The sequence below is a fragment of the Lissotriton vulgaris genome, chromosome 3_1, assembly GCF_964263255.1.
Source record: "Lissotriton vulgaris chromosome 3_1, aLisVul1.2, whole genome shotgun sequence".
NCBI classification, from domain to species: Eukaryota; Metazoa; Chordata; class Amphibia; order Caudata; family Salamandridae; genus Lissotriton; species Lissotriton vulgaris.
Window position 1 is genome coordinate 1,772,243,789 of NC_141689.1, and position 72,089 is coordinate 1,772,315,877.

The window sequence follows — 72,089 nt, forward strand, 5'->3', positions numbered from 1 at the left end:
CGACACCAGTCCTCTCTTAATTTTGTCCCCCAAGCCGTTGACGTTCCAGTTTAAGGGGTTAATCTCCATACCCATCACGGCCGATTATTGTGTAATGGTGGGCCACGTGTAGGTGGGTAATGAAATAATACCCAATCCGGGTGATGTGGACGAATGTGCATGTTTTCGAACCTCTGTGACTGTACCTCAGCAAAAACATTATGAACCGTTAGAACCAAAGAAACTACATGTAACCCCTGACACCCAACCCCCCACCCCACCTCCCTCCTCCCCAGTGTCACATCCCTTGCCAGACGCTCAAGGTAGTGCATAGGGCAGTAGAGGTCTGTCACCCACCCAAGCCCAACTTACGCTACAAGGTCAAACTCCTGAAGATACCCCAATGAAACCAAATTGAACAACCCTGAAATAACAATAGACAGGTAGGAGCCTAGGACCAGAAGGTTAGAAAGGGGGAAGGGAAGTATCAAGTGGTGAGAGGAAAAGTAAGAGCTTTCAAGAGCCCAAGTCAGTGGTCAGTCCCGGCCTCTCGTCTGCGATGGAGGGGAGTACGTTGAGTTCTCTGCAGGACTCACGGTCTATATAACTTGGGGGGGGGGGGGGGGGAAAGGGGTGGGGGGGAGCATCCAATCAGCTGACTCCGTCGTGTTATACAGAAACCACGGCCAGTCTCAAAGGCTCATATTCAGGAATGTAAGTCAGGGGGATACCCCTGCGATGCCAAAGTTTCTGTCCCTGCATCTTGCTCCAGCGCCACAATTGTGGCAGCCAAGGGATGCAAAGAGGGTTCATCCTCACTGTCTTCTCTAGACATACTGTCTCTAGTGTCTGACTCTGCCAGGTTCAGGGTGTTCGGGGAGGCGGAGGGTGTGCGAGCCTACCAACAGCTGAGAATCCAGTGAACTACCACTCCGCCACCGGAGCATGCCGCCATCCCGTGGTGCATAGGGCGCCACCTCCTTCAGTCGGCTTCTCCGGTTACCCCTTGGACGTAACGTTCCTTGGCAGTCCTAGGGTCGCGGGGTACTACCGGTGGGCGGTTGGCTGCGGCGAGGTGTGATTTTCGGGTGCTGCAAGATAGGCCTTTCCTCCAACCCACTCCCAGGCTTCCTCCAGTGTTTGGAAGAAGTGGGTTTTCCCCCAGGTAGATCACTTTGTTTTGCTGGAAATAGGAGTATATATTGAATTTAGTGTTCTCGAAGTTTTGCCTCCTCCGAATCAAAGGACCGCCGTTGCTTCTGAACCTCTCTGCTATAATCCGGGAAGATCATTATACGTGTGTTCTCGTGCCTGATATCTCCCAGCTTCCTAGCTTCTCAAAGGATCATGTCCCTGTCCAAGAAATTTAAAAAACGCGCTATAACTGGGCGCGGCTGCGCCCAGTGGGCTGCCACACCATCAGGGCCCTATGCGCCATTCCTATGACGAAACATACAGAGAACACATCTGTCGGGAAGGTTCGGCGGAGCCAAGCGTGAAGAAATTCCATCATATTTGTCCCTCCAATGCCTTCTCTAAAGCCCACAAAGCGGAGGTTGTTGCGTTGTGCCCTGTTTTCAGCATCGACAATACACCACTGTAGATCTGTGTTGGAGGACCGGAGGTCAGTCATGTCCTTGCGGAGGTCCTGATGGGCATCCTTGGCCTCCTCCAGCCTGGTCTACGATTCTGTGACTCTGGCCTGCCAGATTTCGTAGGTCCTGTCGCAAGAGCGTCACCTCTGTGCCCACCACTCCTATCTTCCCCTCCAGCGCCATCCGAGAGGACTGGATCACCTGGAGGAGGGTGTCTGTGTCAGTACGGGCAGCCTGCCGTTCGTCTGGGGGGGAGGTGATTACCTTCGTATAACGGTCCATTTTCCCCTGTCATGGTGGTTAGGGTCTTTCTCTTTGCCCATATTTGCAGCTCTCCAGGATGGGGATCGAGAAGGAGCACGTCAAATCCAGGGTTCAGCACCGTGACGGCAGCAAGCAGGGAGGGAGTGAGAGGGAGGCCCGGTTCCTCACCACTCTCCTGCAGGACAATCCACCGGGAGTTGCTCAGCCCCACCAGGATCCTTGTGCCCTTTCTCCAAATCGGCCCACTGACAAGCCTTCCAGCCGGTATTGGTGAACAGAGGCACCCACAGGACTCTCCCCGCATGCCCTCAGGGGATAAAGTCATTCAGGACCACCAAGGACCAGCAGGCGCTCCCCTCCTTAGTGGTAGGGCGGTTGAAAAAGTTGTCCGACCCCACTTCAGGTCCCCCGGACCCCTCTTCGACACAGCAGGGTGTGGGATGACTGTCCCTTTCCTCCCAGAGGCACCGTTGGCCTAGGTCTCAGCAGGCATATACGGCGTAGAATGGAGGGCCGACTACCCCCAGAGCCGGTCGGCTTCTATTCCCCCTAGGACCCGGTCCCAGATCACAGCAGATGGGGGGGAGGGGGCAAAGGCGATGGTACAGTTCCAGGGAATCGAAGGGGTTATCCCCGGTAGACCACAGTCCCGCAGGGGACCGTCACTAGCCAGTGCTCTGTGTCCTCCCAGGCAACGCCACGTCCCACAGGTCTCGCAACTGGGCGGCGCACAGTCTCCCAACCACCCGACTCACCTGGGGTCACTGGACGGTGTATCGCTGCTCTGGTCTCCGCCTCAGGCCCCCAGCAACAGGAAGTGCCTTCCTCGCGGCGCTGAGCAACAGGATGTCCTCTCTATGGGCGCAGCTCGGCTCCGGGACGCACAGCAGGCATCAGGGGATAGCCTCTACAGCACCACCCACCGGGGCTCGGGGGGGGGAATGTACATGCACCCGCGGAGGCCGATAATCCTCCTGAGTGGGTCTCCTGGACTTCATACAGCAGAGGAGAGGCGGCACCATTTTGTTAGCACAGGTTTGGTGTCTCTCCCGGACCTAAGTCAGTGGTTCCCGGGCAAGAAACTGCTAAGTGGACTTCCTCAAGGGCGGATAAGGTGGCAGCTGCATCTGTGGTAGCAAAAAAGGTTTTCTCCGAGCCTGTGGACTGCCAGAATTATCCAATGCAATTTCGGACCTTTGATTAGGGACAGTCCTCAGTAATAGTGAACTGACAGTGTGGAAATTGCAAAACGGCTCTAGATAGGTTGATAGTGTGCCCTTCCCAAGTCTGCTTGCCCTAGGTCTTTCACTTAACTGGGTTAAGCTGTACATACAGCAACAACTATAGTAAGGAAATAAAAGTTGCCCCAGATTAGTCAATATGTGGACTTTAAAAAATATTTAACAAACATTGGCATAGCCAATAGGTCTCGCTTTAAGAACCTTATAAGTATTTAGTTATGCAGCACAATATCCTTGGTGCAACAACATCAACTGTTGCATGGCTAAACACTTATAAGGTCCAAAAAGCGAGACCTATTGGCTATGCCAATGCTTGTTCTGTTAGGGGGGGGCACTAGAGAGCGCACTTGCAGAATGGCCGCACTGATGTGAGGCTCCTACAGCCTGGAGAGTTAATCCGGTTATTTATCCTGCTTTACCATCGCCTATTCCCTTTTTGACCCCGGATCCTTGGAGGTGCTGCCACAATACGCACTCGGTCCGAGTTTCATGCAAATCGGAGACGCCTGGCCGGAGTTCTGCGTGGCTGAAGTTTCCCCCGAGCGACGTCCTGGAGAGGTTGTGCACTGTTGGTCGGCTCTCTGCATTACTCGAGCCCCCGGCGCAACACGTGGAGCGAGGGCCCTGCTGCTCGGCCCTTGGAGGGGCTCCCTTGTGTGGCACCAAGCTGCGAGATTCGCTATCAGGCGGGGGATCCGGCGCTTTGCTCCTGCACAGGTGTGTACAGGGCTGTACTGAGGACTGTGCGATGCGTGCAAGCTGAGGAGGAAAATTTGCCTGCTGTGGGCCGGCGGCCGATGCGGGTGGCGGCCATCGCACTGACGGGTGTGGCAGGGTTCTCCGACCTGCTCGTGCCCCCGTCTGCCACCATTCCTCCCCTGCCTGGAAGAGGTATTGCGGACATTGGGCGAGCGGTGCTCAAGTGAGGTACTGTACTGTGGGCACTCGTCGACTTTCTTGTTGCTGCGAGACATCAGTGGACCTTGGCGCCATTTGAGGCATCGGGAGCGTGTGCTGGGGGTGACGGCCATCGGCGAGACGTTGATTTCGCCGCAGCCCCAATCGCTGGTGCTCTACTGGATTGGTGCAGAGGGGGTGCTGGTCCTTTATCCTGTGTCCTGACCACCTCGCCTCCCCTATTGACCCCCATTGCCTATTGCTTGCACTGGAGTGCATGATGCTGGCAACTGGGTGATACTGCTGCTGGCGCTGCTGTGGCCAGCATGTTGTCTATGATTGCCTTGCTATCTGCTTGCCTGCGGAGCTGTGTTGCTGTTGACATCGCACGGGGTTACTGACCTGCTGTCGTGAGTGCTCCCCCGCCAATATCAGGGCTATATGCGCGATTGGTACTATGGTGTTGCGTTGTGGCCTGTGGATCCCGTTTGAATGGTGCTAGAGCCTGGATACTGCAACAGAATTTGGGGCGTATATGTACTGTGTGTACAAGCCGGGGTGCGGAGGGCTCTTCACTTGGCCTGCATTGCTGACGGATCTGAGGTTGCTCTGACCATTTTTATTGCCCTTAGTGGGAGCGGCGACTGACTGCAGGCGTGGTACCATGGGGAAGCCGGACAGCAAACAGCCTAAACTGTCCTTTGATTCAGTGGCGGCCAGGAGGGGTGCACGGCTTGCGCAGGAATCCGGGAGCTCTAGATCCCCCCGCCTTTGCCAGATACTGCGCCGCAGCCTGCTGCCCCGGATTTTCAACAGATGATGCAAGAAATGCGGCAGGGGTTTGCCACTATAGTGGACAAAGTGGATAAGCTGTCGTCACGGATGGATGCGGTGGTGCAAAAACTGGATGTGCATGAGGAGCGCATCACTGCGGCGGAGCAACGTATCTCGGATCACGATGATACTGCAGCCACACATACGACACAGCTGGCGAGAATGGATAATGTCCTACGGGTGATAGCTGCAAAGAATGAGGAGTTGGAGGCCAGAAGTCGGCGTAACAATATACGCGTGGTGGGCGTTCCGGAGACGACAAATGTGGGAAAGATGGAGACGTATGTGGAGCGGCTCCTAATTGGCGCAATTGGTGCGGAGGCGTTCTCGGCGCAATTCATAGTGGAACGAGCGCACCGCTCCCTTGGACCGAGGCCTGCCACGGGTGCCCCACCGCGCCCTATCATTGCGCGCCTCCTAAACTATCGGGACCGGGACGCGGCTCTCAAGGCCGCCCGTACTGCCCGTACGCTCTCTTATGACGGGGTCAACTTCACTATATACCCGGACTTCACTCCGATGGTAAGGAGCAGCGGCGCAAATTTCTTGCTGTCAAGAAAAAACTTAGAGAGATGCAGGTGGACTATGCACTGCTATATCCCGCAAAACTGAGAGTGACGTATCAGGCAAAGCAGCATTTTTTTACGAATCCACAACAGGCAGAAGATTTTGCGAAGCGCCTCAGACTGGAGCGTGCTGCGGACCGGCGGCGAGATGAGGATGGACAGGAGGGGTCCCATTCAGCGGATGAAGATGCTTGATCCTGCCTGCTGAAAGGGTTGAGGCGGCATTGCACACTTTGGACTGGTGCTGTGGTGGCCGCTTCCGTTGCTATGTGTCTTGACAATGTGCTATTGGAACTTCCTGTGAGGAATGCAGTCTTGCACTAATTGGGTGTTGCTGAGGGTCGTTGGAGGAACGTTGGCTGATGATGGTAATATGCTCTAGGCACCCACCCCCCTAGGCCTGGGCCGTACACACGACTCACGAAGGGGATTATGGCGTGGTGTGAGGGGGTGGCCATGTGCACCTCTAGACTACAACCCGGAGGGAATACCCCACTGTTCTGGTTTCTTGTGCAAATGTTGTGTTGGGTGGGTGGTGGGATGGGTGGGGGGGAGGTTGTGGTCCTGACAGGTTGGGGTTGGTCAGGTGGGAGGGGGGAGGTGGCGCTGCCTCTGCTCTGTGTTGGAAACTTGGAACTGAGGGTTGGTGTACCGATGATTGCGCTTGTACATTTGATGTGACTACCTCTTTGGACCAGAGTCTTGGTTATCTTGGGACAGTACTGGGCCTTTCCTGTTTGGCCGTGCCTAGGGGTGGTTCCTTGCCTTCTGCTCAATTTTGGTGTTGTCATAAGGGAGGAGGGGGGCGCAATGGGGGTTGTACTGCCATGGATAATGCCAATGCTCTTTGGATGCTTTATAGTGCGGTTGCATTGTTACTGGTGCTGAACGCGTGTCTGTTACACGTGAGTTGTTGGTTGGGGCTGGGAGGGAGTTGGCAGGTTCTGGGGTTGGAAGAGGGCGGGGATGAATGTGGTGTGGATCTGGTGTGGGTGGGTGTATTCACAAGTATTGAGGTTGATTGCTTCATGCTGGGGAAGCAAAGTTGTCAAGAGGATGCGCATATCGCAGTGCTGGTCCATGGCGATGCCGGATAACACGCTAGATAGATTATCGATATTGTCCTGGAATGTACGTGGGCTTAATAATGCAAGGAAATGTAGATATGTGTTACAGTATTTAGATTCCATACAGATTGCTTTATTGCAGGAAACACATCTGCGTCAGGCGAATGATCCTACATTTGGGAGGCAGTGGGCTGCAGTTAGGAAATTTTCATCATATTCGTCCTATGCACGGGGAACTGTTGTACTGATTAAGAAAACACTTTCTTTCCAAGAGCTGGGAGCGCGGGTGGATTCGGATAGGAGATATGTGCTGTTGTGGGGGAGGCTTGGGTTGGATACTGTGCTATTTGTGAACTGTTACGCGCCGAATGTAGATTCCCCTTATTTTTTTATTACACTCTGGGGTCATGTTATGGCTGTGGAGGCATCGCATATTGTTTGGGGTGGTGACTTCAATTTAGCGATGCGGGCAATGGTGGACAGATCGGATGGGAGTCCTCAATACAATGTGCAGGCTAGGGATGTGTTGCTGGGCATTGTGGAAGAGGCAGGACTTGTGGATAGCTGGAGGTATGCTCATCCGGGTGATAAGGAGGGTACACACTTCACAGCCCATGCCCGTACCTGGGCACGTTTGGATTATGTGTTTCTGTCACGGGGGCTTGTCGTGGGGATACATGGGGCGGTACACCTCCCCAGGACATACTCGTATCATTGCCCGGTTAAGGTCGTACTATCGGTACCAGGACTTCATAGACCCCGCCCACCCTGGAGGCTATTCCCCTCCGCCCTGTTGGATCCCATATTCAAGGCAGAGCTTGGGGAGGAAATTGAGGCGTTTTTCCCCAGGAATAGAGGGTCGGTTGACAGTGTGGAAATGTTATGGGAGGCGTTTAAGGTAACGATCCGGGGTGTCACAATCTCACAGAGTTGTGGGGTGCTCAAGACTATTGTTCGTACCCTATCACGTTTGGAGGCTGATCTGAAGCTTCTAGAAAATGGAATGCGTACAAGCTCTGACCCAGAACTTAGACGTCAGTTTCGGGATAAACTGTCAGAGTATGAGGAAGAGGCAGCCAGGGAGGTGAAACACAGAGGGAAATACTGGACTGCGAGGAGGTACTGTGAGGGTGAGAGGCCAGGGAAGGTGCTTGCTACGCTTACGAGACACCAACGATTTAGCACAGATGTATTGGAATTGGTCCTGCCTGACGGTACGCGTTGTCGGAACTCAGAGGAGATTCGGGGGACATTTGTGCAGCACTACAAGCAGTTATACACTACACAACAGGTGGGGAGGTCAGATATGGGGGCTTCCTCGATGATCTTGCTCTGTGTTGGCTGTCGGACGATCATAGGGCGTTTCTTGGTAGGCCTCTTGAGGTGGAAGAGATCAGAGGAGCTATCATGTCCTTGAATAATGGAAAATCAACGGGGTTGGATGGACTCCCTGCCGAGTTTTACAAATGCTATGTGGATATTATGGCTCCAGTACTCAGGGAGGACTTTGAGGACTCCTTGGAGGTGGGGATACTGCCGGGGACCATGAGGGAGGTGGCAATCACCTCTTTGCTTAAACCTGGCAAGGATTCTCTGGACGTGGATTCCTACCGGCCCCTCTCACTACTTAATTGTGACGTCAAAATATTGGCGAAGGTGTTGGCTGCGCGGCTCTCAGAGCTTATGCCCACCATTGTGCTACCAGACCAGTCCGGGTTTGTGCCAGGTCGCGTGACCTCGCATAACCTTCGAACTTTATTCTCTCTCATCCCGACGATAGCTCCGGTGGCCGCTATTTTTCTAGACGCTACGAAAGCGTTTGATTCTGTTGAGTGGAATTACCTTATTGATGTCTTATGCAGAATGGGTTTTCCCAGAATCTTTATTTCATGGGTAAAACTGTTGTACACTCAGCCGGTGGCGAGGGTAATTGTGAATGGTGTGCTCTCCCCCCAATTCTCCATAACGAGGGGGACCAGACAGGGCTGTCCTCTTTCCCCCCTTTTATTTGCTATTGCCATAGAACCGCTGGCCTGTAGAATTCGGCAATTGCATAAACACTGTGCATTTAATTGTTTTCAGCGCCAAATAGGGATTTCACTATATGTGGATGATGTTACGCTGTATGTGAAAGATCCGCAGGCCAATCTCAACGCGCTCCTACGAGAGCTCGTTGCGTTCGGAGGTATATCTGGAGTACATATTAATTGGCAAAAATCTCAATTTTTTCCGCTCACTGCAGCGGTTCGACGATTTCCGCTGGACTACCCCCTGGAATGGTGCGACTCGGATCTTCGCTATTTGGGTATTGTGGTGTCCCTTGACAGGGAGGAAACAATTAGGCTCAATTATGGCATCGCTATTACTAAACTGGCGGACAATATTACCAGATGGATGTCTCTGCCCCTGTCTATGGCGGGCAGAGCGTCATTAGTGAAAATGGTTGTTCTACCCCGCTTCCTGTATTTGTTTCAAAATATCCCCTATCATCCAGGTGCGTTCTTTTTTAAACGTCTCCGCTCGGAGCTCCTTCGACTGCTCTGGGGGGGTAAACAACCGAGATTGGCATGGTCTACGTTAATACTGCCCTACGATAAGGGTGGGTTTGACATCCCGGATTTTGAAATTTATTATAGGAGCGCTCAGGCGCAGTATGCGTATCACTGGATGCGACCCACACCATTTATGCCTCAGACAGCTGCTGAGCAGTGGATTGCGCATCCTCTCCCGCTGGAGGGAATGGTGTTGGCGAACTTCGGTGATGTGGATACACGTCCTACCACGGTGATTTGCACGGTGGATGCATGGACACGTGTTACTAAGACGTTGGACCTTACTTTCCTTTATTCGCCGGCACTGCCTTTGGCTTATCACCCTTCCCTGTCTTTGCTACAGGAAGCAGGGTTCCAGCGCATGTGCAGACGAACTGGAACACTAACGTGGGGGGATCTGTTTCGTGAGGGCACCTTTCGTACCCGCGAACAATTCTTTGGTGGAGCGGCACCGTCTCCGCTGGATGTGTTTTATTTTGTCCGTCTGCGGCAGGGCCTGCGAGCACTGCTACCGGAGTTTCCCAAGGAACCGGGAGTAGCTCTACCGCTTCACGCGATGTTAATATCTGAGAGACGTCACTTAGTCTCTAAATTATATGGCGCCATCAGGAAACAGCGGGTGGCTCCGGCTAGTCGTGTGCGGGAGCATTGGAACTCCGATCTGGGAATTGGAATCTCTGATGAACAATGGGCATACTGTTGTGGAGTGACTGCCAATATCTCATCCAGCTGTCGTCTAAAGATCATCCATTACAAAATCTTACAGAGGTTCTATTACACTCCAGCTCGGAAGCTCAGGTTCAACTTAGCGGAGGACGATCAATGTGTTCGATGCCGGGCGGAAGGGGCCGATTTCCTCCACTTGGCATGGGAATGCGGAGCCGTATATGAGTACTGGGTGCAGGTTCACGACGCCCTGCAAGTCATGACTGAAAATGCGGTGCTGTTTGATCCTGTAGTGATGTTATTGGGTTACACGAAGGAGGTGCCGGCGCCCTACCGTAGGTTTGCAGATGTGGCTTTACTGTTGGCGAAACGGCGAGTGGCCTGTCGTTGGGGTCGAGGCAGGGCGCCGAAATTCAAGGATTGGCTGGACGATGTCATATATTGTCAGGATCAGTATAATGTATATGCCGAAATGATGCCTGTACGGTGTAGGCCTAAGTATTTTTGGAGTCCACTGCAGATGTATTTGCTTACTAGGGCTGCACAGGATACTGATTCAGAGAGTGAAGATCGAGTTGGGGTTGGCTAGGAACGAAACGCTTAACTGACTCCATACTGTCCCCTTTGAGCTACATGCACTGCTGTGGGTAGGGCTGGCCCTCTGCCCTGATGGAGAGGTGACTGGATGGGCGCTGTTGTCTAACAGCCGTGGGTTTGGCGAATGATTACTAGATGCTATCTCAAGGGGGTTATGGGTACTTCAGGACTGCGGGCTACAAACGCTGGGGGAGCACTGACTATGTCCATTTTTGCCATACTGCACTGTGATTAGCGGGATTAATGTCTGTACTGATGTGCTTCCTTACGAACCTATGTTTTTTCTTTTTTTTGGACTATATGGTACGCTGCCGGCTGGCGCAACTATGAACTCCTGACTTTGTTTGTAACGCATTGTGGCCGGGACAAGGGACAATGATTGTTAATATCTGATGTTGGAATGTGCCTGCACCGCTGATACCCCAGATCTGTATGTACACTGCTGATAACACCTGTCTTCTCTTCTAATAAAGGTTTTTAAAAAAAATGCTTGTTGTTAGGGGTAAGATAGGTAAATCCTGCCAGTAGGGTGGTGAATTCAAACCTCATTTTGTAGGGAGTGATACAAGGTAAGACAATGACTCGGAGAAAATAAGATTTCCAGTAAGTGATCGAGCCGGTGTGGTTGCCGACTAAGAAATGTGTGAACAGGGTTCGGGAAGAGGTCACATCGTGGGCCTTGCATTCAACATCTTGCGTAGGAGCTGCAAGGTTTGCTGCCGCAGACAAACTGGCATCATCTGTATACACTTCTCGTCCACGAGGTCAGCTTGCACATGGAGTCGTTAACCTTGAAACTTCAAAGCAGATAAGATATTTACTTGGAAGCCAGTAAAAAATTTACGCTGAGGCAAAATAATAAAGAAAATCTGTAAAACTCACCTTCAGTGTTTTGTAGCCCCTGCCTATGATTTAAACAAGTCTGCGAGTGGTGCGCTTGAGCAGCCCACCTCTCTTTACTTCTTTCCTTTCGTTGCTTCCCTGTGAAATGGATCCAACTAGCATTGGCTGCGCGAAGCGGGAAGCTTGTAATAAGAGAAGCTGATGAGGAGGGAGTGGTAGAAGGGAGGGGGTAGGAGAGGGGATACACGCGCTGTGAGGCCTAATGAGCCATTACAGAAAGCCAGGTGGGCCTGTGCTCGTCCACGTGCGCGTAACCACACGCTGGAGGCCAGCAAAAGCCTTTGGGTAGCACTTTGAAAACCCAGTTACTAAATGTCTCACTAGAGTAGCGCATGCGCTGGCTCAGGCGAGACCTGAAAAACGAAGACTGTGGTAGCGCTCGAACAAAGCACAGAACTTTTCACAGGTCTCTATCAGTAAGGCCCCCTGTTATAATGGTTTATGTAGTCCTTGCATCTTTCATATCATTTTTAATCTCCACTAACAGTAAAATTCTGATCAATGTTTAATGATGTAATCGCCTTTCATTTACATAGTTCCGTTTTCACTAATGTACTTTCCTGATATCATGCTATTTCTTGTCCATAAAACTCTTCAGAGAGGAAATTAATCGTGTTAGAGCCTGCCGACTTTGAGAGCTGCAGAACAATTCAAATGGTAAATTACTCAGATAGCCCTTGCAGCAAAGGAGCAAACCCTTGGCGCAGACCACTGGCCCCAGAAGCTGCAAGTCTGAAAAACAAGCACGGCAAAAGGCTCCCTTATTTCGACAGACTGGCTCAACCAGTGCCTTTTGCCGACGTTGTCCTGCACCAGGCGGAAAAAAAAGCAAGATGAGACAAAAGCGTGCATGCGTGTGTCATGCTGTTGCTGGCAACTGCGTCATTCCTTACGTGTATGCATGTATATTTTAACATATGTGCACGATGCATTACCGTGCATGGGCAGTTGGGCACGCCTATGTAACGAAGCATGCTTCATTTTATTTAATGGGGTTTTGGTTACCATTCCAAGATGGCAGATGCCACTTGGAAGGGTAAATTAAAAAACAACAGGGGGGAGGGGAGAATACAAATAAATAAAAAAAAGCTGGGGTGCTGGAAGGAATCCACAAAGTGGGGGAGAAATAGCACACGTGGGTGACAGCAAGTAAGGGAAGCATTTGAGGGGTGAGCAGTACACAAACAAGAGTTGTACGAAAACAAATGCACTCCCATGAAGAGCATAAAAATAAATAAATAAATAATAAATCTCTGAAATGTGAGCAGTGGAAAGTTACATGTCATCCAGTAAAAAGGATGGTACCGAAAAGGTGCTTCTAGGGATGAACAAACTCAAGAATAGGAAGGAAAGTCACGGAATATGAAGCAATCAAATGAGTGACAATAAGCCAAGAAATGATAAGCAATGGGCTGGCTTCCAGACGAGGTATTCTACGACAGACCACTAAAAGTGGTCTGTAGGCAGACCTAAAAACACAAATTGTGTTTGCGCTCGAATGTCCTCCTCACTCTTCTGCTCCGGAGGGATGAACCTGAAAGTCATAATTCCTCTAGAGGAAAAGGCTCTGGTGAAAATGACACTTATGGAAAACATTCCATAACCATACCACCCCTAATTCTTGCTTCATTTAGACAACACTAGGGACAGTATTTGCTATCAATTTATCATTGCTCCTCACATTGATACATCACGATTAAAATGTGTTTGTCCCAGGCTGTAACATCTCCTCCAATCTACAGCGGTTATTTGATATTATGACTGCACCCCCCAAGAACAGACCGATACTGGTAACAGTGTCCCTGGACTTTCAATAAAGTTTTTGATATCCTTCAATGGTGTTATCTATTTGAAGTTCTCAAGGAAATGGAGCTGGGCATAGGGAACCTGGCCTGGATCAGCTTTCTGTACTCACACTCAACAACCAAAACATTTGTCTTTGGGCATGGGCACCAAGCAGGGATGCCCACTATCGAACAAGTTACTTACCTTCGGTAACGATATATCTGTAAGAAACAGTAGTTAGTATTAGATTCCTTACCTTAGAATATCCCCAGGCATCAGTCTGGATCCGGAAACCTTTGCGTAGCAGTACCCCTGCGCGTCGGTAGGCGTCGTCTGCAGGCGTCCCCTGCGGCTCCGCGTCCGTCGTCGGCGTCGTGCGCCATGATGACGTCGCTGGAGTATATAGACGCCGCCTCCGCGCGCTGACGTCAGTTCCTTGTACACAGCTTTTCCGCGCCAGAACATGCAGAGCCATGTGAGAACCAACACTGGTGCCAATTGAAACTAGGGCCCTGAAAGGGATGTCCTTAACCCTAGGTATCAGTTCGCAGAACGGGGAGGATGGGTGGGGCGGTAAGGAATCTAATACTAACTACTGTTTCTTACAGATATATTGTTACCGAAGGTAAGTAACTTGTTCATCTGAAAGAAACAGGTTAGTATTAGATTCCTTACCTTAGAATAGATACCCCAGCAATACCAACCCCGGTGGTGGGTCTGCGAACCAATACAACCCTACACCAGAAAGTCCTGGAGGACAGAACGGCCAAAGAAGCCATCCCTCCGGACTTGACTGTCCAGGCAGTAGTGCCACGCAAATGTGTGCAGCGAGGCCCACGTAGCCGCCTGGCAAATGCCCTGCAAGGGGACTCCCCGGCCCAGGGCAGTAGTAGCCGCCGTGGCCCGAGTGAAATGGGCCCTCAGCCCAACAGGAGGCTCCTTCCGAGCCAAAGAGTAGCACGCTTTGATGCACAGAACGACCCACCGAGAGATGGTCCGTTTATGCACCGCCCGTCCCTTCTTCCCACCCACGTAGCCAACAAACAGTTGGTCATCCACCCGGAACTGGCGTGTGCGATCCATATAAAATGAGAGCGCACGTTTTGGGTCCAGACGATGGAGCCGCTCATCATCCTTTGAAGGATGCAGAGGCGGGAAGAAGGAGGGTAAGGTGATGGACTGCCCGATGTGAAAAGAAAAAACTACTTTGGGCAGGAAAGAAGGTCTAGTTCTCAGAACCACCTTGTCTGGATGAATGGACATGAAAGGAGGTTTGACAGAAAGAGCCTGGAGCTCACTCACTCTCCTGGCAGAGGTGATGGCAACCAGGAAGGCTGTCTTCAAAGTCAGGAGACGTAGAGGACAGGAATGAAGTGGCTCAAAGGGAGCACACATCAAGAAGGTTAGAACCAGGTTCAAGTCCCACTGAGGCATCACAAACGGAACAGGTGGATACATGTGTGTGATGCCCTTCAAGAATCTTGTTACAATAGGGGACTTGAACAAAGAAGGTTGATCAGGCAGCCTCAGAAAGGCCGAAAGGGCAGAAAGGTAGCCCTTGATAGTGCCCAGAGCAGAGCCCTGCTGGGCAAGAGAGAGAAGAAAGAGGAGAACCTCGGAAAGGGGGGCAGAAAGAGGGTTCACAGCCTTTGCTGTGCACCATGCCACAAATCTGTTCCACCGGCAGGCGTATACCTTCTTAGTGGAGGGACGCCTGGCTGCCAGAATCACATCACAGACTTCAGGAGGCAAGTCAAATGGCCTCAACTGTCGCCGCTCAATCTCCACGCATGGAGGTGGAGGCTGGACAGGTTCGGGTGGAGGACCGTCCCCTGCTGCTGCGACAGAAGGTCCTCCTGAAGGGGCAGGCGGATCGGGGGACCGACTGACATGCTGAGTAGCTCGGGATACCAGTACCTTCGAGCCCAGTCCGAAGCCACAAGGATGACTTGGGCCCGGTCGCGCCTGATCTTCTTCAGCACTCTGGGCAGAAGTGGTATAGGCGGAAAGGCGTATAACAGACCGCAACTCCACTCGCGCTGAAAGGCGTCGCCGTGCGAGTGCCGTCTTGGAAACTCCAACGCGCAGAACTGATGACATTACGCGTTCTCTTCTGTGGCGAAAAGATCTAACCAAGGCTCTCCCCATTGCAGAAAGAGGCCTTGCACCACATCCGAGTTGAGACGCCATTCGTGATCCATCGAGCACCGACGGCTGAGTTCGTCCGCCCTGGCGTTCAGAGAACCTGCCAGGTGTTGAACCATCAGAGTCACGCCCTGATGTTCCAGCCACTGCCAGAGGCGTAGAGCCTCCTGGCAAAGGGTCCACGACCCCACCCCGCCCTGTTTGTTGCAGTACCACATGGCGGTGGTGTTGTCCGTGAACACCTGCACTACACTCCCGCTGACAAAGGGGAGGAATGCCTTCAGTGCCAGACGAATCGCCCGTAGCTCCAACAGGTTTATATGGAGCCGGGACTCCGCCGGAGACCAGATGCCTCTGATCTCCGCCTCTCCCAAGTGGCCTCCCCAGCCCTGGAGGGACGCGTCCGTCACAACAACGTGCTCCGGTTGGGGAAGGGAGAGGGATCTGCCTCTGACCCAATCTCGGTCCGTAAGCCACCACTGCCGTTGTCTCACAATGCCCTCCGAGATCAGGACATGGTCGGACAAGTTGCCCTGATGCTGGGCCCACTGAAACTTCAGGTCCCACTGCAGAGCCCGCATCCGCCACCGGGCGTGATGCACCAGAAGGATGCAGGAAGCCATCAGCCCCAGCAGCCGCAGCGTCAACCTGACCGAAACCCGGGATAACGGCTGAAAGATGGGGATCAAAGCCTGTATATCCCGGACTCGCCGTTCCGGAGGATAGACCTGAAACTGCGCCGAGTCGAGAACTGCGCCGATGAAAAGGAGCTTTTGAGAGGGACACAGGTGTGATTTCGGCACATTGATGGAGAACCCCAGGTCGTGCAGGAGGTCTGCCGTCATCTGAAGGTGGTGGACGACTGTCTGGGGCGAGCCCGCCTTCAACAACCAGTTGTCTAGATAGGGGAAGACTGAATCCCCTAACCTGCGCAGATGGGCTGCGACCACCGCCATCACCTTTGTGAACACCTGTGGGGCGCTGGTAAGGCCCAAGGGGAGCACAATAAACTGAAAGTGCTCGTGGCCTACCGTGAACCGCAGGTAACGCCGGTGGGCCGGCAGGACGGGGATGTGAAAATACGCATCCTGCAAGTCCAACGCTACCATCCAGTCTTGCAGGTCTAGAGCAGCCAAGACCTGAGCCAATGTCAACATCTTGAACTTCTCCTTCCGGAGGAAGCCGTTGAGGTTCCTTAGGTCCAAGATAGGATGTAGGCCCCCTTTGTCCTTCTTGGGTACCAGAAAGTAGTGGGAATAGCAACCACAACCTACTTCTGGCCCAGGAACGCGCTCGATTGCCCCCTTGGCCAAGAGGGCCGTAACTTCCTCCCTCAGAAGTGCCAGGTGGTCCCCCGACACACGGTGGTTCTGCGGTGGCATGGCTGGAGGAGTGGTCTCGAAGGGGAGGGAGTAGCCCCTTCGGACGAGCTGCAGCACCCACCTGTCCGATGTTATTGTGCGCAAGTGGGAGAGGTGATGGCGAACCCTGCCCCCCACCGGCGTTACATGGGCCTGAAAGCACGGACTTAGAGGATTTAGTGGCAGATGCTGCGGGGGGAGGTGTGGCCTGACCTCGCCGCTGTCCCCGACCGCCACCACAGCGGTTTCCACGGCCGCCACCGCATTGATAAGTCTGTTGCGGCGCGTGGCTGGCAGCATGTGTGGGACCGCCCCTTCCTTGGCCACGAAAGGAGCGAAACGAACCCGTTTGCTGGCGCTGAGTCGAGAGACCCAAGGACTTGGCCGTGACCCTGGAGTCCTTGAAGCGCTCCAGCGCGTGGTCCGCTTTGTCGCCAAACAGGCGACTGCCATCAAACGGCATGTCCATTAATGCATTCTGGACATCCGCCGAGAAGTTGGCGGATCTCAGCCAGGCGTGGCGAAGAATCGCCACCGTCGTGGACATCGCTCTGCCCAGCGAGTCGGTCGTATCAAGACCACACCTGATGGAGTATCTTGCTGCGTCTCGGCCTTCAATCATAGCCTTGCCGAGCTTAGCCCGTACCTCCGGCGGGCATTCAGGCAGCAGGTCCGCGACCGTATCCCACAGAGAGTGGGTGTAGCGGCCCAAGAGGCACGCGGTGTTGCAAGACCGCAGTCCCAGACTCAGGGACGAGAAGACCTTTTTGCCATACTGGTCGTACCTCTTTGATTCCCTGTCGGGCGGGGCCGACGGGAATGCGGTTTGGGAAGTGGAGGCCTGGATCACCAGACTCTCAGGGGTGGGATGGGTGGACAGAAACTTGGGGTCGTCCGAACACCTATCAACAGGCGAACCTGAAGTGGGCCTGAACCACGTGCCCAAAAGAACGTCAGTTAAGGCCTCATTGAACGGCAGCAGTGGCTCCTGTGGGCATGACTGCGGTTTGAGGACCTCAGTGAGGATGTTAGTCCTCACGGCCGCGACGGGGAGCACAAGGTTTAGGGCCTTGGCAGCCCTCATCAACACCACTGAATAAGCTGTCCCCTCCTCCGAAGCCACGGTAGGAGGCGAGACAAAGCCAGGGTTGGGGGAGTCATCCAGACCACTGGCGTCACCCAAGTCACCCGTCCAGTCCACGTCGTACTGACACTCGCGGGTCAGAGGGTCCTCAGACCCCTCCCACTCCTCTCCGTAATCTACATCTTCACCATATTCGGAATCAACAATGTAGACCGGCTCCTCGGGGTTCACAGGCCTCATCGGCGTCGGACTCGGCGTCGGACGACGCCGGTTCGACTCCGCATCCGGAGTCGGAGAGGGAATGGGGGCGGCGCCGCCCGGAGCTGGTGTCGGAGAACCGGCGCCGCGCAGGGGCGGCGCCAGGGGAAGCCCCGAAGGAATCGGCGCCGGAGAGGCCGGTTGACCAGCCGGCGTCGACCCTGAAGGCCCCTGCGGCGCTGGGGCTGCAGCCGTCGGCGGCGCCGGGGCCGGAGCACCCGACGGCGTCGAGGCAGGAGCACCCGAACCGCTAGGGCCCTCGGACGGGACCACTGGGCCCGAAGGCGCCGGAGGCCCCGTCGGAGGAGATAGAGGCGTTCCTCATGGCCATGAGGGCACTATCTCCTCGGGCGACGCGCCTTGCCCAGGGACCGCAGGGTATGGAGCAGGCCGCGTCGGCGACTCACGCGGAGCCGCGGGGGTGGGGCCACCCGAACCCCCGGCTGCGTCGGGGGGAGTCGGGGGTACGATGACGACGCCCGACTTCTTGTGCTTCCTACCTGAGGAACCAGAGGAATGGTGATGACTCCCGGAGCGGTGACGGCTCCGCGACCGCTCCCTCGATCTCTCCCTTGACCTCCGGCCGGACCGGGACCGCTCTCGACGCAGGGCCGACACCCGGAGCTCGAGCAGCTTGCGGGACCGCTCCCGCCTAGCTTTATTCGTCAAGGCCCGGCAATCGACGCAGGCGTCCACGTCGTGGTCGGGGCCTAGGCACCGGAGGCAGAATCGGTGATGGTCCGTGACCGACATCGTGCGGTCACAGTCGTCACAGTTCTTAAAACCGGGCATCCTACCGGCACCGTAGAGATTATCAAAAAGATTCAAAACTTTGGTCAAAGACCAGAGTACTGCTCTTCGGATCTGCGCTAACTGGCGCGGAAAAAAGAACTGACGTCAGCGCGCGGAGGCGGCGTCTATATACTCCAGCGACGTCATCACGGCGCACGACGCCGACGACGGACGCGGAGCCGCAGGGGACACCTACCGACGCGCAGGGGTACTGCTACGCAAAAGTTTCCGGATCCAGACTGACGCCTGGGGATATTCTAAGGTAAGAATCTAATACTAACCTTTTTCTTTCAGATGCCTATATTACTCTCCATGGCTGGTGTATTTTTTCTTTTTTAGGATGAAGGATCTGGACCAGGGAATACCGCTGCAAAATGTGTGTAATGTGGGGAGGAAGCTACAATGAGTTATGGAATCTTTATTGGAACTTGGGGGCATATTAGCAACAACTTGCGAAAATTATTGCAAACCGCGCTTAGCGTGATTTTTTTTATTGCCTTCTATCGCTGGATTTTTTTGCGGAGATAACGCAGTATTACCAACGTTTATCTCCACGGCGATAAAAAATCCAGCGATAGCAGCGAATCCCATGTTTAACGTAAGATTTCCAGCGATAAAAATCCTATCGCTAAGGAAAATCTCGCTAATAGGCAGGTGGGGCCATAGAATCCACCTCCCATTGACTATTATGGCTAAGTCAGGTTTTTACCAGGTGTAAAATCCTGGCGCTAATCGGGGTTAGCACGCGTTTTTTTGTCGCGTCCCAGGTATTGCTAATAGGCGATAGCTGTGTTATCGACTGCTTTCAGTCGCTACCAGTTTGGGTATGCCCACTTATCATGCCATTAGCGATAAATATCGCTGACATGCAAAGCGGGCTCCAAACCGGTCGCTATCGCCTGGAAGCTGATGCTAACTGCTGTTAGCGACAGCTTGGTAATTGGGCGATAAAAAAAAAATCGCTGCTTTATCGACAAAAAGTGCCGCTAATGCGGCGATAACGCCCTTGCTAATATGCCCCTTGGTGACATTATCAGGCCTTAAAGTGAACTGGCAGAAATCCTACCTCTACCTGTCCCTGCTCCATTGAGAACTGGTTAAGCAATCCCAGACTTGCACAACGAAATTAAGGGAACTATGGAGTGCGAAATCTGGGAGGGGACTATTTTAATGGGTAAAAATGCTGGAATACACAAAAACAGTATCCAGTATCACCAACTTCAAGTTCACAGAATTCATCTACCTGTACCAAACTTACCTATCCCTTAAGCGAATAGGTAAATGTAAATTCCAGCTGGAGACATCAGAGTCCTTAGTGCAAACTTGTATCCCATGGTGTGGGAATGATCAATGAATACTGGAACAAGATCATGCCCCTGGTGTCAGAAATAACAAATAGGCATCGGGTGTGCAGTTCGGAGGTGTACCTATTGGAAATCATGCACAGATCCAAGAAATCTAGCTCCACAAACAAGGTCATTGACCTTGCCAATGTCCTGTTGTAGAGGAGAATAGCCATGACATGGAAGGCATCCAATGCACTTGCTATATATACCCTTGTGGCTGAAGAAACTACAAAAATGGGCAACAGCAGAATATACCACACTCATTAGGCTGCAATGACAGAACTGGCAGGGTAGAATGAGCATTCATGAGCGTTGTATATCACCACCTCCTTCTAAATTAGACTTTCTATGTAGTTAATGATCTACTTGCTCAGGTAGAGGTTATGTGGCTGCACTTCCCTCCACTTCCGAGGCACATTTACTACAGCTGCTTTCACAGAAAGCGACAGGTAACCAAACAGGAAGCCAGCATTCTTCCGGCAGTTTGATCAGCAACTTTTAAAGGTAGTGTTTTTTGCCAGTTCTACTTTTCTTTCATGCTAAACACCAAAAGGTGTTAGCTAAAAAAAGATTACGATTTATGATCTGCAAGCCCTGACCCAGCTTACAACGTGAGGGGCGCAAATAAACAACAGTTGTGCACTCAAAAAACAGAGCCCATCATGAAGTGGCGTGAACTAGCGAAGTGGGATCTTCCGTCACCAGGAGGGACTTCACCGAAATCCATTCAGAAAATACAACTCTTTAAAAAAAATCCAAATAGTCATCAGAAAGGGAAAAAAAGAAACTAACCTTATTTGCCCTAGCACTCTGAGATACAGCATTTAGTGACAACAGTAATATCTAAACTTTCCAAATTTCCGCCCCTAACACTTTCCACACCATTACAGGGTATAAATGGGCTCTTGGCTTCAATACCAGTACGTCAGCCACTTGGTCATTGTCCAACTGGGAACTTAAAGCTGACTTTTCACATCAAGTAAAATAAGAACCTTAGTTATGCAGAGAGCACTCTTTTTATGTTCTGCTGTGCTGATACTGGCCACTTATGCAGAAGGTGCGCCAACTAAGGCCAATGGGCGATCGGCGCAGCTGCTGTTGAACGCAGCAATGGTGGATGTTAAGCAGCTGAAAAAGGGCCTTCAAGGGGTGAGTAGAACATTTCTTTCGCCAGGAGTTCTCGTGACTTTACAATTTGAAATAAAAACAATTGCATAGAACTGATTTTTGTTGGTTCCCTTTCAGGATATTGATGAACAGCTGTATACACCTGAAAGCGTGAAGGTAATAGAATATTTCTTTCTTTTCTAGCACTTTTAATGATTGCGAGCGATCATGTTCCATTTATTTTTTTCAGGAGCAAAAATCACTTTTAAGATTAATTTCATTAGAATAATTTAGGGATGAAAATGTTCCGGGTCTATATCCCTGTGTTTTTTTTTTTCAGAACATTTGGACTGTCAACTTCAAGAAATTAAGCTCCATTTTGGATTTTATTTTTTTTAATTCTCTTTTTCTGTTTGAAAACGGGGAAGATATAGTGTATATATATATATATATATATATATATATATATATATATATATATATATATATATATATATATATATATATATATATATATATATATATATATATATAGTCCCTTAGCCATCCCCATTCCTCCTACTCTATCCCGAACTCTACCATACTTATGACCCAAACCTAATCCAAATCCATACCATGAAAGGCTACCCTTTTCCTAAACATTAAATACAATTTCACTAAGACGTAAGATAACCCAAAGACTGTTTATTTTATTACCAGTGCACTCCTGTGAGGTTATTTTATGCAATGGTTTTTGCGGTTCCATTTCTATTTGTCGGATATGTTTGCCCATTCAAGGGGTTTCCTCTGTTATAATGATCATGAAAGTCCTTTCTGATACATCATGCCTTTGTCTCAAGGACTCCTGATAGGTCTTAAGTAATGATTGGATTTGAACAGACTGCACCAGAACACTAACTCTAGGGGCACAGGAAATGACCCACTGCTGACTGAGTTCATAAAGTATAGCACACACACAGCCACAGCAAATGGCTTCTAGCTCGAGATGTACATCCTAGGGTTGAGTGGCAGCTCCCGTGGTCCCCGTGTAAACTGGAGTTTGCAGGTACGAATCTCGTACTGACTATTTTTAGCCGTTTGATGTTCTTAAAATGAACACTACTGAGTTGGAGATAAGAAAAATTATTATTTAAGCTGAAGGAAGCACCCCAGGTTCTATAAAGTGCCATATAATATGATCTCAATAGCATTGGTGTGCTATCACTTGATGTTTTTTGATAATGCAAGGGTATGCAATACAAAAGTTTCTATAAAAGACATATATAAAAAGTTGTAGCACAAACTAATAAAAAAGCAGATAATGCACATAAATGAGCAATTTTAAAATTGGTAGGACAAAGTAACATTTATCAAATGAGAACAAGAAGTATATGCTTTTGGACAGAATTGATCTGTTATAGAGTAGAAACCAGGCATTTGTTCTCCAGATATGAATATGCACATGTATTGCCCAATTCACCAAGATACTGCCATGAATAGGTGCAACTTACTCTTGGGGTACTTCTGACTTACTCCTGAATTTTAAGAGTAAACCCGGAGTATTCATGCCTTACTACTGGAATTCAGGGCTAAACCAGCAGTATAACAGAAAGCCAAAACAAAATCTATTATCTTAGTGATGTTGTCCCTTACTGTTGCGGCATGTGGGATTTACTAATGGCACAACTCTTTATGTACTTTCTTTTGGTGACTGTTACTTGATAAGGACTATAGACCCAATCAAAAAATGTAGACCATTTGCTCCTGTGTTGGTACTTCTACATTTGGAGCAAATTTCTTCTGCGTTTCTTGGTATTCATACAGAATCCCAAGAGTACAGCTGAAAACCTGCGACTCTTGTAGCTTCTCATGAGCACGCCGTAGGTGTAAATATTTACGCAACTGTGGACATTTCCAAATGGAAAATCTAATGAGTCCGTGCATTTGCTATTTTTTTCTGCGATAAATACACAGACAGCAACATAAAAAACGATTTCTTTCTTGAATTAACAAGTGTATGTATCCAACCGTTTCCAGGGTGTGAAACTACCTGTAAAAGGTTTGTGATTATACACAACTCTTAACTTTGGCTGCTAGACTCACCACGGAATACACACAACCGTCCCTGTGAGAATATTTACTCACATGTAAAATTACACCATGCTACTGTAGATTTACATGTCAGTAAATAGTACAAATTTGTATGTATTTTGGGGATAACATTAATATGCGCTCATGGATGCTATTAGCACAGCCAAGTGTCAGTTGTGCAAATGCTTTGTGAATCAAGCGTCAGACTGCGGCACTTCCTTAAAGTTGCAACAGCCCGAAATCATTGCACCGCACCGCACCTGCCTGCAGTTGTGTGCCTGTGTAAAATGGTGTTAACGAAATTACTAACTCAGGGAATCTGTGGACTGCTTTTCATGAATCAGTCAACGCATGTGACGTCACGCACCCTGTGCGTAGACCATTCGGGCTTTTGCCTCAAAGGGACTCCTTTCCATGAATCAGCGGTCAACGCATGTGGCGTCACCCACAGCACCCTGTGCGTAGACCATGCGGGGTTTTGCCTCAGAGGGACTCCTTTCCATGAATCAGCGGTCAACGCATGTGGCGTCACCCACAGCACCCCGTGCGTAGACCATGCGGGGTTTTGCCTCAGAGGGACTCCTTTCCATGAATCAGCAGTCAAGGCATGAGACGTCACGCACCCTGTGCGTACACCATGCAGGGTTTTGCCTCAGAGGGACTCCTTTCCTTTGATTCGGCAGTCAACGCATGATGGGTCACTGACGCTGTGCGTAGACCATGCAGGGAAGTGTCCTCTCAGAGTCTCCTACTGTGGGCTCCACAGCCGCCAGCAAAGAGTTGCACCTTTTTGTAGTGGGGTTGGAGAGGTGCACAGAAATGATTTCACTTCAGACAGTCCCAGGTGTACAGCTGCTCTACATGTAGAGAAGACGACGGAGGCTGCTGGGGGTGTGTCACGGTGTGTGGTGAAAAGGCTTTGTTTAAAAACCACGGCATGTGTTGCTGCAGCTGACTGCAGTCTAAGAAAGCAGGCTATCTGACCGCAGGCAAGCTGACTTAAAACCTCAGCCGGTTTTTCACACGTGCCCTATTTTATTTTTGATCAACTTAACTTTCAGACGCAGAGCTGTTGATGAAGAATTAGGATTACCAACGAGGGCTGCTCAAACACTTAAATTACGACATGCGTAATGCACTGCTTACGTATGGCTATGATTTACTAGTGTTTTGATTAATCAGAACAATCCCATCCTACCCGTGTGCAAATTACATCATAACATATGGATAGCTGGGACCTGACCTTTAACCCAACCTGGGCTCAGCCAACTGGTGCTCGCCCACCTTTGAGAGTCTTTGAGGGCCTCAGAGTAGCTTGAGGCATGAACCACTGCTCAAAATGTTGGCCTCCTTCGGTGTACAAGGAGTAGGTGGAACATGATAGTTACTATATGGCAGGGTTCAATGTGATTCATCTTCAATATTTGATGATGGTGGAGTGTGTGAGACATATCTGCAATGTTGTAGGGGCGGAGGATGAGTCCAACTGACCAAGAGTCAGTCAGGTTAGCTCGAGACACTGCCGCCTGCTTTAAAATTCTTGGGTGTAGTCTGATTTTCCTGGCTGGCAGGACATGCCTTCAGCTTCCCATGCTGGTAAAGGCAGATTGCAGGTCATATCTTTACAATGGGAAGAGTTAGCAACAATGGACCACTCGCCTAAGATTCAGCAAGACTAGTCAACAGTGCTTAATTTGTAAACAAAAAAATGCAGGTTCCTGCAGCTTGCACCACCTACTCGCCCTGTTAGCGCTGCCAATGATAGTACCAGCCCAACTTCTAACCACGAAGCTCTACATGTGAAACAGTTCAGAATAGTACAGGTATCCCCTAAACTACGAGAATGGCCTAGATGGCAGGCGTTAGTCATTTTTAATGTACATTAAAATATTAAACATCAGAAAATTAGACACACAGTGCCACCATGTGGTGGCCTGTCCAAAGTGCAGTTGCAGATATTTAAGTGCTGAGCATCAGAAACAACCAGCTCAATTTAAGCACTGCCCTGAGACACTGTGAACAGCCTTAATATGGCAAAGGGTAGTTTCAGTTTCCTAGCAGGCAGCACTCAGCATACTTTTATCTTCTAATACTGATCAAGGCAGAATACTGGTTACCTCTTCAGAATGAGAAGTGATAGGAGGACAGGCCCAGTTCTCTAGGATTCAGCTAGACTAGCCTGAGTCATCGTGATCAGCCTCAGTGTAGTAACAGTGTGCTCCAAGGTCTCAGCATACTTGCATTTTCTAATGCGGATAAAGGCAGATTGTAGATCATATCTTTGTAAAGTGAATGGATAGAACAATGGCACTAAGCATCCAAGAATCAGCAAGGCTAGCCCGAGGCATTACAACAAGCCTTAATAAGGTAGGGTGTAGTTTAATTTTTCTTGCTGTCAGGGCTCAGCTTACTTTCATCTTTCAATGTCGATAAAGGCATATTGTGGGTCTTTTATATTTCCACAATGGGAAGTGCCAGTAGGACGGGCAGAATCAACAAGGCTTGATCAAGATATTGAATTTGTCACCTTCCTCTATGTGGTAGGGAGGTGCTCCCAGGGCTCAACGGACTTGCATCTTCTAATGCGGATTGCAGGTCATATCTATGCCACCTGACGGGTTAGCTAGATGTTACCAAGTGCTCAAGAATCACTGAGGCTAGCCCAATACATAGTGACCCCCCTGAAGTAGTAAGGGGCAGTCTGATTTTCCCTGCAATGTACCTGCATAGCCCAAGACTAGAGTTCTTGAATGAACAGGGCAGTCAAAGGCACTGCTCTCCTACTGTAGACTAAAGCTGCATTATCCAATAGAATCAATCAGCACATTCTACTGGCTGGAGCCAGCATTAAGAGAGAATTAAGAGATGTACAGGACACGAACAGATATCTATTTTCCAGAGACATTTTAATTTTAAAGCAACAATGGTCCAGGGAGTAATTAAAAAAGAAAAAAGTTTTAACACAAAACATACAACTGATAAAGGACAATTAATCAAAAGAAAAAATTGCAAAAGAAAGTACCCACAACAGTTATCTGAAATACGTTTGTTATTGAAAAATATTCATACAACACAAAAGAAAATTACAGTTATAAACTGGTGCTCACAGGGTTGCACAGGACATACAGAAATGGGAAATACAGACTGTAGTGTAACCAAAGGACAATGGCAGAGGAACATTTAACATAAAAATAAGTTTGTCAAGTGTTTGAAACAAAACACAATATATGCTTTCTTTTAATTTGCCTAAGGAAGGAGTCGACAGCGTTTCTACTATATTATTCATTAGGCCATCATCAGGACAAAAACCAAACGTGAGAGCAACCATCAATTTCAGTATGTAGACTCTCGAATGATATTGGAGAGCCTCCTGGAAAAACCAATATTCACGCTATCAATATAGACAAATGTCAGGATTCGCTTGGCAAACGAGAGTCTTAATAGCATTAGAGTCGAAACCACCTCCAGGCTAAAATTCCCTTTTAATTTAATACTCATATTTCTGCCACCCCCTCTCACATGAGTTTCCAAGAATTCACGAATCTACAAACTGAAATTGATGGTTGCTCCCAACATTTATTTTTTCTCCTGATGATGACATCGACGCCTTCCATTGTCAAATTAAGAAGAAGCATATATTGTGTTCTGTTTCTGTCACTTGTTAGACTTTTTTTAATGTAAATTTTTCCTCTGCCATTGTCCTTTGTTTACGCTACAGTCTGTATTCTCAATCTGTGTATGTCTTATGTAACCTTGTGAGCACCAGTTGATAATTGTAATTTTCTTTTGTGTCTTATAAGTATTTTTCAATAATAAATGTCTTTCAGATAACTGTTGTAGGTACTTTATTTCATCTTTTGGATTTTTTTCTTTGATTAATTGTCCTTTATCAGTTGTATGTTTATTGCTAAAACGTTTTTCTTTTGAAATTATTCCTATTGCTTTAACATTGTTCATTGGCATTGACCGTGTGGCAGGACAACATGCTTCGATGGGGTGGTGCTGAAAGTGCGGCCATTCGACGGGAGGAGGTGAGAGGGCTACGGAAACATTCCATCTCTATGGACTGGGATATTATGTTGGAGGACTTTAGGCAGAAAGACCTCCTACCTACACACCTCAATTCCATTCCATAATTCACCCAGCAGCCCCTGCAGGTACAAGACAGCAGACACCATACCTACCCTATTAGCTCTCCACCGGCACGTCAGCTGGGTTAATAGAAATTACTGACACGTAACTATACTTGGTTGTGACTTATTCAGGGAAGGACAAACCAGGAAGGAGGGCGGGAGAGGGAAGTTGAGTTTATGTTACTGGAATTGTTTTCAAAATCGTGAATTGTACTTATATCTAGAGTTATTGCTGCTTTTCGATCGACATACATTACCTGTACTCTACTTGTATTGTCTACATTGAGTTATATTGGCATTGGAACCTTGTTGGTTGGACTGTACTAAAAAGTGATTTGTGCACCATTGTAAAAGAAAAATATATAACTCTCACAAAGTCCTTGCTAGGACGCATGACTGTCATGATGTAGTACTTAATAAAGTATGTTTTAAAAAAACCATTGTTCATTGGCCCCAGGTTCTGGGTAATAGGGCTGCTTCTGTTTGTTGTAATCATCAGAGACATTTTAACCCCTTGAACGTGGCTGGAATTCCCCAGCGGTACGGGCGAATTCCACACGTGCGCGGTCGGACGGCCCCCGGCTGTCCGACACACACGCCCACTGTGACGTTGTACGGCCGGGGGCCGTCCGATGCATGGAAAAGGTTAAAGGCATGGGCAGAGTGGGTGCTGGCCATCGGTTCCAGCATGCCAGGGCCCCCCCTGATAGACTTGTCAACTGTCTGGCATAGCAGGCTCTATTCTGCAAACAGTCTTGACCTGATGACATTTAACGATTCTTAAAGACAGTTTTAAATACCATTTTCCATTACATACATTTTGCAGAGGAATGTTGTTTATGTTTTTCAACACCACGCAACGTCTATAAAAAAGTTTCTTAGAAATCAAAACAGAATCTCACATATTAGAAATGTTAGAAGGTCACAGAGGATATTTCCAATTATTTTACTCAACTGCTATTGTATTGAAAACACATGGTCACTATCCTTGAACATTAGAAACAAAACTATTTGTAATCTAGACTAGTGTACCTGTGCACTATCAAAGACCTGCCAAATAGGGCACAAAAGAACTAAAACTGGATCATAGAATCAAAAGCGTTCTGAATGGGGTCCCCCAAAATAAGTTTGGCCCAAGGCCCACAAAATCCTTCAGATGTCCCTGCTATTTGCTACTATTTTTTTTAAGGTTGAACAAGGGAAGGAAGAGTAGAGTGGAATTAGGTCAGAGAGAAGCTTGGAAGAGAAGTTCATTTAAGGCATGTATGAAAAGTTTTTTCCACAAGGCACACAAGTTATGTTATGTTAATGAATTTTTGTACAGCGCCAAATCACCGGCAGGTCTCTAAGTGCTTTAGAGAAAGAGGCCCGTGGACAGTTGCTAGTAACATACCAACTTTACAGGGGAGGGGTAGTTTAAACAGTACCTAAGGCCTCCCTGAATAGGACAGTTTTGAGATGCTTCCTGATGGAGTGGTCAGGTGACAGGCTTGTAATGACCACAAAGTACGGCCCGGAACATAATGCTCAAGGCGTCTGTGATGTAGGCTGGGGCATTTCCATAAATTGCCTTATGGACAATGCAGAGACCCTTGAACTTCACTCTCTGCCTAATGGGGAGCCAGTGCAACTTACTCAGTAGAGGGGTGGCATGAGAGCTCCTGGGAAGCCTAAATATCAGCCTGGCTGCATCGTTCAGTATCACTTGCAGCTTGTGGATTAATTTCCGGGGGAGGCAGATATATAGGGCCTTCCCATAGTCTAGTCTGGAGATAATTGTAGCTGACACAATCGTCTGTAATGATGTCATTGAGAGGATAGGGACCCATTTCTGCAGCTTTCTCATGAGCCCTATACAGGTACCAACCACTGAATTAACGTGGTTGGCCATGGAGAGCCCAGAGTCTATTTTTAGGCACAGGCTTTTTACAACGTATACCGGGGTGGGTGTATCGTCCAGCTCTTGGGGCCAGAAAAGGTTATTCCAGGGGTTATTTTTTTGTAGGGTTGACAAGGACTTCTGTTTTGTCTGGGTTAATTTTTAATGAATTCGTTGTCATCCAGTTCACTATAAATCTAAGAATGTTTTGCGCCAGCTCTTGAGTATGTGTGGAATTGTCGACCCGGAGGATGAGTTGAGTATCATCCGCGCAGTTGAAGATTTGGCAGTCCATGTGAGCTAGGGCCGCCACCAAAGGCTGCAGATATATACTGAAAAGGAGTGGGGACAATGCAGAGCCCTGGGGGACGCTGCAAGTGAGAAAGCCTTTGTCCGATACCTGCTTCCCCAACTGAACCCTTTGGGACCAGCCCACAGGAAAGATTCCAGCCACTGTTGTGCCAACCAGTGTATGCCCAAGTTCGTAATACAGGCCAACAGTTGTTTATGGCTAACCGTATAGAACGCCGCTGATAGATCTAATAGGATCAGGGCGCTCTGTATTTTTTTGTCAGCCATAATTCTGAGTTCATCGAGAACAGACAGCATCACCAGCTCAGTGCTGTGATGGGCTCTAAACCCTGCCTGTCAGGCTTGGAGTAGCTGGTGTTCCTCCAGAAATGTCGAGAGTGTCTTGAAAACATGTTGTTCCACGACTTTCGCTAAGAATGGCAGCTAGGAAATATGCCTATAGTTCTTAGGATTTATGGCGTCTGCACCTGGTTTCTTTAACAGAGGAGTAACTCTGGCCTCTTTCAAGTTGGACGGTTGGTAGCCAGTCTCCAAGGAGTGATTCAGTAGCGAGAGTATCTGACTTTCTAGCCCGGGTAGGGCCATTTGGAAAATACTTGGGGGACAGGGGTCTGCAAGTGAACCTCATTTAGTACGGTTCATTAATGAGATTGTAGAGGTTGAATCCAAATTGGGTAACTTTGTGAGCCCCTTGCAAGGTTTAGGGGGTGGGAGGGGGGGGGCGGAGGCTGCACCAGGGATCCTTGAATGGTCGGACTGTTATTGATCTCAACTAGAAGATCCCTGATTTTTTGGAGAAAGAAGGTTTGAAATGTATTGTAGTCTACGGGCGCGATTGCAGATTGTGATTCTGATTTTTGGCTGAGTTCTTTCAGTATTCTGAAAGTCTCTTTTATTCATTTACTGCATCTCTAATTCTTACCTCGTAATATTTAGCTTTCCTGGTTATGATGGATTTTTTGTAGGAGGTGAATGAGATTTTATAAGCTACCAGCTCAGCTGGGTCGTAAGCTTTGCGCCATCGCCTCTCAAATTGGCGACGGCTTTGCTTCATTTCTCTCAAGGTCTCATTAAACCAGGGGGCCCCCTTGCCCTTGTCTCTAATTCTATCCCTCCCTTCCGGGGCTACTTGATCCATAGCAATATGCAGAGAATCCGCAAGGGCTTCCCTCTCCTGGTCAAGGTTCCCTTGTTTATATTTGGGAGAAGGGAGCCTGGATAGAATGTCCACTAGTTTGTCTGGCTCAATTTTATTTCAACATCGCCACTTTTTCCACTCTGGGGGAGGTTGCAGCAGTGGGTTGTCCAACGGAACCCATCAGCTGACTAGCGAGTGGTCAGACTAGGCGCAGGGGCTAAAGTCCAGTAGTTTTGCCCATGGTTGTGAGATCCAAATAAGATCCAGGGTGTGACCTTTAGTATGGGTAGGGCCATCAACCAATTGATGAAGCCCCATCAAGCTCATTACTGATTCAAATTGGCTAGCTAGTGATTCTCTTGGTGTTTCATCCCAGTGGTAGTTGGAATCACCCACCTCTAGGAGTCGTTTGTACCTTGAGCAGAGGTCAGTAATGGTCTCTAAAAAGAGATAATTGAATCTAGGGGTTCACCGTGGGGGACAATATGCTACCAGAAGTAGAAGGCAGAAGGATTTAAATGATATTTTGACCACCAATAGGTCTGCATTTTGTAATGTAATGTATGTATACTTGTAAAGCGCACTATCACCTTTCAGGCATCCTGGCGCTGTATACCGCTGTGGAACCCTTCCTGGCTTTCCCTGTGAGATGCCCCCTACTGGGTACCCCCAAGGTGAAGCCAGGCATCCCAGCGCTTTCAGGGCCGTTGTGGAGATTAAGCAAGCTATTGTCCAGAGTTGCAGAGTGGGACCCATGATTAGAGTAGGCACCGAGGCGAGAATTATCGAGTCCGTGGACATTGAGCCCAAGACCCTGCCGCGTTGGGAATTGAACCCTGGTCCCGGGTCAGACCTCTGCATCAGGGTCTGCCGCTTCTAACCAGTGAGCCACACTTCTCCACTATTTTCAATACTCTCTGCCACTATCTTTGAGACCATTATCCATTTATTAAAGAAGATAGCCTCATCCCCTGCTCTCGTACCTTCTTGTCTATTATGCCAGAAGGCCTCGAAGTTGCCTGAGAGGGCAGCAATGATATCAGGGACTGAAGTGTCACTTAGCCATAATTCAGTGAGCGCCAGAATGTCTAGGTCTCCGTCCTGGAGAAGTGAAAAGACTTCGAGGCAGTGCTTCTGTAGGGAGCTTGTATTAAGGACAGCCACCTTCACTCCAGGCGGGTTGTCAAATACAGGATGTTTTTGAATTCCTGGGCGCAGAGGCATAAATCTGATTGCTCCATTTTACCTCAAAATCTTTTCAGCTTTCAGTTTATCTATAACATTGATGCTTACAACGTGACTGTCAGTGGCTAACTTCAAAAGTTCGGCCGCTATGTAGATCTGAATTTGACATGGGGTTTTGGCCCCTGGCCCCGGTCGGGCGCAGATGGGCTTGCCTTTGGCACGCCCGCGGCGCATCTGCCCCAGCATTGCATTAAGTAGCCTTCCTGGCTGGAAAGCAGGCAGGTCAGGCAAGGAGGTGCATCTGCTTCCCTCTGAGCAAACGGCAACGCCGCATCAGACCGGGGAAGTAGAGACAAAAAGAAAACCAAGATAAAATTGTGGTAAGTTCGTGCAGCAAAAGCCTGTAGTAGAGCAAGTGTGCAGCAGAATATTAAAAGCAAAACGATTTTAAATCAGCAAGATACATTTTAAAAGGTGTCAGTAATAGCGGGTATCAAAGAAAAACAAGAGAACATTTATGGTCTGCGAGGCTCTTCTCACCTCACTCTCAGAGTGAAGAGAAGAACTGGGCTATGACTGAACAAATTGAGAACTACAAAACCAGTGCCATGCTGCTCACCCAGGTGAAATAATGGCAGCAGGGTAAGTCTCCTTTCACAAAATTGTCTCTTTTACCCTGAAATGTCTTTCAAAACTAATAAGGAAAGCGGAAGTTGTTCTGGGAGGAAATTCTAGAAGGTCAGGACAATGCCTCATTATGTAAACTAGAAAGAACAAGGTATTGGGCGTACATGGAGGGGTGTAGACAGCAGAGTAACGCTAGGCAACCTGTCCAGCCTTTGTCTCACCCTTGCATGCACAGCATGCCCAGCTAGCTGGCGTCTGAACTGCAACCCGATCAGGGCTTGTTTTGCCTTACAGACCCTGAAAGGGGTTCAGGGCGGGAACCTATGCTCAAAACAGGGGCGGCTCTAGGTTCATGGTGGCCCTGGGCAGGGAGCGTAGGTAGGGGGCACCGGAAGAGGGGGTCCGGGTGGGGCGGAGCGCAAAGGCCAGTGAAGAGGGGGGGTCATGATGTTTGGAAGTTGTATAGAGACAGAGGCCACCAAATCCCTGCCAGGGGCCCCCACACAAATATGTATCCATCCTCAGAGGATTATTATATTAAGGATATATATTGATGTGGTGGCCCCTGGGATTTGGTGGCCCTGTGCAGGTGCACAGCTTGCACATGCCTAAGGCCGGCCATGCACAAAATTTTGGCTTTCTTTGGCCTAGCAGGAGAAGATGGAACATGGGCCCCTGATGATAAGCTGGTTAGTCCTTAAAATATTTATAAGTTGTGCATCTTTGTCTCACATATTCCATATCACGATAACCACATCTCGGTGGTCATCAAGCACAAGATAACCCTTCACATATAGGCTCATAACAAAAACATGCTCCCAACCACCTGCCCCACATGGTGTAGATTATCTATCGGTGTGAGTAAGCACTTTAGCAATCAAGATAGTAAATGCTATACAAATGCTCTAATACAATACATGTGAACAGGCAAGGTATTTACTTGTATTGAACATTTATGGCTATTTTCTTAAGCCTACAGATATGCTTTTCAGACACAATAAATGTATGATTAGCAAAATTATGAATTGTTACTTTCTTCAAAATTTACTTTTTTTGCCTTTACCTTAATTACTTTAATGGGCTTTATCCCCCTTCCTAGAGACCTCTTTAAAATGTGCCCATCTTTTCTGGGCCACCTATGCCAGATTATTCAGGAGTAAGTTAGACACTCGGATACGTGTGATACATGCATTGTGCAATGCTTGTCCGTTTTAACATTTTAATTTTGTTTAAATATATATATTAATCTATGCAATGCAAGATAAAGGTGTGTTTTAAAATTTCCAAAGTACCCCAAACAGCCCAGGTTCTGTTTCTTGCAGCCCGAATGCCGAAAAGTTGCCCTCGAGTGCTACATGAAGGAGATGAACGTGATACGAGCGGAGTTACAGCACCTGGGTATTGTCGAAGGTGAAACCCTCTTGACACACATCAACCATTTTGAGAGCAATGCCAATGGTGTTAAGGTAAGGATTCCCATTCACAAACAGTGGTGGCAAGCACAGTGGGCTATACATGCAGATTCATCATGGGTGTTATGGTTCAATAACGCATTCAGGAGGCTGCACGGTTTGTAAATGTCATAAGAATCAGAGATGGCTTTATTGGACCATGGTACACACTATCCATTATTTAAAATATGTTTTTCATAGGAGAAAAATGTATTTTCAAAACTAATCCTGACTAAGCTGTTTAGTTGTCTACAAAAAAAATAAAGGAAAATATTGATGCCGTTAGAAGATGGAGTTTGGTGAAGACATGTTTTGCTGTGCTCCGCACATTCTTTGTGGATGTAAAGGGCTTTAAAGAAAAGCTACGGTCTGCAAGGTCCAGTTAACACGGGGTTTTGCATGGAATTAGGATGTTCAGCTTTTGTTGACCGATCATGAAACAGAGGGCAATAGTGAAACGCAGCACTGGGGCTAGAGGCTGTCCTTATCCATTCTAAGCGGATTGTCATTCTACTTACCTGGAAAGACAGACATCTTCCCCACAATTGGCAACATTCATGACTCATGGGAATGATGTCACACCACGTCCTGGCGCTCAACGCTATAGCAGTTGAGAGTGGGAAATTATGTAAAATATTTCATAGCTAAAGTATATTTCCGTAATATAGCTGCATATAATCATTGCTTTTTGTACGAGAAAAATCTATAAAACGTAATATAATCTGATATTGCACACATCAATAACCAGGCAAACAATGTTTATTTAGTAAATAGACATTACGTTTAATTTAATTCTGTTTTTTAATATGTAGAACATCCATACATCCTTTGTACTTTCAATTGAGTCAGTGTAGGATAATGCGCACTGAATGCTGTACGTGGCAGGTAAGATGGCATTACGTTTTTGGTCAATTTGAATCCATCAGACCCATTTATCAAAAGAACAGCGAACCATAATACTCAGTAAAGCATCATACAGGATATACTGTGTATTCAGTTTTAAAACGGCGCTCGAGTTGGTCAGTGGAGAGTCCTTTCCTTCAATCAATTTAATTGGGATTTTATCATTGTTGTAGGTTAACCCATGAACAAGACATATTAGGCAACGTCCACCCCAGTAGTACTCCTAGGCCCATTCCATCAGAAGTGGGTGTCTGAGAGACAATCGTGACCCAGGCGCGCACTTTTGCGGGGTCCCGGGCTTCTGCTTCCAATTTAATTATGAATGTATTTTTAGTTTACAATGTAAGTCAGTCATTACGGTCTGGTCCGACAACGCAGCTGTTGCCCAATTACATGATCATCACTAGAGCAGGGCTGTGATCTGCCCACACATTGGGAGCCAAGCATATATATTTAGATTGGGCAGAAGCTGTGTGCTTCCACAAAAAAGTGCTTGCTTGTCACAGCTGTAAATCATTTTGCCTATTTATCCAGCTGCTAAAACTTGAACTTCAAGGAACACACGACACTGGAATGCTATTAAAGTGCCTCAAATAACTAGATCCTTTATGTTGTGTCTCTCTGTAAGAAGCACAGATAGGAGGAGGGCAATCCTTTACCTACATGGGTTTTTAGGTCTGGCTTGATAGTACAATTGTCACCTGACCTTCTATCCAACATCAATATTACTCAACAGTTCTTTGCTTCCACACAAATATAGATCTATTCCCATGCTATTTATTAGTAGTGCTTCCTCTTGCCTTACAACATTCATGTAAAGTCAGACCTATTAGCATTTCCAATTAATAATTATGAGGTAGCTCAAGTGGAAATGCCACTAAAACACTAGGAATATGTTTTTTATACTTTGAATAAGGTGCTTGTGCAAGATCCTCTGCCGCCTGGTTTAAACAGAAGTGTGTCTCACATGTAGATTTTTATTCAAGTGTCACCAAAACTTCTGACAAACTTTCCCAGGCCTGTTTAAAACATCAAGCATGTTAACAAAAACAGTGCAAGGAAAGCAGCCACGTTATAAGAGAAAGATAGAGAAATTCCTTGTAAAACTGTTGAATAATATCTGAGTTATATTAAATATTCATGATATATAATCCTCTTAAAATAGTCTATCCCACTCAGACAATATGCTTGAAATTCATTGCACTCAGTAAGGGAGAAATCTATATCCTATTTACTACTTGTGGCTAAGTAGGTGATTCTCTAGAGGCCTCAAAATATCTACTCCCCCACACAGTATGGCGTTTTAGCACCTGCTTGTCAGTACTGGCAGTAAACTTAAGCTGAAAGGAACAGGTGTTCTGTTAATTGGGAAAGTGAATGAGCAATACAGACGCCTTTAAATCTTGTCATTTTTTTGACACATTTGCTGTTTAAGGAGGTCAGATGTCAATTTGTCTTTTTACTAATTTTTTCCCAATCTTACCTGCAAATTCATGTTTACTTGTTTTTCTCTTACTAAAGTTAGAGGTTTTTGTCAGTTGAGCCCTCTGACATGCGTTGTGAAACAAAAGGCTGTTTTTTGTCTAATACACAACATTTAAACAGCTTGTAAATGAATAGTATAAGTATTTCAAAGTACATCATGAATTACGAAATAACTTTTTTTGTAATTCAGAAGTGTGATGCAAACAAAGGATAGAAAATAGGAACAGAACAAATCAGAACACTTTACCCTGGTAATGTGTAGATGACAAATATTTGCAGAAACTCGATTTCCAAACTTTATACACTATATCGTTTTATCAGCAAAGCCACGTCAGTGGGAAATGTGGCCATTTCAATAGAAATCTGCTGATTGCAAATAAGTATGCTACCACTTCAAGCTTCATGGATTTTTAAAAAATGATTTGAGAAACATTGCTAACCCGCCTTGATGTCAATGTGGTTAATGAACTAAGAGGCAAGTCAGTGGTAATGTTTATCCTATATGTGGCAAGATTTGGATTATATATGGAGCAAAATGTTAGCAAAACACATAAGATGATGGACGCAGTGTGCACGTGACACACGTCTAGGCATACCCTTCCCACATAGGGTGAACAGCAAAACACACAAGATGATGGTCCCTTGCTCACTATGCCACTGGAGTCAAGCTATCCTGGCGGAAGACGGCTGATAGCCAGAAACCGGTCCTGGTATGCTTGACTCCGGTCCAGGGAAGACATGCATTGGCATTTCGGTCTGGTCTGTTCCCATAAGGCACAGGGTTAAGACTGCTGTGCATAATGGCCATGTCTGAACTGGGGTGGCTTGGTGAGAAAAAGAACGATGGATTAAACCCAGATCTGTGACTGGGGGTGAATGTTTTGCCATTGTGCAACATTCCGTCCATCATCTTGTGTATTTTGCTGTTCACCCTATGTGGGAAGGGTATGCCCAGACGTGGGTCCATTGCTCACTATGCCACTGGAGTCAAGCTATCCTGACTGAAGAAGGCTGATAGCCAGAAACCGGTCCTAAGATGCTTTATTCCGGTCCAAGGAAGACATGGCTTGGCAGTTCGGTCTGGACTGTTCCCATGAGGCACAGGGTCAAGACTGATTTGCATATGGTCATGTCTGAACTGGGGTGGCTTGGTGAGCAAAATAACGATGGATTAAACCCAGATCTGTGACTGAGGGTGAATGTTTTCCCATTGTGCAACATTCCGTCCATCGTCTTGTCTGTTTTGCAAAAGGTTAGTCTATCAAATCAAACAAAAGTGTTTTTTTGTACAGCATATATGGTGAACTTGTTTATTTGAAGGGGCTCCCATATCTGATAAAGAAGAAAATGGCGGCTCAGTGAATTAAAATATATGTCCAGGATCACATATTTTGAAACCGGTTTATGGTTCAAGAGTACTATAATTAGGGCTCCTGGCTTTATGATATTTATATTTTTGACATTTCCGTCTGTATTTATCCTGATTTATTTTTTGCTAATTTTATCTGTATTTATCCATAGTTATTTTGGGTTTTGTGGAAAAATTAAGCTGAAATTTTGTATATTTCCACATTTATTTAACCAATAAATATGCACTCCTACTTGAATGTCTGCCAGGTTTCAGCGTTGTGAAAACCCACAGAAGATAAATCAATGCACTTAAATGAAAATATGCAAATGTCAGTATCTTCCCCTTTGTATATCTCACTTTACTCTGAGCTCGACTAAAATTATTAACCTCGGTTTGATCGAGGCCATGTATTTTGTAATTAAGGACGCCGCCCGCACTATCTTTGCTGGTATCCTCGTATATAACCCCCCCCCCGTTACTGCCTGTTCTCTCAGTGCCCTTGTGCACTCAATTGCGGACTTTTCCCTTAAACACTCGCACTTCACAGTGCTGGGAGATTTTAATCTTCATATAGATAATCCTTCCTGTGTTCAAGCCTCTTCAATTCTGGAAACCCTACAAGGACTGACCTTGTCCCAACTAGTTAAAGGCCCTACACACAAAGCCGGGCACACATTAGACCTGATTTTTTCAAATCATCCTTGCATAACGGTTTTTCCATCTCTCCCTCTTACCTGGTCTGACCACTTTCTTATCCCCTTTCATATTGACAGACCTCCCCTTCCCCCTACCTCTTCCCTTAGCAGAGATAGTGGTCGTAAATGGGTCAAGGTGACCTGTGAGGCCATTGAGTCTCAATTTCAGTTCCATTTTAATCAGATGGTGGATCTGGATATGGAAACGGCAAGATACAACTCTGTCCTTACCTCAGCACTTGATTCTATTGCTCCGCTTGCTCCCCTGGCATCCGCCAGATCTCGTCCCTCGGCTCCCTGGTTCACCCCCCTCCTTCGCGAGGAAAAAAGCAAATGTAAAAGGCTAGAACGCATGTGGCGTCAGAAATATGATCCAGAGGCTAAACTGGCCTATAAATCTGCTTTAAATAAATTTCAAATGCTCAAACGTTCCTCCATGAGATCATATTTCTCCAACCGTATTCAACAGGCACAGAATTCATCAAAAACCCTCTTCTCAATTGTGAAAGATTTTGTTACTCCTCTGGCCATAAAAACTCAATGCAGCCCTACCCAAGATCTTTGCAATGGTCTCTCTGATTTTTTTCAGGACAAAATTGCTAAACTTGCTTCTTCTTTTGTCTCAGCCATGCCCAACCCAATTCCAGACTCCTCTCCCCTTACACAAAGTTCCTTTAACTCCTTTAATGAATTATCATTTGAGTCTGCTTTATCTCTTCTTCAGCAAGTCAAGTCTGGCTCACCTATAGACCCGGTTCCTGCTAAAATAATGGGCAATCTTGCCCCAGTTTTAATTAATCCCCTTCTTTCCATTTGGAACGCCTCCCTGACCCAGGGTCATTTTCCTTCGGCTTGGAAACAAGCTAGGCTGCTTCCCATTCTTAAAAAACCCAACGCTGATCCTTCCCTGTTCTGCAGTTACCGACCCATTTCGCTTCTGCCCAAGCCAGCTAAGATATTGGAGAAAGTTGTTCAGAAGCAAATGGCCCAGTTCTTGGAAACAAATAAACTGCTTCACGATTCTCAATCTGGGTTTCGAACTGGTTACAGCACCGAGACAGCGTTGCTGGAAGTCTCAGAGACAATTAGGGAATCGGTGGATAGGGGTGAGGAGGCCATGCTGGTTCTCCTCGACCTATCCGCCGCATTCGACACGGTTTCCCATGTCATTCTTACATCCAGACTTCAACAGCTGGGGATTGAGGGCACTGTCCTAGCATGGATCAAATCCTTTTTATCCGGACGGACCCAAAGGATACTGTTGCATCCATACCAATCCGAAGATAAACCCCTCCTGTGTGGCGTACCCCAGGGCTCAGCCTTGAGCCCTTTATTGTTTAATGTTTACCTGGCCCCCCTTGCCAAGGTAGTTGAGTCTTTTGGAGTCAGGGTGGTCTCTTATGCTGATGATACTCAGCTTGTTTTTTCATTTAGAGACCATTCTGACTCCCTCTTTTCCAACTTTCGAAACTGCCTTGGCAATATTTGCACTTGGATGGCTGCTAACCATCTTGCCCTTAACACTGAAAAAACAGAGGTCCTTTTTTTCAGCCAGAAAACTGCTCCCCCTTCAAACCTCTGGTGGCCTACCGTTCTGGACCCTCCTCCTGCACCAGTGCATTCAGCCCGCAACCTGGGCTTTATATTTGATAATACCTTATCCGGAAAAATCCAGGTCAATAAAGTGGCGGCTGCTTGCTTTAATAAACTGCGCATGATCAGGAAGATTTTTCCCTATCTCCCCCAGTCTTCCCGTAAAACAGTGGTTCAGGGACTCATCACGTCTCACCTTGATTATGCCAACAGCCTCTATGCCGGTGCCCCCCAATACCTCATTGATCGTCTTCAGATTATACAAAATGCGGCTGCAAGGCTGATTGGCAACATCCCTCCTCGCAACTCGGTCAGAGCCTACCGAGAGGAGCTTCATTGGCTCCCAATTGCCCGCCGCATTGACTTTAATGTTCTGACCCTTGCCTTTAGGGCAATTAATGGCATTGGCCCCTGCTATCTGAGCAAAAGGCTTAATATAGCTTCTTCAGTAAGGCATCTGAGATCTAATAGTCTACGCCTGATGACGGTTCCTCGCTTCAGACTCACGCGTACTGGTGGCAGAACCTTTACCGTTGTGTCCGCTAAGCTTTGGAACAGTCTTCCCTTGGATCTCAGGTTTTCCGAATCAGAACAAGTCTTCCGCCGTAAACTGAAAACATGGCTGTTTTCCAAGCACTAGCCTACAAAGCTTTTGCACACCTCTAGATTTTTCATGAACTCAGTATGAACTCAGTAACCCCTCTGTGATAATCAAGTAGTCTCAGCGCCGGGACACCCCCTCTGGAGGTAGCCGTGCGCTCTATAAAATTCTAAATAATTAAATAAATAAATATATCTACTGCTGTTAAAGCCTCTTTACTAAAATTCCTTTCTTTTTTAACCCCTTATCTATCAATCCACACATCTATTGGCCTGTCAGTCATGGTAGAGCGTATTTAGAATTACTCAAAGAGCAACCCAATTTCCGTTTTTATCACATTTAAAAATAAATACAGACAAGAAAATGAATGCTTTCTGTCTGTATTTATCTGTAAAAATGGAAAACAGAGAGCCTTAATTATAATTAGGCCGCATAGATTATCTATATCATAAGACATGCAGGTCTAGTAACATTTTTATGATTTTCATAAGCCTGCTCTAATTCAGGAGGAAGAAGAAAGTACCTGCTCCCGAATTATAGATCGAAAGACCTTGTAAGCAAATAGGTCATGAGAAGTTGGCAAATAGATACTTTTCAATAAACTATGGGACCAGATTCTAGAAAACTTTAATCAAGACTTTTGGGGGCTAACTCACCTGGTAGGATAGAGTACTGGGACTTTTAAGCAAATACCTAAACATATCGGGAGAATCGCAAGGTAAACCAAGAAAAGAGGATTTAATTCTTCAAAGGAGATAAGATCTATCGAAGCTCATGGTCTTTCTGGGAATTTGTAGGAGAGACGGGTTGAAGAAGAAATCTGAATGGTGTTAAGGGGGATTTGAGGGTCACAGTTATATTCTTTCAGTATCAGAAAAGCACTACGCAGTCTTTGGACGGTTTTGGGTAATGCCCTATGAGTCGGGTGGACACCTAGCACTATCAAGTAGACAGAACGGTCGATGCCTCATGCGAGTGCCCAGGCAGACGTTAGTACATGCACCCCAGCTCCCACCAACAAACCTAAGGGAATTAGCTGCACAGTGGCCCAGTGTAGACAGAACGTAAATTAATGGACCTACATCCGGGGATGTCAATTAGTGGTAACGGGCTAATAGCCGCTGCCCTGGTCTTGCCATTTGATAGCCCTAGCCTGAAGGGATATAGAAGGCAGCTATAGGAAACAAAATAAACACGGTTTTAAGATTCAAATACCTTGCTGTCGCCACTACAAAGTATACTGGGTTTGATTAGAGGAACAAGAGGTCATTTGTGCAGTGTCTTCAGGGGTCAAAGGGTGCGTAATGTCACTTCTGCTTCCCAGTGTATGCCACATATGTTTATATCACTAATTGCTGCAAGAGAATTAGTGCTTTTTAACTCTTCAAAGTGATGAATTGTTAATGTTTTAACTGCAGGAAACCATGCCACCTTCTGCCCCCCACTGCGTGCAGTGCATCAAACACAAGACAAAGAACCCAGAGGGATTCCTGTCTGGACTGGTGGCATTTCTTCAATCAATCTATGCCTCCTGAGGAATAGGAGCGGTCTGCACAAATGGAATGACTACTTCTACAGTGGCAGCGACGTTATTTATTAAAATAATTGACATTATTTATTTATTTATCTGTGGTTAAATAACTTGCCATCTCTCGTAAGATACATTGGTCAAGATTTAGACTTGACGTTTACTAATCACCCGTGAGAACTACAGGTTTCAAAGATGTTTGAAGTCCCAAGTCCAAGATACTATGTATTATTTATTTTGCTGCTATGGTCAACACATTTATTGAATTGTACAAGTGGCGGGCACCTGACTGGATGATGAATCTGTGTGGCGCATCCAAGACCCACTATCACAAATTAGGTAAATAATCTACATATTGAGCCAATATGATTATCAATCATAGGTATTTTGTGGAATGCGCCCTGCAATGTATACGTACTAATGTAATAAAAATATATGCAATTCACTTTTGTGCCAACTATGTGTCACTCTAGCATGGAAAATGAAAAACATCGGTATTATACTTTGGCTGCACTAATGAACATTTATGCGACACAGGGCTGCGTGAAAATGCACAGACCCGTGTCCCGTAAATGCGATGAAATGGTGCAGTGCCAGATTTTGAAAGAGTTTTGAGTCGATGATGTAATCATTAGGGTTCTCGCTAAATAAGCTGCATTAACGTTGTTATACAATACAAAGGTGCCTTGTGTAACATTTGTATTTGTGGTAGATCCTTCAACAGGGTTTTTAATGTGAGGCAAGCACTCACGGATAAGCGTGTAAAACGTTTAATCTCTTTGTACACAAGTTAACTGTATGAACTTCACACAATATTCTGATTGCCCTTGTTGCGCATCTCTCTAAGTGAAAACCTCTCAGTGTTTGAGCTGTTACCGACCCCAGTTAAAGACCTTTTGCATACATTAAATTTGAGCTGGTTCTCAGCGCTACAAAGTGATTTTGTGCTGTGCTTGCATCAACCTTCATGAGAAAACCGTACAAGTCCAGTGACTGTGCTTTGCATCATGCATTGCGCAAGCATACACAAAAACATTTAGTAAATCTGAGTGACCTCAAAATAAAACATTTTAAATAGCACTTATATATCAATTCAGCCTTTCCTAAGGCAAGGCCTGGGGTTGTACTGCAAGAGAAAGCCAGGCAGCCCTACTCTCTTCCTCTTGTCGGGCATTCTCTCTTTCCATCCATCCATTCGCGCTCCTCCCTCTCTGATCACCTTCTCCCTATTTTCCCTTTCTCTTTTTAGGTCTTGCCCTGATGTGAGCAGCGCATGCGCTGCTCTAGTCATACGAGGGCTTCTTGGAATCAATAGGATCCCAGAAGTCATCTCGCGGTTCCACCTCCAATTTTCATTGGCGCGCGTCATTTTGTGTCATGGCTGATGCAAAACACAGTGTAATGTTTGCACTGGAGGCAATCATTACACTGAGGGTTGCCACCCTGTCCCCTTTAGGCCCCATCCACCGGGATTGGATTGTTTACTTTCGAAGGGACACAGCCTCCTTCAAATACTCTGTAAGCACGATTTGCTTGAGTCCTCCTTCTGTCTGTGTTAATGTGTGTTGCACTTGCGAGGCCTGCCGTGCTAAAACAGTTGCAGCCATGATACAGTGGGCCTCAGTTTAAAGCACGGCAGCACTATAGCTACAGACAACAGCACCACTGTCACGCCAGCAGCACCAGGGCTACAGTCTTGCATGCACAATTACAGGCAGCAGCTGCACTTACAGCAGCAGCACTACTCATAACATGGACAGCACCAGTCAGACACCGTGTCACTCCAATGTTACACTGATGCCTTCACTGTGACACTCATGAGCACCAGTGTTACACGAACAACCCGATTCCAGCGTTTACCACACACACTACGGCATCAGGGAGGTACCAAGAACACAACAGTTACTCCCTGGGGAAGTGGGGAGTGGATGAGAAAGGAAGGAAAGAAGGAAGGAGGGGGATGTGGAGGGAAAGGGAGGAAAGAAAAGAGGAAATAATCTCTCCCAGGGGTTCCTTTCAGGGGCTTGTACGGATAGTTGCCAGCCTGGCACCCTGCCCTCTGACAGGGCCAGGCTTTAGGCGCTCTCGCTCTGTCGCCTCGTGCGGTTTCTCACCTGTCTGCTGCGGGGGTCTGCGCCTTCTCCTGCCAAGCACCTCCGGGGAGGAGGTCCCCTCTTCTGCGGACCACCGCAAACCAAAGGACACTTCTGCCCAAGATCAAACTCAGCATACGGGTACTGCCCCCTCTTGCCCCTTGAGTTCATTTAGGTACTGCGGCCTGACCCTGCGCCTCCCCAATCCTATCACCGTCCTGCCTATAGAGGTGCCAGCCAATCAGAAAAAGGCGCGCATTCGAAAGGAATAAAGTTTTGCAGTATTGGGGGTGATGGGAGATGTTTCGAAGCTTTAAAGGATAAGCCCTCTTCTCATTTCGATTCAATCAGTGATTATGTCTCGGCTACAGCTAAAGAGTGCCTAATTCTTAACCGCCGCCCCTCCTCCCCCTTTTATAGGTTGGTCGACAAGAAGGATGGCAGGGGGTTGTGTGCAGTCTGCCTGTGAAGAGGGGCTGTGTTATCTCCCTTCAAAGCGACCCCACAGAACGGGATCGCCCACAGATTTGTAAATAATATCCACATCTCCCAGAATTATCCATTCTGTCTCTTATCAGACACCTTCAACCATCTATTCCCTCTCTAGTCAGACACCTTCGACGGCCTTCTGTCTCACACCAGGCACCTTTGACCGTCTATTCTGTCTCCAGTCAGACACCTTCTGTCTCTAATCAGACACCTTCGACCGTCTTACTCTGTCTCAAGTCAGACACCTTCTGTCTCTATCAGACACCTTTGATCGTCTATTCTGTCTCTACATCAGACATCTTTGGCCGTCTCTTCTGTCTCCTATCAGACATCTTTGGCCGTCTCTTCTGTCTCCTATCAGACACCAAACAGTCTCTTCTTTCTTTATTCAATCTACACCTCTATCCATTTGGCCCCAAGCAGACACCTTTGTTCATCTTTTTTTCTCTAATCATTCATCCATGTATTCCGTCCCTAATCAGACACCTTTGTCGATTCCTTCAAAGTGCAATCAAAAACGGCGAACCGTCGACTCTGTCTCTAATCAGACAGTCTGTCCTCCAACAGACACCTTCACCTGTCTATTCTTTTTCTAAGACTCCTTCATCTGTCTACTCTGTCCCTAACCAGATGCGCCCACTCATTTACTTTATCCTAACCAGACAATTTGTCCATATCTTTCTGCTCTGTACAATCAGAGTCACCTTCTATTTTATCTCTAAACAGACACCCCCACCGTCTAACCTGTCTCTAATCAAACACCGTCACTCATTTATTCCGCCTCTAATAAGACATCTTCATATGCAATCAGACACAGTCAAATAAAAATCAAACTTTTTTTCGCATAAAAAATGCATAAAAGTGCATGCAATTTAATTTCTTGTGTTTACAATAGTTGAGTAGCCACGCAATTTCTAAAACTATAAAAAAAATATACAACCAAATTTACAATTCCGATTCAAATATACAAAGGTTCTTTAAATCCTTCTTAAAAATCCTATCTATACAGCATGACGCACCCAGATATCATTGACATTTGAAATAAATTCCGATATGCACCCTTTTACATAAAGGAGTGTGCTATATAGATGGGTTAGCTGGTGAGCCAAACACAGCCATCAATTCAAGTCAAAATACGCTTTATTCGGTGTGCAATGCACAACCATATAAGCTCTTACAAATCAACAAGTTAAAAAACTTCACAGTACATAAATGTTAATAAAAACTATCAAAATTTAAAAAACAAATTACCTTTGCAACTTTGACTAGTCTTTTCATGCTGTAAAGTCCAAAACAGTTCCAGAATCAGACGGAATTAGAAAAATAGCGGCCGTTCATCTCAAGTGCAAAATAGTTCACGTAGAATGATTCATTCATTCTAATCGGTCCCAGACAGTACCAAGGGTCAAACAGATTAAAAAGATTACAGACTTACATCCCAGAAGGGCTCAAATGAGAGATAGGAGTAGATAAAGTGCATTGTGCATTCTGGGCTCACCAAAGTACGCTTATGTTACTATAAAAGAGTATAAAACAGATCTAAACTGAACCAATTAAGAAACATTGAAGACAGTCAAATTAAGGTTACTCTAAGGCAAGTTAGACAGGTAGAGTACGTGATTACGTCTGGGATCTTCCAAATGCTTTTAGATGATTATAGTAGATGTCAATTGGTCAGAGTTCCAGCTTTGAAAACCCTACACGATCTGAATTCAGTACTATACAAGTGTCAGCTTAGTAATTCATTAAAAGAAACAAAAAATGTTAAAAATACATTAAAGGGTTCACAATACGTCATATTTCCACAAAGATTAAATACAAGTTAAAGTAGCTGCCTAGAGTACAATCTCACAAGTAATCTAAGGTTTTGTGGAATAATGTAGCAGCATAATTTATCGGTTCTTTTGAAGAATGGTTAGTCCACAGCTAAAGATTGGTTCGATGTCTAACACAGAATTTTATGAACCATGCCACATTTATAGCTATATAATCTAATTCCAGCCTTTGGAGAGCCAGGAGAGCAGGGCGGCATAGTCGGTAACCCATAATTTTCAACATTGGGGTCAGCCAGCGTTTCCTAGATGCAGCATAAAATTTGCAAAATAACGTTACATGGAGGAGGGATTGACTTGAGATGCCATCGTAGGGACATTTAACTAACTGCTTTGACCAGTCATTTGGAGACTGAAAAGTTAAAAGGCAGTAAAAGACATTTAGTCTGAATCTGGTTAGTAGGAATATGTAAAAAGGGGAAACATCATTTACAACGATGTCTTTTCCACGCTTGACGTTTTTAACGATCCACTTACCCCGCAAACGTCTCTTCAACGAGGGAGCCTTCAACGACCGTCTTCACCACGCAAGTGGTATTCCTTTTGGTCGTCCAGCATGTAAGTTCTGCGTGGCCTTGGGGGGTTGGGGGGGGTCTCCCCCCCCCATTTAAAAAAAAAAACGAGCAGGCTACATACAGTAAAAAAACGCACTAAAGTGTCAATAAAAAAAAAAAAAAAGAGCCGCACCGAAGACGTGGCGAGTACGTCATAAATGAAGTCCTTTTTTAGTTTTTGTGGACGTGTAAGAGCTGGTGAACGTAACGTTTATGAAATGCGAGGTAAGAACTTGCGTTCTAAAAAGCTGCGTGGTACAGCCACTTGCGAAGAAAAATTCGCGTGGTAATGCCATGCGGGGTATTTGTGTTCGTGGAAAAGTCATATATTCTGTAAAAAGTAGTCAGCTTCATAGTTAAATAGGGTTGGATCGAAACTGTCGTTTGGATTGTCAATGAGTGCTGCTCTGAAAGTTTGTTAATTTTAGTAGACAATCGGCGATCTGCTAGATGGTTTGAGCATACATTTCTTAGCACTTTTCTTGGAATCCTGGCCATTTCAAGGGGATTATTGTAGAAATTCTCAAGACCCAGGTCACACAGAAACCTCATAACATACTGTAGCCATAGGATCTTGTGGGCATATGCTAACTTAAGGCAGTGGGAGATAATTGCCTGGGTGAACGTTAGTTTGCTAGATGTCCAAATATGATGCCACAACAGGATGGGCTGCATCCGAATGGTATCTGAAATATAGGGAATACCCAGCTCGATGTGGCAACTATATGTTGAAGTACTTTGGGGTACAGCAAGTAAATAACGTAAAAAGCTGTTTTCAACTTTCTGTATAGTTTCACACTGTAAGTGCCCCCAAACCCCGGCCTCATGAATGGCAGTACTAACACATTTCGCGTGATAGATTAGTAGAATCTCTTTAGGGGGTCTTTTGCTGAGCCTCTGAGTAAACCCTACTAGGGCCATAGTGGCTTTTAGGAACTGGAGTTTTCTAACCTCTATTGCCCTTTTCCAGGTGCCCTTTTAGTCTATAGCCACTCCCAGGTAAGGGTAGGTTGGAGTGTGGTCAATCCTGCAATTAGTTAAATATATGTCATTTCTCGTTCGTAGCTTTTTGCCAGACAGCATGATAAAGGTCTTTTTTATGTTGATTTTTAAGTCTAGTTGTAACATGAATTGGTTATATCGATTTAGGGAGCGTTGCAGTTCACGGGGAGTGCGGGCGTTAATAACCGCGTCATCCGCATATAAAAGTGCTGGGATGCGTCGGTTCTGGACTAATGGAAGGTCCTGGCTCCCTTCCAACATGGCATTTTCCAAACCATTTGTGTATAGTGTAAAGAGGAAGGGAGCCAGGACGCAGCCTTGCCTTACTCCGCGCTGTACTTTGAACGATGAGGTTAGCTGACCTCCTTCACCATATATAACCCTGGCAGTTGCATCGGAATACATTGCACGCAAATAATTAACCAAAAACGTGTCGTCTCCCAATTCAATAAGGATGTTCCAAAGTTTCATATGGTTTACGCAGTCAAATGCTGCGGACAGATCTACGTATGCCATGTAGAATCTGCCACCATTTGCGACTACTTATTTGGCTCTTATCAGGGTAAGATAGAGAACCTGTTCTATGGTGCCTAGGCCTTAGCTGAAGTCGTACTGGAGGTCAGATATGATGTTGTTTTCTTCCGTCCAGCACTGCAACCGTTCTAAAAGGATTCGGCCCACCACCTTCCCCAGCGAATCAAGTAGAGAAATGGGGCGGTAACACGTTTGACTGTTACGATTTCCCTTCTTGAAAACTGGGACCAGAATGGACTCCGACCAAGAGTCCAACAGCCCAACCTTTTCTGTAGCTTCAAGAACTTTGAGTAATAGGGGTGCCCATAGATCCATTTTGAATTTGTATAGGTCCAGAGGGACCCCGTCCGGGCCAGGGGCCTTCCCTCCTCTACTTGACTTCAGGGCTTGGACAACCTCGGCCAGGGTAAAATCCAATGCTTGGGCTCTAAGGGGTTTAACTAAGAAGGGGGGTTATACCCAATGAAATCCACAAGGGACCTGGGTGCTATACGGTGTATAAAAGAAGGGTCCCTGTAGAAGTATATAAATGTGCTTATTTATTACAAAAATTCAAAGTGGTAAAAATACAAAATCACTGTCAATTGATCACAATGAATAAACCATATAATTTGGTACATAGAGTGCCCCAGAAAAAGAAAAGGGAGTGGGATAGCGTGATGCTGTGAAGGAGAAGGACAGTGAGGAAGTCAAGTTGGTGACAATTAATAAATTAATTCAAAATACAATACATTTTCAAGGCTTCAGATCCCTGAGCCGAAATAGGGGATCATAACATCTCCCCAATGCTTTAAATAATTTCTGTTGACACAGAGGTATTCAAATTAATGCGGGCGTGTCAACTGAAGGAAGATAATGAGGTAGCCGTCGACGTTTCGACCCCACGCTACAATGGTAGGCGTATTAAAAGCCTTACATCGGGGTCTTCATCAGGACAGGGTAAACAACAAGGGTGCACTACAGTATCTAAAAGTAAAGACAATATGAAGTATGAATTGGGGGCAAACATTCAATGTAAATTTACCGTAGTGAGCGGTAAACATAATACTAATACTATTACCATGGCTATTTAGAAGCAAAAATGCAAACAATATGCCTTATTGTGAATATTACTTCTTTAGGCCGAGAAATTTATCACAACTCAAGTGCAAATTATAACAATTACTAACAACTTATACACAACCTATAATTGGTGTCTCACTTCAATGTATTTAAGTCGACAAACATAAACACAGGATTCCTGACTCAGCCAGGGGGAAACCAAACTGTCCAATAAAATACTTTTGAATTCCATAGAGTAAAAGCGGTTAGACTTTAGGTGGGAGGAGAGGGTTGGTTTGACTCAGGATGACATAGTGGTATCAGTTAAGTACATATTCTGGCATGGCTAGAATTGAGAATAACACAAGGGAAAGCTATATTGTATTTAAAATGATCCACGTAGCAGAATGGCCATACATTTCTACATGGTAAAGTAATTGACTACATTGTAACAAAGAACACGTACCTGCTCAGAGCGAGCAAGGGACAGGACTGTATCCAGATCAGCCCCGTGTGTCCATGAGGTGATATCTGTGGACAGGGGGAGGACTTATCAGTATGTGAAACATGACTTCAAAGTATAAATTACCACATCGTGTGTGTGTTAGGGCTTACCTATATGCCCGTGAGGGCTAACTCCAAACGTAGTCTTGTCTAATCAAATGGGCCGTCGCTCAAGATCGCTTTAATCTTGCCGATTTTGTGTTTGGCGGGAAATTATGTAGCCATTGGAATGTCTCTGTGGGCAGGGGGAGTGTTGTTAGATTCATCGCTATTTTAAAATTGGAGAAAACAACCTCGTGTGTGTGCTCAGGCTTACCTATACAGGCCGTGCGGGCGAACAATATCCAAATCCCCGTCTTGTAACGTTTCTAAACAAGGTGGGCCGAGCGGCGGTGCGTCGCTGTGGATCGCATCAGTCTTGCCGCATCTGTGAGTGAGAGGTACTGATTGAAAACCAACCAACTCGGGGACAAAGGAGCATGTGGTAGCGTCTATGGGAAGGGAGTCTTACCTTCTCTGTGATTAACACGGAGCTCGGAGTGGACATCATCCCAGCTTACCGACTGCGAGCAAGTGGGCGTGTAATGTTTGAAGAGTTAATGAAAACAGAGGAGGGACGATAAATCCGGATCGTTGCTAGTGGCAACCAAATGCTCTCGGGGCTTTTCCGGGTTGTTTAGTAAAATAAACGACCGCAATACACGGTGAAAGGCGAGCCACTTATCCAAGTATGCCCATAATGTCATAGGTGCACTGACAGCCACGATATTAGCAGAGAAGAGTCACTGTGTTATATAATAATAACGTGCAAATCCAATATGTTTTACAAAACCACATATAAATAGATGCACCTCTCAAACATGAGGGTGAAGATCTATACATACATATGACACAGAATGATTTATAAAAATTGTCTAAATTCTGAAATGGAGATGTCTTTCCTTAGTGGGAGGTCAACAGATGTTGTCATTTTTACAAATAAAAAGTGCCACAATTCTGTACTTTCAAAATTGGAGACATTCAGACAGTGTAATTATCCTATGCTCAGGACCTCTCTCACAGGAGGGTCAAAAGCAATTCATTATCAGTACAATATAATGTTACAAATCAAATGCATCAGCAACCAAAACTGGCTAACTGGGCATGGCTGCTCTCTGATTCATTTAGACCATTTTGAATCGTGTCCAAAATTGTCATCCATTTGGATTCTCTAAGGGTTAGAATTCGTGCAATGTCCCCGCCCCTAGGGCCCAGATTGATTTTCTCAAGTACTAACCATCTTAAGGTATCCGGGGTGTGGCCTTTCAAAGTGCAATGATCTACTAGGGGGGCACCTTGTACTCTGCATCTGATTCTACTGCCATGTTGTAGAATACGGGCTTTGACCTTTTGCTGGGTCTGGCCTACATAAGCTAAGTCACATGGACACTTGATCCAATAAATCACATTCGAGGAGTTACAATTGGTAAGTGATTTTAATGTGTAGGTTTTTCCTCTGTAGGTCAAGTCTTTTGTCTGAATTGTGGTTGCACATGCCGTGCATGATCCACACCTAGTGTGTCCCACAACCGGAGGAAAATGCCATAATGTCTGGATGGTAGGTTGCGGAGGTATCGGAAGAAATGATTGCACAACCTGATCCCTGATATTGCGTGCTCTCTTAAAGGAATGTAATGGTGGTACTTGTTGTCCAATATCATCTGCTACTAGCCGCCAATGTTTATTAACCACATGGCTGCTGGGCGTTTTCCCCCCCCTGTGCTGGAAAATGCCATTTTAGTGGCACCATGACGAGCTGAGCTCGTCATCAGCACACGACACCCGTGGGTGATGACGAGCTGAGCTCGTCATCAGCATCGAAAGGGTTAATGATTTTCTTGATGTCATTGCTGCGGGTGGAAAATGTGGTAACACAAATGACACGTTCACCAGCTCGATCCTCTTTGCTTTCACTATTTAATAGGTATTCTCGGGGGCTGTACCAGGCTCTTTTTCGTGCACGTTTCACTAGACGTGTGGGGTAGCCTCGTGCTGTCAGTCGATCTGTCAGGTTCTGCGATTCCACCATGTAGTTCTCTTTGGAGGAGCAATTGCGTCGAATTCTAAGGAATTGGCCCACAGGGAGGTTATCACGTAATCCCCTGGGGTGATGGCTATTATATTCAAGTAATGAATTCCGCTCGGTGGGTTTACGGTACAGGGTTGTTTCCAGTAATTTGGTCTCAAGATTGACAAAGATAGTAATGTCCAGAAACGCAATTTTTTCTTTATTGGCTTCAAGGGTGAACTGGATGTCAGTGCTTTGTGTATTCAGCCAAACATGGAATGACGTGAGATCATCTTTGGTGCCCTTCCATAGGCACAGCACATCATCAATATATCGGACCCACATGGTCAGGTGGTGTCCGAATGGTTTCATATCACTGAAGATGATTCGATTCTCGTAATCGTCCATGTATAGTATTGCCAAGTAGGGGGCAAAGGTCGCCCCCATCGCCACTCCCTTGATTTGGAGAAAGAACTCGTGTTGGAACATAAACATTTTTTTCATCATAGCTATTCTTAAAAGTTCGATGATGAAATAGGTGGGTACTGGGACTGGAGCCGTCCTCGTGTCAAGGGCCTTCTCCATGACCGCGATGGCATCAAGCTGCGGAATGCTGGTGTACAATGACACTATGTCACAGGTGACTAACAATTCGGTGTCTGGGTCGAATGGTCTGTGGTCTATCAGATTGATGACCTGGGTTGTGTCCCGGAGGGAGGTATGTCCTAGTTCTTAAGGCCAGAGGCTTGAGGAAAAAGTCAATGTATTGGTTGAGTGGTTCTAGCATAGAACCACACCCGGACACTATTGGGCGTCCAGGAGGATTGTTGAGGCCTTTGTGCACCTTAGGTAGGGTGTAGATCGTTGCTAACCGTGGGTGACTGAGATTCAGAAAATTGAATTCTTGTTGCGATAGAAAACCATCATCCAAGCCTTTTTGTGTAGTTTGCAATATCAGTAAGGCTAAGTCTTTTGAAGGGTCACTCTGAATGGGTTTGTAACTGACACCATCATTAAGTTGTCTGTAGATTTCATTTTTGTAAGCGATGGTGTCCTGGATCACAATAGCCCCGCCCTTGTCGGCGGGCTTGATAACTATATCAGCATTCTCTTTTAGACTTTTAAGTGCCAATTTTTGGTTTGCACTCAAGTTGAATCTGATATATTTCGGTGTGCTAACTATGTCCACTTCTTTGATGACCAATTCTTCAAATGCAAGAATTTTGTTGCTGATTGCATAGGCTGGGGGAAAAAAAGGTAGATGGCTCCCTCAGTCCAGTCACAGATGATCTTAATGGCGCAGTAGCATGTCTGAAGAAATACCTTAGACGAATCTTTCTGAAAAAGTTGTAGAGTTCTGTTTTGAGTTGAAATCTATTCGGAAGGGTAGTGGGAACGTAAGAGAGACCTTTGCTCAACACCTTTTGCTCTTCCTCCGATAGTTGATATTTAGAGATGTTCACTATAGGATTAGTAGTTGTTTGTGATGGTCCACTTGTCACCACCGATAGGTGTTTCTCCTTGTTGATATTTCCCCGTGGTTCTCGGGGCGGAAGGTGACTTGTTTCTGGGCGCGGCCCCGGCCTGCGTTCTGGTTCCCCGTGTTGGGTTGTTGTCCGCGTTGTTGTCCTCCGGACCAATTGCCCCGGCCTCGGGGGGGTCTCCATTGCATCTGACCTCTGCCTAAAAATGATGAGGTGGCGGTGGGTATGGTGGGTAATTAAACTCCGAGTATGGATAGTTGTATGAGGGGCCTGGTGTTGGAGGTTCAGATTCACTTCCAGAACTATAAGAAGAGTCGGAGAACGTGGTGTATGCTCTCCTGCCTCTATATACACCTTTGCCTCGATTGGCGAACCGGCCTTGGTTGTCTTGTTTGTAGTAATCCGGTTGGAGTTATGGATAGACACTTTTTTTGTCGAAAGATCTCAGATCCTTGGCCAATTTTTCTAATTTCTTAGTTTGGGTGGTGACATCAAACTCTTTTAGTGTGGCATCCAGCGACTCCAAAGCCGTTTTAGCATTTGTCAATGTGCTGTCCCCAAGTATCTCAGCTCTTAGGGCCGCGATCTCTTTGGTGAGAGTCTGTACTTGTTCAGCAGCGGTCTCAACCCCCAACACCATCCAGTGTCGGGAGCAATTATTAGCGACGTAGCTAAATCCCTCCTTGAACTTAGGTACGTCGACGAAAATAGCTGGCTCTATTTTAATTTGGAGACCTACAGGAATGATGTTTTCTTGCAAGTATTTTGTAAACAAGTAACCATGAAGCCGTGTTTGAATAAGCTTTTTTTCAAGTCTCTCCAGTCTGGTAATTTTGTCATTCAACGTGACATCCACTTGTAAGTTGGTATTGGACAGGAATTGGTTATTCTGGTCTTGTAGGAGTGTGTTGATGTAGTCTTCCGTATACGAAAGTAATTCACTCTCTACCATGGTCTCAAGAAAGGAATTCTAATGGTACCGATTTTAGAGAACCAGAAAAACCTCGCAGGTGTGCACCTGCTCAGATCATTTAACTAAGAAGGGGGGTTATACCCAATGAAATCCACAAGGGACCTGGGTGCTATACGGTGTATAAAAGAAGGGTCCCTGTAGAAGTATATAAATTTGCTTATTTATTACAAAAATTCAAAGTGGTAAAAATACAAAATCACTGTCAATTGATCACAATGAATAAACCATATATATTTTGGTACATAGAGTGCCCCAGAAAAAGAAAAGGGAGTGGGATAGCGTGATGCTGTGAAGGAGAAGGACAGTGAGGAAGTCAAGTTGGTGACAACTTATTTTTATCGAAATTAATTCAAAATACAATACATTTTCAAGGCTTCAGATCCCTGAGCCGAAATAGGGGATCATAACATCTCCCCAATGCTTTAAATAATTTCTGTTGACACAGAGGTATTCAAATTAATGCGGGCGTGTCAACTGAAGGAAGATAATGAGGTAGCCGTCGACGTTTCGACCCCACGCTACAATGGTAGGCGTATTAAAAGCCTTACATCGGGGTCTTCATCAGGACAGGGTAAACAACAAGGGTGCACTACAGTATCTAAAAGTAAAGACAATATGAAGTATGAATTGGGGGCAAACATTCAATGTAAATTTACCGTAGTGAGCGGTAAACATAATACTAATACTATTACCATGGCTATTTAGAAGCAAAAATGCAAACAATATGCCTTATTGTGAATATTACTTCTTTAGGCCGAGAAATTTATCACAACTCAAGTGCAAATTATAACAATTACTAACAACTTATACACAACCTATAATTGGTGTCTCACTTCAATGTATTTAAGTCGACAAACATAAACACAGGATTCCTGACTCAGCCAGGGGGAAACCAAACTGTCCAATAAAATACTTTTGAATTCCATAGAGTAAAAGCGGTTAGACTTTAGGTGGGAGGAGAGGGTTGGTTTGACCCTGAGTCAAACCAACCCTCTCCTCCCACCTAAAGTCTAACCGCTTTTACTCTATGGAATTCAAAAGTATTTTATTGGACAGTTTGGTTTCCCCCTGGCTGAGTCAGGAATCCTGTGTTTATGTTTGTCGACTTAAATACATTGAAGTGAGACACCAATTATAGGTTGTGTATAAGTTGTTAGTAATTGTTATAATTTGCACTTGAGTTGTGATAAATTTCTCGGCCTAAAGAAGTAATATTCACAATAAGGCATATTGTTTGCATTTTTGCTTCTAAATAGCCATGGTAATAGTATTAGTATTATGTTTACCGCTCACTACGGTAAATTTACATTGAATGTTTGCCCCCAATTCATACTTCATATTGTCTTTACTTTTAGATACTGTAGTGCACCTTTGTTGTTTACCCTGTCCTGATGAAGACCCCGATGTAAGGCTTTTAATACACCTACCATTGTAGCGTGGGGTCGAAACGTCGACGGCTACCTCATTATCTTCCTTCAGTTGACACGCCTGCATTAATTTGAATACCTCTGTGCCAACAGAAATTATTTAAAGCATTGGGGAGATGTTATGATCCCCTATTTCGGCTCAGGGATCTGAAGCCTTGAAAATGTATTGTATTTTGAATAAATTTCGATAAAAATAAGTTGTCACCAACTTGACTTCCTCACTGTCCTTCTCCTTCACAGCATCACGCTATCCCACTCCCTTTTCTTTTTCTGGGGCACTCTATGTACCAAATTATATGGTTTATTCATTGTGATCAATTGACAGTGATTTTGTATTTTTACCACTTTGAATGTTTGTAATAAATAAGCAAATTTATATACTTCCCGTGGGCTCTAAGGGGGGCATTTAGATTTTCAGACCCTAGTCGTAGGGTTCAGAGTTTCTGGGTATTGGGAACCGTGGAGCAGAACATCTGTGAGAAGTAGTCTATCCATTCAGTTTCATTAATTGAGACTTCTATTTTGTTATCTTCTCTTGATCCTGAGAGAAATGGTGAATTAATAGCCTCGCAGAATGCCCTAGGGTCATTAGTTTTACAACTATTGTGTAAGATGGTCCAGTGTTCCTCTTTGAGTTGGTTTTCCGCTGCCGGAGTGTGTTATTATATGCTTTCCTTAATTGGGTGACCTCAACTCTATCTCTAGGGGATTTTTCAAAGGGCTACTTTAAGAGCAGAATGAGCTTTAGAGCAGGTTGAGTTAAACCAGAAGGTCTTACGATTTCTTTTTCCTTTAGGGAAAGTGGTTAGAGCCTTGTTCACAGATTTAGTTATGAGTTTGAAATTGTCTATGATCTCCTGAGGAGGAGTACTCTCTGCCAAACATAGACTAACTGCTGACTTAGCCGCTCTAATGACCTTTTTAGTTATTATTTCAGGGTCAGTGCGAGTCCACTTTATTGCATATCCGTTTACTCTATACATGTTGAGATTTTCGTCCCGAAATAGAGTCTTTGTTTTTTTTACTGACTTCTGGCAATTGAATGGTTATAGAGATGTGAAAATGATTGCTGAATGCGCAATCATGCGTAGTAAAATTGGTAATAAAATTTGGGACATCACTGGTCACAATAATGAAGTCAATGCAACTGGCCACTCCTCTGACGTTAATGGTGGGACTTAGGTCAACGGGAGATGGTAACAACTCATTGGCAAAGGCCAGTTGAAGTAAAGTCATTGTCTCATTCATGCAGTGCCCTTTACGGGAGTGAGGGAAGTGAGTTATATTATTCTCGTGAAGATCCAAGTGGCCACAGATGGTACTATAATTTCTCTCGCACAGTGATAAGTTGAAATCGCCAGCCCAGATAATTATAGGTTTTTTGGCGTGATTAATGTTAGTGTAATCTAGAAGAAGGTGACAAATTTCCTTCAGTATCTCCAATAAATTTGTTTCCTGCAGGTTATTATAAAAGTTTACTAACACTATGTGAGCTGACTTTTCCATAGTTATTAGAATTATCTGGAAGTTATGTTCCTATGGGCGGAGTTAGATTGGATATATATATTACTAGGCCGCCTTTAGCTCGCCCTGAAGATGAGGTAAGAGCCGGGGAAAAGAAGGTTTTGTAACCATTTACGTGTATAGGTAACACTGCCCAGGTCTCCTGAAAGCAGAGGATGTCATAGCAACGCACAAATGCTATCCATCCCTCATGCTTATTCTTGAATCGGAGGCCTGCGATGTTCCAGAATTTTTTTTTTGTGGCAGTCCCTCCCAGAATTTCTGCTACCGACTGAGATGATGGAATTGATTAACTATTCACTTTAAGAAGAGGCCTATTAGTAGGGGGAGCAAACACTGAGTCTGGGTAAGTTGTTTCTTGGGGATTCGACTCTAATAGGTTGAATTTGTGGCCGGGTGTTGTCATCTCTAAAGCCTGGTTAATAGAGGGCTGATCAATTCGGAGGGTAATGCTCAGAGGGTTTGCTGGTAGTTGATTATCTTGAGGGGGAACAGGGACTACTGTCCTTTGCTCAACATCCATTAGTCTCGTTATGTGGGGCCGAGCAGAACTTATGGGAAAAGTTGATTGTCAGTCCACCTCTTCAATTAATGAGAGAAGTTCAAATCTGTTCGATGATAGAACAGAGCCATTGGCATTCATTGTTAGATTAGGAGTCGGTCTATAGAAAAAGTTGAGTGGGACAGAAAGAATTGCTGTTGGAGGAAGCAGAGTTTCCTCCTTGTGGGCTAGGAGTGAGCGAACTATTCTTGGAGTCCTAAAATTTACAACAATACAGTCTCCCTGAATACTTTTTTGGGAAGGGCCGATCCAACCTACTCTCCGAACCATAAGAATATGTTTTGCGTTCTGGGGATTAAAGTGCTTGTTTTTTTCTAGATAGTCCACCACTTTATTCCGGAGGGAGAACCAGCTTTCAGACGTTCCTTGCTTTAAGGGTGGAACACCCGCTAGCACCAAGACATAGGGATATGATGCGGGCGGCAAGTTCAGACAATCAGTGCTTGGTAGTGGACTACTATTGGAGGGAATCAATTCACAAAGCGTTAAATACATAAAAAGTAATCTATACATTTATCCATGGGCTAGAAGTTAACTGTGTCTCACTAAGCTACCATTGTAGTGGCAGCCCTTCTATTCTGTACAGCAGCCTGTAACAAGCATTAAAAATGCAATAGGACTCGCCTTTTATTAAGTTAAAGCCATTTGCTTAGCTATACAATACCATTAGAAAAGCAAATGGCTTTAACTTAATCAAAGTCAAGACCTATTGCATTTCTTTCTGCCTCCCAAGCATGACTAATCTCGGAGAGTTGGAGATAGGGACAGATTTATCAAGAGCGGTCCGGGTCATCCTAGGGCTCAATCCTCAAGGGAAATGCTGGGTGGAATAAAAGGTCTGTCTTGCCCTGGAAAGACCAGTAAATTGCAGGTGTTGCTATTTTTCATTTTAATGTTACTCAATCTATCGACCTTGGAAGGACTGAAGGCTGAGTTTGCCTCTTCAGAATTTGAACACCCGTGCTGCATTATAGCAGCTAAAGTCAATGCGAGCATTAGCTCACTGACTGTAGCATTATCCTGAACGAGGGTTACGTCCCCAAACGCACTCAATAAAGAATTGTAAGTCTGATGTAATTTGTTTGGTACGAAATAAAGTTTTATTCAAAATTCTTTTTGATTATATTTTCATTTTCTTTTCTTTGTAATCACATCCAAACGTTTTATATCATTGTTCTATATACATGCCCAATGCATTTCGGGCTCTAGGCCCTTCTTCAGGGGCTCGAAATTCTGTGCAAACAAAGGAAATATCGGTCAATATGAACCATTGCGAATCATTTATCCATTCTATATACAATTTTTATCAACAGTAAAACGTACTATTCCACTGATGCCACGTAAAAAGCAGTTCGTTAATAATATATCAAACGTTCACCCGTTCATAAACATAGGTCATTAAGAATGTCACCATTATTTTCAACAACAGAAAACATAGTAAGAGTGCAAAGAAAAAAGAAAAACGGATGAAATATCCAAGCATATGAATTGAGTACCTTCAAGATAGGTCTTTTTGTATGTTTCATGAAAACGTGTATGATATTCAGTCACGTGTCTTTATCTAAAATAACAAAAATATCAGTAAACAACCCCGATAGACGCAACCTGTCGTCATGAGATGTACTAAAATGTGTAGGGATCATACCTTAAATCGTATCCTGACGGTCACAGAAGGATCGTTTATATTAACGCAAACCCAGAAGGATTCTGCAAAAGTAAAGGAATAACAACGGTTCTTTAAGATTTCTCCTAAACTACTTGGTAGCAGTATCCTAAACTCAGTAGATCGCGAGTAGCGTGGCTTACCAAGATCTAGCGTCCAGCGCCGCCATAGCCTCAACCGAGCGTGACCCGGAAGTGTACGTGATACTTGAACGGCCGGAAGTAAATACGTCCGGTCGTCATGGATAAAGAAGGTAGACTCCCGTTTTAGGTGTCAAATGTGGGGAAGAAGAAAGACAGTAATCGTATCGTGTGTGAACGCGAACGAAAATAAAATAACTATACCTATATAGGTTAGGAATAAAGGAGGTCAAGAATTGACTCCCAAAATATATATCTCGGTATCAAAACAGAAAAAAATTTGTGAGAATAGTGTGAAACGCAAGTGGTGTACAAATACCCTAAAATACGTAATTCAAAATTTTTTGTGTATATTATTGAATGGAAATGTAATATTCCAAAAAAGATCATTTCTTTACATGAGTGATAAACACAATTACATTTCATCAGAAAACAGCCTTGCACAAGTCTAGAAAACAGACTCATAAATGTGTGTGTATAATCTGGTACAATCTGTCATGGAAAATAGATTATGGTATTCACGTTAATATCAAACGTGTCATAGAAAGCAATTTAAGTCACTTCGATCATTGAGTCCCTTCGGCTGGATTGTGTTCAAAAGGGTCATCCAGGATATCTCCCTTCTCAACAAATGTTGGCTGTTGTTTCTGCCCGGTAAAATTGCTGGTTGTTCCAAAATCAAAAATCTCACTTGACTAACTGTGTGGTTATACGTGTTGAAATGAGCTGCCAAAGGAGATTTAGCATTTTTAGTTCGTATATTACTCTTGTGTACTGTTAGTCTCGTCTTGATTTTTCTTTCCGTTTTGCCAACATATGCTAGGCCACATGGGCACTTGATCATGTATATAACATTTCGACTGTCACATGTCGCGTTTACTTTTAATTTTATAGTCGTTCCTTGACTGGGGTGTCGAATCTCTTTTCCTTTAATGATGGCATTGCAATTGCCACAGTTGTGGCAAGGTAACGTTCCTTTATAAGTTTCTGTGGGATCACTTTGTCGTTGGTTCAATAACTCTTTGATATTTTTAGAATGCTGGTATGCAAACCTCGGTGGTAAAGAAAAAATACCATTAAAGTCTTCCTCTAGTGACAATAACGACCAATGTTTCAACAAAATTCTTTTGATGTCATAACTCTCGGTGGAGTATTTGGAAATGAATACCATTCTTTCTTGGGTGGTACTTCTGTCTTTGATTTTTAGTAGAGTTTATCTCTCTACTTTGTTTGTTTTTTCCATTGCTTCTTGTAGGATGCCTTGAGGATATCCTCGCTCTCTGAATTTCTCTGTGGTCAATTTCATGTCTTTTTGGAATGTTTCTTCAGTTGATGAGATTCGCTTGATACGGAGTAATTGGGAGTACGGTAGATGTTTTTTTCAAAGAGTGTTGATGAAAACTCTGGAAGTGCAGTAGATTATTCCTGTCGGTAATTTTGGTGTACACACTTGTCTTTAGTTTTCCATGATCATTGCTTATCATTACATCCAGAAATGATAATTGTTTGGCATGTATCTGGTGAGTGAATTGTATCCTGATGTTAATTCGATTACGTTGTGATATGGCCTGGAGTAGTGACTGTTCCGATCTCTTCCATAAAATGAAAATATCATCAATGTAACGTTTGTACAAGATGAGATTATCCGTCCAATTTTCATTCTGTAGTATGTTGTCTAGTTCGAATCTGTACATGAACAAATTTGCGTACGCAGGCGCTGCACAATTTCCCATCGCTGTACCCGAGCATTGACTGAAAAACTCGTTGTTCCAGCTAAAATAGCTGTGGTAAAGGGTGAAATTTAATAATTCCATGAGAAATATCATGAGATTTTGATCCATGTCTGTGAGCATTAGAAAAGATTCCACGGCTTCTATTCCTAAATCATGAGGTATGGACGTGTATAGAGATTGGACGTCGATAGTACACAATAACATGTCCGCGGTGTATTTCGTCTTATGTTCATCCAATATATTCAGGAAGTTTGTAGTGTCTTTGATATATGTCGACATGGATTGTACTATGGGTTGCAAGTGTCTGTCCAAGTATTTTCCAACCGGTTCATGTATCGAATTTACTGTAGAGACAATGGGTCTACATGGAGGGTGTGTCGGATGTTTATGTACCTTCGGAATCATGTATATATAAGGTTGTGCGGGATTTTGTTTTATAAGGTATTCTTTTTCTTTCGATCCAATGGTACCCAGGCTGATTGCTTTGTCAATGATCACTGTAAGAATTTTCAAAAATTCCATTGTTGGGTCCTGATGAATTTTCAAATATATGTTTGTATCCATGATGTGCTCATGTATTTTTGAATTGTAGTACTCCGTATCCATTATGACAAGGGCACATTAGCTCACTGAGCCATCTTGAAAGCTTTAATTCAATTCCATTTCATTTTTGTTAGGATCAATCAAACAGGGCAGATAAACTACCCAACTGTAATTCAGCACCCCAAAGATGCATGTTTCAGCTGCCTGTGCCACCTTGAACTCCTAGCATCCACATAGATTTAAGGGCTGCACTCATTGTTTAAGATTTACCATACACTTATAAATATGGTTAGGCTGGTTTATTTATTTATAAAGTTTTATATAGCGCAAACAAGACCCATGAGGGTATCACAGCACTTTACAAGGGGGTGGATACATTAGTAAAAGACAAAAAATACAGTGCCTATACAGAAATATAAACATAGGCGAGTAATAAATGTAGGAGCGCGATTTCGTTAGGAGCTCAGTCAGAGGTTGACAAGATCAATTGAGTAGTAGTTCAACAGGTAAGTTCGATCAATATATAGTCTAGTGACGACTATTAGTCCAACCATTTAGACATTAGGAATGATTTCAACTTTGATTTGAAGGAGGCAGTAGAGCGAATCAAACGAATTTCCTTCGGAAGAGAATTCCAGATTTTGTTGTACGATGCCTGAGAAAGCTCTGTTGCATATTTTCTTCTTGCGGAATCTCTGTGGCTTCAGAAGGATGGAGCAGCTGCTACACAATAACCTACATCCGCCAGATAGTTCTAGCTTATGTGCTAGATATCTTGGGGCATTGAAATGTATGACTTTATGGGTCATGCACGCAATTTTTATATGAATTCGTGCTTCGTATGGGAGCCAGTTTAGGGAGTTCAAGTCAAGGAAGATGTGATTGTTTCTTTTCGATCCGGTGATGAATCTGGCCGCAGCATTAAGGGAGGCCCGTAAAGGAGCCAGTCTGTATCTGGGAAGGCCTCTAAGTGTGGTGCTTCCACGGGATGACTAGGGCTTGAACCGCTGATTTCAGATCATCCTGGAGGAGGAAGGATTTTAGTTCCCTTAACATGCTCCTCTAGTAATTAACTCCTTTGGTTGTGTTGCTGATGTGGGGCTGCATGTTCAGATGTTTACCTAGTATAAATCTCAGTGATCTCAGAGTCTACAAGGTGTGGAGAACAACTGAGAGCAGTTAGATGTTTCATCCACTGGTCGATATTAAGATTGTGTTTGGGTGGAGGAATTCCGCTTTGACGGCGTTAAGTTTAAGATGGTTGAGCCAGTTTGGAGTATTCTGTAGAATAATGTTGAGGGTATTGAGGTCGTCAGGAGAGGAGATTTTCAGGTACAGTTGTGTCATCTGCATATATGTGGTAGGGAATGTTGGAGGATGATAGGGAGTCTGCTAAAGGTTCCATGAATAAGTTAAAAAGAATGGGGGAGAGAGTAGATCCCTGTGGGACTCCCAGGGTGACCGTTGAGGGTTTTGACAGAGTGGTTGACCTTGATTCTATGGGTACTGTTATGGAGAAATGAATTAACCCATTGGAGAACAGATTCAGACATACCCATCCTACTTTCAAGTAGTTTTAGAATGTGGATGTGTTTCACATTGTCAAATTCGGAGGATAAGTCTGATCCAAAATTGATAGGACGTCATCCACTATATGAGTGAGTTCTGTTTCTGTGCTGTGATCTTGGCGGAAACCAGACTGGTGTTGGTCAAGGAGTTGGTACTGATCTATGTGATTGCAGAATTAGATCTGTACACATTTCTCGATAAGATTCGCCAGAGTGGGAATGTTGAAGATTGGACGGAAATTGTTTAAATCTGTGCAGTCTGCCATTGTGTTTTTAGGATGGGGGTAACCTGACCAACTTTTAGACAATCAGGGATGATGCCTTGGAGGAGAGAGGCATTTATTATCTTAGTCCATTGCAAGAGGATCGACATTTCGATCTCTTTAAAGATGTATGGAGGTAAAGGGTCGATGAAGTGATTTGATGGTCTCAGCAGTGTGAGCAAGTATTGGATGTCACTGTCATTGACGAGGGTAAAAGTGCACCAGGGGGCATTCTTTTTAGGGGAGGCTTAGGGTAACCGATCGGGATGGCGGACTGTGAGGGGTTGTTAATGGTGGGTAAGTTAGAAGGTTAACCCTAGTAAAAGTAGTCCTCATATACTCCATTGTACAACTGGATTAAAAGTGGTGTCCAGTCAAAACTCCTATTCAACAGGCCAGAATCCTCACTATAAAGATTTGTGAAAATACACACGTTTATGTAGCACCCTTTATTTAGTTGGGGTTATCAATTCTCAGTGAAACAAATGGATAAGGATGAAGTGTTTATACCGTTTAATGGTCAACAACACCACAAGGAATAAGTTTCTGTGCCATTCACTGCCTAGACTGATGACCAACTGACCACCAAATCTAGAATCCCCTCTAGTCTTCACACTAACATTAGGTTGTAAACAATGGAAGTTGAGGTAAATTAATGAGGCAGTCAATGGAGAAAGGGTAGCCAGGCCAAAGAGAAGGCACTCACCAACATATTCAGGGAAACAGTAAGAGCAATGTATAATAAAAATAATGGTGCTCTAGAACAAGGGTTGGCAAACAAACAACCACAAACATAATCCTAAATTGTAGGGTGAATCAATCCAATCCAAATTGTTCTGAGCTCTTAGTTCATAAATAAGTCAAAAGTCCCATCCAGGGCGTTGTAGAATTTGTACGTTTTAATCCGAACCACCAATTCACATCATAGGAGAGTGTTTCTGCACATCAAATCAATACAGCAGTGATGCTTTATAAACAGCCAGCCATCGTGAGTTTTGCCGTATGGCTAATTGGCCTTGAACTTCTTCAGAGCTGATGCTGAATACACCGTAGAAAGTCCTTTTAAAATAGTAAAAGCCAATTCAAAGGTTCAATTCCAATATCAAATATAAATGTTAGTCAAAAGCAGAACATCGAAAATGCGGAAAGTGCGCCTTCACTGTCTTGTCTGAGTCAGAAGAAACAAATGAGGGTAATAAAATATGCACTGCTAGTTAAACCCAGGCTTCTGATGGATACCGTGCTCCTTGGGGTTACTCCCCGCTCGGGAGTAACATTAAAACTTATAGATAGCACCGGCGCAAGTCATGCGAGAGTGGCTCCCAGGGCACTGGTCATTAACTGCTGAAATCTTCAGCTAAAGTTTGTCAATAAAGTTTTATTCAACAGCGGTTTCAATGATAAAAGAAACTTTTTTCCTTTTGGGTTTTCTTTCAAGGTATTTTATTCATACTTTGGAATTTCGACAATGTTTCTGTGAATTACTATTGCAGTAATGTTTTATTGTCATATGTTCTCTTCATTATTCGATCATGAAGTGAAACTTAACAATCCGTAAATATTCCAATGCATTTCGCCCATCGGGCTTCATCAGGGAAATCTACAACATGAAAATATATCTATCACCAATCAGAACTCAATAATATATTCAATAACATCACTCAGAAATGTTCTAAGATATAATACAATCAAATCTATTAAATGATAAGTCGGTGTTATATTCACACAGTGTTATTATCTTCCAACCTCTGAAGGTTAAATGTCCAACCGTTCTTACAACAAGCATGCAGGCGTTTACAACAGTGGTGTCACGAAGGTTAATTACCATCACGTTACACACTTACATATATATCAAAGCTGTTCTTAAACTAAGACGGTTCCCATCTAAATTCTCAGTACATCTTAACGCTAATTATCGAAAACAAACCAAAACTAGGAATCTCACACAAAAAGAATACGCTACTCTAAAAGCAATAGCAAACAATCCCACTATTGTATGTCAAAGAGCGGATAAGGGCGGTGCCCTGGTAATCATGGATAAAGAATATTATGATTCCCAAATCGCAACACATCTTCAAGATGATCACATCTATATGGAATCGAATTCAAATCCCACAAGAGAGATACAAACGGTCTTAGAAAACATCATCCGAGAAGGTGTGTCAAGAGGATGCATTGATGAAAAAGTTAAGAAATACCTTACCACCGAGTATCCAAAAACTCCTAAGTTCTACCTTACGCCAAAAATACATAAAGATCCGGTCAGGCCTCCTTGTCGACCTATAGTTTCCACATGCGGAAGTGTCCATGAACCGGTGGGAAAATGGATCGATAAATACCTGCAGCCATTTGTAATTACAATGGAGTCCTTTGTGAAAGATACCACCGATTTTCTTTTAAAACTGGAGGCAATTAATTTAATACCAGAAGAAGAGATTACCCTATGTACTATCGATGTCCAAGCACTGTATACTTCCATACCACATCTGATGGGAATAGAAGCAGTGGAGGAAGCGTTGCTCTCTATGGAATATGAGGAACCAATAAAAATCTTCTTACTGGAGTTGTTGAATTTTGTCTTGATGGACAGTTACTTTGAATGTGATAAACATTGGTATCTCCAAAAGTCGGAAACATCCATGGGCAATCCGGCTGCTCCAGCCTATGCAAATATCTTTATGCACCAATATGAACAGAGACATATCCTACAAAAAGATCAGTGGAAACAAGGACTACGTATGTATGTAATATATATCGATGATATATTCATACTATGGAAAGGTGAAAAGGAAAGTCTAATTAAAAACATCAGTCAGCTAAATACAATAGATCCTCGCATCCAATTTACATCGGAAATTCATCATAGTCAGATTAATTACCTGGATGCAACCTGTGAGAAGTTGGCCCGATATGCAACGTTCGCTATTCTAGCGACCGCTATGTATCGTTCCAACGACCCTTATGGTGTTTGGTTGCAAGTCAACCTATAGACCAGCTATCCTAGTAGCGTGGATACGAGCAGTCTAAGGCTAAAGACTCGAGAGGGCGTGTTAAGCCAGCTGTTTACCACACATGTACCCCTTGAACACCCAGTGAAAGGACACCACACAAGTGTTATGAAAATAAACAGGATATTTATTAAGAATCACAACAGCCCTGTACTCTTTATGAGGACAGGGTACTAAGCACAAACCAAATCTCTTTAGCAAATACTTCAAGTGCACAATTAAAACAAGTGTCCGGGGACACGGAAAGGTTAAGGTCTCGGGCGGACCCGATAAGGCAAGTCGGAAGCGAGGGACGCGGGACCCTAGAGTAAGGAGGCTATGCAGGCACCGAAATGCCGAGTTACCTAGCCACGAGGGCTGCGGCTGCACAAGTCTTACAGGCGTCGGGGTCTTCGCTGACGAGCCAGGAGCCGGAAGAAAGGAGTTGCTGGCCGGCGACCAGTGCTGAATAGTTCGTAGAGATGCAAGCCTGGATCGGAGATTGGTGAAACCTGAAAGCAGAGGGGACCAAGTTCGTACTACTAGCCAGTAGTTAGAGGGTACCAGGAAGGCACCGGTTGGCCGTCACCTCGACTAGGTGAGTGGGCGACGCTAGGCTCTGCAGTCTCACGGACCAGGAGGCGTTGTCGGCGACCACGGTGGAGGTGCGAGCTGTCCCACGAAGGATGATGCTGTCGGCGTCGCTGGGCCCAGGATGGGGCAACAAGCCTTGGCAGATCTCAGGGCCACGGGGTGGGCCTAAGATGGCGTCTTGAGTGGACCAGGAGGGTCCGGGGTGCTTCTCGCAAAGATGGAAGCAAGGGCCAGTCTGGAGCAACCAGACCAGCAGTGATGATTCTCGGATGTCGTCACAGAAGGGCACAAGCCAGCGGCGAGTGACCAGACAACGTGCTGAGCAGCGAGCAGAAGGGCCCCACGCAGATCGTGGAGATGCTGGGAGACTGCACTTCGGTGCTAGAGCGGCTCAGGGTCGGGGCTTCTCGGACCCCAGAGCACTCACCAGAGAGTTACCTCGATGGTCGTGCTGGTTTTTAAGAGCGTGCAGGTTCTGATGATGGCCGGTCCCTCGAGGTCTCGTCGCACCCACAGATCACAGCTGAGCTGATGACGTGGGTAGAGGTCAGAGGTGCCAGGGAAGCCGGTTCTCGTCGAGCTGGGCCGTCGGATCCTTGAGGAAGGACTTGCAGCAAACCGCAGAGTTCTTAGTTGGTGCCCGCTGATGCAGGGTGACTACTCCTTAGCCACAAGGGAGAAATCTTGAGAAGAGTCTTGAGTGTCCTTTCGTAGAAAGTAGTTCTTGATTCAAAGATGATCTAATTTGGAAGGGTCCCCGCTCCGGTCTTTATCCTAAAGAAAGGGGTGGGTACATGACTAGGTCCTGCCCTAAGGGCGGGACCCGGAAGGGGGGTAGTTACGCCCCTCTCCCCTGCCGGACTTTCCCCAGGCCAGGGCTGTCGCCCCTGGAACTGGTTCTAACCGGCAGATGCGTAGTGAGCACCGGGGTGCCACTCCGCAGTCACCTTCTCGCCAAAGCCCTACCTACCCAGAATACACAAACCCTGTCTGGGACGGTGCGAACAGCGCCCTCGACAGGAAACACTTTGTCCAAGTGCTCCTCGCTGGAAGGACTCCCAGCAGCAGGAGGTCAGACTCGTGTCTGTGGTGGCAGCATCCATTTTGTGGAGCTGAGGCTTCAGTTAACTTTAACCGGGGTTCACAGTTACGTACATGTCGTGTCCCTCTAGAAGGGTGGGATGCTAACCTCATCGCCAGAGTTGGTGAGAGGGCAGCACCCCGATTCGTATGACACCTTACTCGACATGCCTTGATAACGCGACACCGGAGTTACCGATATGGTACGCGTTATCATGGAACAGCTATGGGGTCTTGATCCCGCAAGCTGCAACCGGGCTCGGCTCGGGCCTGAACCTAGCTCACACGAGCCCACGCACTCTGCCTTCAGGATTGTTAAGGCCTGCCATAGGACTGACTGATAGGAACTCGGGTGTCCATTGTATGGTTAGATATAGAGTTACTATACCTAAAGCGAAGGGTGGTTACACGTCTTCGCCCCAGCTGTCGTGCAGCCAGTTGTGTCAAATTTAGGAGGCCAGCCAGGGGTGGCATAATACATGCTGCAGCCCCTGGCGGCCCTGGGTACACCTATGCCCTGCGTTACGGGGTCTGATAAGGTGGCCCAGTACCAATTGGTAAATGCACCTAGGGTACATATCGTAATTTAGAAAGAGAACAGCCAGGCTGTGGGTCTGATTAGCAGGCCCACAGCCAGAGAAAGTCATAAACCAGTGAAACAAAAGCAAAAAATCTGGGTGATCATAGGATTGCAGACCCTACTCTCCTACATGACCCCCCCCCAAACGTCGGAACAATTAGCTAACCTTGACCAGGTGAGTCTTCTTGTTCTAAGTGGAAATATCTGGAGAGCCCATCGGCATTGCCATGATCAGTACCAGGTCTGTGTTCCACTGTAAAGTCCATCCCCTGTAGGGAAATGGACCACCTAAGCAGTTTGGGGTTTTCACCCTTCATCTGATTTAGCCACAAGAGGGGCTTATGGTCGGTCTGAATCTTGAAGTGAGTGCCAAACAAGTATGGCCTCAGCTTCTTCAGAGCCCAAACCACAGCAAAGGCCTCCCTCTCAATAGCTGACCAATTCTTCTCTCTAGGGGTCAGCCTTCTACTTATAAAAGCAATGGGCTGGTCTTGACCATCAAAATTCAGTTGAGAAAGAACAGCTCCCACACCCAACTCAGAAGCATCTGTTTGGACAATGAATGGTTTGGAGTAGTCCGGACTCTTGAGGATAGGCGCCGTGCACATGGCCTGCTTTAGGTCATCGAATGCTTTTTGACAGCTCCCTGTCCACTGAACCTTTTTTGGCATTTTCTTGCTTGTCAGTTCGTTTAATGGTGTCACGATGGAACCATAGTTCCCGACAAACTTCCGGTAGTATCCAGTCAGGCCCAAGAAAGCTCGAACCTGAGTCTGGGTGGTTGGAGGAGCCCAGTCCCTGATTGACTGTATCTTGCTCTCCAGTGGCTGAACCTGGCCTCCACCTACAAGGTAGCCCAGGTATACAACCTGTGTCTGCCCTATCTGGCACTTGGTGGCCTTGATAGTGAGGCCCGCTGCTTGCAGTGCCTCTAACGTCTTCCGCAGGTGGACCAGGTGATCCTCCCAGGTGGAGCTAAAGACAGCGATATCGTCTAGATACGCCGCACAGAAGTCATCCAGCCCAGTAAGGACTTGATTCACCAACCGTTGGAAGGTGGCAGGTGCATTTTTCAGACCGAAGGGCATCACCACGAACTGATAATGCCCACCAGGGGTTGAAAATGCGGTTTTAGGCTTGGCGTCCTCAGCTAACCTGATTTGCCAATACCCAGCTGTCAGGTCAAACGTACTTAGGTAGTTGGCCGAAGCCAATCTATCGATAAGCTCGTCTGCCCTTGGTATTGGGTGGGCGGCAGTCTTAGTGACTGCATTGAGACCCCTGTAGTCTACGCAAAACCTCATCTCTCTCTTACCACCCTGGGTGTGAGGTTTCGGCACTAGAACTACGGGACTAGCCCAAGGGCTATCCGAGGGTTCAATGACTCCCAGCTCCAACATTTTCTGCACTTCACTTTTGATGCAGTCTCTAACGTGATCAGGCTGCCGGTAGATTTTACTCTTCACGGGCAAGCTGTCGCCAGTGTCAACCTCATGGGTACACCAATCGGTCTGGCTGGGTGTTAGAGAGAACATATGTCTGAACGACTGAAGAACCTGTTTACAGTCGCTCTGTTGATGTTCGGAGAGGCTGCCACAAAAGACAACACCATCTACCGATCCATCGTCAGGATTCTGAGTGAGCAGGTCGGGGAGAGGGTCACTCTCCTCCTCCTGTCCCTCATCCATGGCCATGAGCAAACTCATGTCCTTCCTGTCGACATATGCCTTGAGCCTGTTGACATGAAGCACCCTGTGGGGGCTCCGGGGAGTTCCCAGGTCGACCAGGTAGGTGACCTCTCCCTTTTTCTCCAGGATGGTGTAGGGCCCGGACCATTTGTCCTTGAGTGCTGCTGGGGCCACTGGCTCCAACACCCACACCTTCTGTCCGGGCTGGTAAACAGTCAAGACAGCCTTTTGGTCATGCCAAGCTTTTTGGAGTTCTTGGCTGGCCTTAAGGTTTTCAGATGCCTTTTCCATGTATTCAGCCATCCGCGAGCGGAGGCCGAGCACATAGTCCACTATGTTGGCTGCAGGCTTTTTGAGAGGTCTCTCCCATCCTTCCTTCACCAAACACAGGGGTCCCCTTACAGGATGCCCGTACAAAAGTTCAAAAGGGCTGTAGCCAACCCCCTTCTGTGGGACTTCTCTGTAGGCGAACAAGAGGCAGGGGATCAGGACGTCCCATCTACGCCGAAGCTTTTCCGGTAGTCCATGAATCATCCCTTTTAGGGTCCTGTTGAACCTCTCAACAAGCCCATTGCATTGTGGATGACAGGGTGTAGTGAACTTGTAGTTAACACCACATTCCTTCCACATAGCAGTTAAGTAGCTCGACATAAAGTTTGCACCTGTCGGAGACGACCTCCTTAGGGAAGCCCACTCTGGAGAACACTCCAACTAGGGCTCTTGCCACAACAGGTGCTGTAGTGGTCCTAAGGGGAATAGCTTCAGGATACCTGGTGGCATGATCCACTACCACCAGTATAAACTTGTGCCCTGATGCTGTAGGTGGTTCCATGGGACCGACGATGTCGATCCCCACCCGTTCAAAGGGTACCCCCACCACAGGCAATGGTATTAGGGGGGCCTTTGTCGTGCCACCTGACTTACCACTGGCTTGGCAAGTGACACAGGAGCGGCAAAACTCCTTGGTATCTTCGTTCATGTGTGGCCAGTGAAAGTGTGAGACAAGCCTGTCCCATGTTTTCGTCTGGCCCAAGTGACCTGCTAAGGGAATCTCGTGGGCCAAGGTAAGTAGGAAACCACGCTGAGACAAGGGTACAACCAGCCTCCTGGTCATGCCAGGCTTGGGGTCTCTTGACTCAGTGTACAGGAGTCCATCTTCCCAGTATACCTTGTGGGTACCTGTGGCGTTCCCAG

The 72,089-nt window shown here is 45.9% G+C and overlaps 1 protein-coding gene and 1 long non-coding RNA gene across 2 annotated transcripts; one reads left to right on the forward strand and one right to left on the reverse strand.

The window, feature by feature from the left end:
* Window positions 1-20,185: 20,185 nt before the first annotated feature.
* On the forward strand, window positions 20,186-42,128 carry LOC147728426 (interleukin-15-like). Its single transcript, XM_086963285.1, has 4 exons — window positions 20,186-21,081; window positions 21,178-21,216; window positions 33,706-33,849; window positions 41,881-42,128. The coding sequence occupies exons 1-4, from the start codon at window positions 20,932-20,934 to the stop codon at window positions 41,995-41,997; spliced, it is 450 nt and encodes a 149-aa protein (XP_086819411.1). The 5' UTR covers window positions 20,186-20,931; the 3' UTR covers window positions 41,998-42,128.
* Window positions 42,129-49,999: 7,871 nt separating this feature from the next.
* Window positions 50,000-50,413, reverse strand: LOC147728427 (uncharacterized). The gene is made up of 3 exons (XR_015309555.1): window positions 50,356-50,413; window positions 50,151-50,274; window positions 50,000-50,066 (listed from the first exon to the last, which is right to left on the reverse strand). It is a non-coding gene; the product is annotated as an uncharacterized LOC147728427 (long non-coding RNA).
* Between the last annotated feature and the right edge of the window lie 21,676 nt (window positions 50,414-72,089).

Coding starts and splice junctions, on each gene's coding strand:
- LOC147728426 (XM_086963285.1), top strand. CDS start 20,932: ATGCAGAGAGCACTCTTTTTATGTTCTGCTGTGCTGATACTGGCCACT. Junction 21,217..33,705: donor ATACACCTGAAAGCGTGAAG/GTAATAGAATAT, acceptor TGTTTCTTGCAG/CCCGAATGCCGAAAAGTTGC. Junction 33,850..41,880: donor GCAATGCCAATGGTGTTAAG/GTAAGGATTCCC, acceptor TTTTAACTGCAG/GAAACCATGCCACCTTCTGC.